Source organism: Silene latifolia, chromosome 3 (assembly GCF_048544455.1).
Source record: "Silene latifolia isolate original U9 population chromosome 3, ASM4854445v1, whole genome shotgun sequence".
Classification (NCBI taxonomy): Eukaryota; Viridiplantae; Streptophyta; class Magnoliopsida; order Caryophyllales; family Caryophyllaceae; genus Silene; species Silene latifolia.
The window spans coordinates 41863057-41935145 of NC_133528.1; the positions used below are offsets into that span (position 1 = coordinate 41863057).

The 72089-nt window shown below is 38.6% G+C and overlaps 1 non-coding gene across 1 annotated transcript; it reads left to right on the forward strand.

Annotated features, from left to right (window-relative positions):
- Nucleotides 1-41905: 41905 nt before the first annotated feature.
- Nucleotides 41906-42011, forward strand: LOC141650368 (small nucleolar RNA R71). The gene has a single exon (XR_012546407.1). It is a non-coding gene; the product is annotated as a small nucleolar RNA R71 (small nucleolar RNA).
- Nucleotides 42012-72089: the final 30078 nt, after the last annotated feature.

Consider the following 72089-nt stretch of genomic DNA (forward strand, 5'->3'; position numbering starts at 1 on the left):
TCAACCAGGGCCACAGAAACCACTCGATCGAGTAATAAAACCACTCGATCGAGTATTCTTCCTTCAAATCAGCCCAATCTCGTACCCGACTACCTAGTAAACCGTGCCTTTACGCTTCCCAATGCAGGAACTCACTCCGAAAAATCCCGTCTCCTCAAAATTCATGCAAAAAGGACGAAAAATGGTACGATTCCACTACTTTCGCGTTCATTTCTACAAAACGGACAAAACGAACAAAAGTAGCCAATTCGGGGGCAAAATGCAATATAAACAGTACGAAAATACATATAAATACGTGCTAAAATAGACTAAAAAGACTATATAAAATGCACGTATCAAAGGTGGAGCTTCAAAGTTAGTCAGTCTCTGAGCCAAGCGGGTCACTATAGCCCCACAAGATATGTGACGGTTCGAAGACGGTGCCATATGGTCCAAGCTAAAGCACACGACCTCAGGAGCACTATAGTAAAAAGGCTCTCCCCAGCGGAGGTTAAGGTAGGACATCAACAACATGACCTCATGAGAGTTCAACTTACTCACGTCATCCCTCACGAACAAAAGGCAAGTCATCATCCTAAGAAACATACGGAGGGACACATGTTGAACATCATTGATCAACATGGGACTCGCACTAGGAACGGGTCAGCCAGTCAGGTAAGGTAGGTAGTGGGGTGCCCCACTATTCTTCGCCACATCACTAATGTACCCCTCTTTATCCGTCGCTAGGCCAAGGTGGCCGGCAAACTCATCAAGGGTCAGTTCATGAGGCAGAAAAAAACGGTTTTCCCCTTCACATCATACACAAAGGAGCTCAAAAACTCTAGGGTCTGATACGGGTAGGACTTTTTGCGTAGATGGTAGAGCCCCTCCATCCCCAAAATCTCAAAGATGCGCACTATATTCTCTTTAACCCCCAAGGTCTCCAAGATGTCGGGATTCACACAACGTGTCGGTCTCATGGTCCGACCCATCAAGGCCACAAAATCATTTCGCTGCTTAAAGTCAGAGAAAATTACCGATGGACATTCCTCCACCGGAGGAACAACGGGTTCTTGGCTAGATTGACCTGTTTCCATTTGCACATTGGCGCGAGTCCGCTTCTTAGCTGGGGCTTTTGCTTTCGGCATGCTGCAAGAAGATGAATTTCAACAAGGATATTTCCAAAATTTTGCCTTAGTACGGACTGTTTTTCAAATTATACACATTTAAGACGAAGTTTTAAAACGGATTTTTCTCAAAAATACCGTCATTCTTAACCAAAAAGGAGCATTTTTATCATCAATTAACTCTTAAGGAACATCCTAGGGCAATCTAAGGGGCCAAAAATTAAACTTGAAGCAAACCCTAGAAAAAGTTTTGTAACATAAGATGGGCGATTTCAAGCATAAAATCGTTTTAGAGGATACATAGGCGATGTTTAAGACCATTTAGAACCCAAAATATCAAAATAGAAGCATCAAACCTGGATTACAAGAGCTAAATATTCGAAACTTTGAACAATCTTACCATAAATTGACGCAAAGTTGAAGAAATAGATTGAATACTTTACCTTGATTGAGGTTTTGAGCAAGCAAGAATGAAATCCAAAAGCAATCACTACCAAGAATCACCCATTGAGAGAGAAAGAATTTTGAAGAGTTATGAGGAAGAGAAGAAGTAATGAGGCGGAAATAAGAAGAAAAGTAGAGTTATAGGTTTTTTGCAAATAAACCGAGCTGGGTCGCAATAAACGGGTACTCGGTCGAGTATCGGGTTTACTCGGCCGAGTATGGCTTTATTTGGTCTACTCGGTCGAGTATCTAGAGATCAGTAGCACATATAATCTGTCATTCTGGCTACTCGGTCGAGTGCCTATTTACTCGGTCAAGTATAAACTCTACTCGACCGAGTTCAACAGAATATGAACGGAGTTCGAAGTTATCAAGAGTCTTTCGTGCAAAACAATTAACGACATTCGGCGTTCACATAATCGAGCTCATCACCGTTAGACCCTAATTCTATCACAACAAAGCACATCACGAATCATAAAGTTTCATTACGATATCTATGAGCGACACATGTTTCTATGCACCTAACCGTAGTAAATCATTCATGCCACAACGAATACACACAACCAATCTTGACTACACAATAGATAAGATCGAGCTATGAACTTACGTCAACATACCTTATCATGCAATTCTATACACATTCGATACTTCATTACTCCCTTGGAGCGCACATACAAACACATTTCAGGCACGAGGTCTATCTTATTCAACTACGCAATCCCTTATCACATATCAACATGCTCAACTTACGCAATCCTCTTATCCGTTCGTCCAACAAATTCACAAGATTCACCATTTTCAAGTACCACACACATAGTTTTAAACACATGTTACCGCACAGGTTACTACAAACATGCACATATGACACACACACTTGACACAAAACACTCCTATACATGTACCCTTCCAGGGTGACTGGCTTAAGTATGATTGGGGCCGGGGTTCTGAGATGAGGGCGCCTTTTCGCCCAAAACCGACATAAGAGGCTCTCAACACACATACACCAGGTTCATTTTACTTTGACACCCTATAATCATTTGGTTCATTGGTTCAGGTTCCAAAATCGTCGCTCTGATACCACTTTGTAACACCCCCGTACACCAAGGTGCCTTACCAAGGACCACCCCAGTGTATGAAGGTGCTACCACCCCGGTTGCCCGAGGTAGTAGATCAAATAAACAATAAAAGAACATTTACTAAATAACTTAAGACTTTACATCAAAGGACAGTGTGGCAAGATACAACATGAATAACTATAAGGACTACTAAGCATGAGTGTCGATGACATCTACTCCGGTAGCGTGGTGACTCGATTCCCTTGGAAGTCCCGCAAGCATCAAGACTAACTGCACCTGCTAAACCAACTGCTCACCATCCTTGAATGGATCACCACAATTTTGAAAACACAACACGGGGTCAGTTTACTGCATAACAAGATAAGACAAATACGATAAGATAAACAGCTGATCATAATCCTCCTCCAACTCCCAATCACAACATGTAACTGACTACACACTAAGGTGTGTATCCCTACCAATGGGGGACCGCAGCCGTACCCACCTAAGCCCCGCTCATCAACGAGCGATAATCCTATTCATTAATGTGCACATCCCCTTCTGTGGCGGGTTCCACAGAGGGCGAAACTAGGGCGTGAAGCCACTCCCGCAAGTGACTCCACTCAGCCGAGGACGCACCTCGCGAACATCATCATCAACCATCACAACACCAACACCAAACTCCAATCCAACAATAGCAGATAATCACAATATGAATCGTACAAACAATTACCACAAAATCTTAAATCAATTAAACAGTAAACCGAGTAGGGAAACCCTACCTTATTGCTAATCCATGAAAATGCATCCAACAACTAGCCAGGCAAGACACCGAGATAAATCCTAGAAACAGTAACCACATCCTATTACTAGACTACCACAAAGACCTACTGAAAGACAACAATGAAACTGCGACTTACCTTGAGACGAGGACCGAAGTCGACAACGATGACATCCTTCCTTGAACACTCCACATATAAACCAATCCCCTTCCATGGTTAGTGTTTAGGCTAGATGAGAGCATATAGAGAGGTGGGTGATAGGTGTGAGAGAGATATATTAGGGTTAGAGAGATATGGAACCGTCGAAAATGAAATAAGATTTACCAAATTGCGTTTTATAATAACGCGTCAATAGCGGCGATACTCGGTCGAGTATGCCTTACTCGGTCGAGTGTTACCACTACTCGGCCGAGTAGTCCCTACTAGGTCCAGTAAACGGATACATAAGTCCTTTATCCTCTCACCTATCCCCTCCTACGGTCTTCTCTGGTCAAATGGTCGGTCAAGAGGTCCTTAAACAGGGCGGGTATTACAACATACTAGTCGTATTAATAACTGTGTAGCTCATGAGTTAGATCATCTTGTTCCGAGAGTTGTTGGTCGAGTTGTTTGGGCGGAAGTGTTACCTCCTTCTGCGAACCCTGCTGTACTTTTTGATATTTCGTTATTATAGTTCTTCCTTCTGGTTTTCCTACAAAAAAAAAAATATTTACATATAAAAATTACTATAAAGATACAATTTATATCGAGAACCTAATAACATTATAAATTTTGGAAATTTTCGATATAGATATATTAGGTGTTGTATTAGATATGAATTTAAATTGTATTTAAAATATTAACGTTCAAAATTGTAGTGCTATATATCATGAAATTTCATTAAATTTGTCACTCCCAAAGTTTAATTTTATTCACAAATTAATTTGCTCTTCGTATAATAATATTTGTCGTCAGTAACCGAAAGTAATTCTTTATGATAGAGTAGATGAAACGGTTTTTTTTCTAAAACAACTTATAAAATAAATGGTTCGAAAAAAAAATACTATATGGCAGCGGCGGACCAACGGGGGCGCACAACATCCCACGTGCGCACCCTTGGTTGGTGGAATTTTTTTTTTAACTGAAACGCAAACAAAGTATCTATACCATTTTCGTGTTGTTAGTATCAGTATTGAAGACATGGAAGATCGGATAAAATATTAAGTTTTAATTAAGAGATTCTTGGTTCGATCCCATTACCCCCGTTTCTTGTTTTTTAGTTATATACTTTATATTTCTCATTTCTTTCCCTTTTTTCCAAGACTTTTTTTAAAGTTTTTTTTTGCGTTAGATTTCTTAAGTTCTCTTAAATAAAATTGTTCTATGAACAATTTTTTACCTTTTGTTTTTATTTATTGTGGTCTATTTATGATTTTGTGTTGTGAATTTTAATTATTTGGTAATTCACGTAACACAAATTCTAGAATAAGACGATGCTTTTGTTTAAGAAAATCATTCATTTATTACTATTGAGTATTGATAAATGAATGTTTTTTTATATAAATGGACTGTCTCACAATGTCAGACCTTTTTACAAAAGAATTGTTCAATTAATATCTTCAATTTTAGGTTTATCGAACATTAATTTGGAAAATTTCAATTACAATTTTAGAGACTTGATTTCAGATTTTTTTTTTTTTTTTGTTTAGAAATTCGAAGTCTTAATTTGTATATGTAGTATGTTTCATTTTAGTTTACTAAAAAAACACAAAAATCTACATTAATGATGAGGTATTGAAACGTATCTAGAACATGATATCGTGGGTTAATTTAAATCTATAGTACCCGTATTTGTGAAAAGAAAAACTTTGGTATAATGTTTACTATGGAATGACAATGATAAAGTTTTAATCATTAATCATTATTTTGGTATATTAAGTTTTTTTTTGTTTTGCATTTCCATTCTTAAAGTTCTGGGTCCGCCACTGCTATATGGTAACAAATGTATATCATATGATTTTATATAATACCTATAAATAATTTCTATCACAAATTCTTGTATACATCCGTTATTATTTACAACGGAGGTATAAATCCAACCCAACCAACACCTTTTTTTCGGGGTGATAGGGTGATACACCCCTCCGTTATAATTTACAACGGTAATAAGCAAGACTAATTGATTTATAGAGTCTTAGTTTTAGTGTGCTTCGTATTATTATGGATTTTAAATTGACAATTCACTTATTTTCATGTTTCTCATCACTATATTTTTATTTGAGTAATAAAAATAAAGTCATAAAAAATTATGAAATGAATATTTTAATGAAAGTTTTTCTTTTATTAACAAATTAATGATGTTATTTTAGAATTTTTTTTTACTAATAACAATTTTTTGTGCAACTTCTTATCATTAAAAGTCGGTAAATTTTCATCGTAAAATAATTTAAACTAAATAAAAAGAATTTTTTATCATATACGACTAGAGATAAATTTATGCAAAATGTGAAATATGAAATGTTTTGAATTTTTGTGCCATTAATTAATAACCTACCATATCTATAGTATATGCTAAAAATACTAAGCTTAATTTTAGGAAATATGTTTTAGGCGGGAAATTTGAGAGCTTCTCTTATTCTATTAGTAGATAGGGGATTGATGATATGTCGTCAGGACAAGTAATGAAATTTGAGATGGAATACACGATAGGATTAAAGATAACACTAAAATTGTTGTATGTTGAAAATGTATGAAAAAAATCTGTGAAAATATATAACTCTTAAGCAATACAATACTAGCTTGCACCTGTATCTTTTAATTTTAATTGTTTGGATCATGTATATTGTGATTATTAGTAAAGAATATGGTTAGTGAGGCAGATATGAGTAGAGCATTGGGAGGATATAAGTACAAAAATTTCATCTGTGATGGGTGGTGGAACGGGATCAGTAGATTTTGCGTTATACCCACCTAAACCCCACCTACACACCAAATATGTCTCAACTTTCAAGGTTTCATTGTTTAAGAATTTTGCTGATATTCTTAACCAATACTCCGTAATTTTTTTTAAAATTAGGGGACGAGTGTAATTCACTTACAATCAAAGTTATTATCGATGTGATATAAGACATGAGTATAAACACATTCACATTGGCTTATGAATCCTTGAGAGGAGATATGAGACACGAACATAAATATGTTTTCAACGATTATTATACCAATTATGTATCTATATATATTTTATACTTCGTACATGCCCATGTAATTTTGCTTATTTTTGCACGAGGTGTATTATAGAAAAACTTACCAAAGTTAAAATCTCTCTTGTAAAACATTCCTATTACGACTTAAACGAAACAGAGATGTGGCCTGGCAAAAGTAGTTAAATATTTATTCTCAGTAAATTGTGATGGTAAAATCTTACGGACAATCTAAATAGTATAGAAGCCGAGTTATTTATGTTGTTCTGATTGGTTGTTTTTTTTAAGATTGATTTTTTTTAATGTACGGGACCCCATGTTCTTTAAAAGCTTATTTAATTACTTTCCTATCATTTTATTATTACACTCAATTTATGATCCCTCAATTTATAGAAATTCAATTAGTCTTGCTTATAACCGTTGTAAATTTTAACGGAGGGGTGTATCACCATATCACCACGAAAAAAGGTGTTGGTTGGGTTGGATTTATACCTCCGTTGTAAATAATAATGGATGGTGTATCACCCTATCACCCCGAAAAAAGGTGTTGGTTGGGTTGGATTTATACCTCCGTTGTAAATAATAACGGATGTAAACAAGAATTTGTGTTTTTCTTTTCCAGAGAATTGTTCTCGAATTCATAGATTCTTCTTTCAAACCCCCAGATAAAACCCGAACTCTTTTGATTATAGTGCGTGTAGCCTTGTAGGCTCAATTAAGCATGCGTCTAATCTATGTTAACATTTTTATGTGCTCGAACTCTTAACCTAAACTTATTTTCACTTAAGTATCGTTTGCTTGCTCCCTTTATAATGGAGGAGTTGTGAATTCATAACTCAATATGAATTCACAACTCCCACATTATGAGGGAGTTTTGTTAATTAACTACCTCATCCCTTGATAGTTGAAAACTCCTTCATATTTTAATTTACCAAAGTTACTAAATTATCCTTCAAATATAGAAAGTTTTTTCAAGGATACATTGATATGTACAAACTAAAATCATATTATTTTGGTCAATTCAACCAAATAAAATAGAACTTAATTCATAGGAAATGTAACACCCCCATACACCAAGGTGTCTTATCAAGATCACCCAAGCACATGGAGATGTTACCATCTCGGTTACCCGAGGTATAGTAATCAAAGGAGACCGTAAAGAAACATACTTTAAGTTTAAAAGTTAAATGTACGTACAACTTAAACCAAAATTGGAAATATAAAATACAACCGTCTCAAACTGGAATCCAAAACTGAAATAAAGCTGTCATATACTATCAGCAGAAGACTAAAAGACTCGGACTAGTGAAGACTCCATCCCCAGCTAGATTCCGCATATACTTAATAGAAATACCTCCTAATCAACTGCTCACCATCCCCGAATGGATCACCACAGTTTTCAAAATATTTAAACGAGGTCAGTTACTGAATAATCAAATTAAGCAATACAGCAACATCCAAATACACAAGCACATTCCTCCAACTCCAGTTCATCACCCTGCCAGAATACCCATCGCAACAGATATTCCACTCTACCAGTGGGGACCGCAACCTTGCCACCTAAGCCCCGCTCAACTCCCAGAGCAAATAATCCATTTCCATTAATGTGCACATCCCCCTTGTGACGGGAACCACCGGGGGCGAATCAAGGGCTTGAAGCCATTCCCGGAAATGACTCCTATCAGCCGAGGGCGCACTTCCCGAACCACATACAATCACAACCAAAAACCACAATACGGATAATCATGCCAATACCAAGAAATATAATTATGACCACAATGATAACCATGTAATTCATTCATCACATTAACTTAAATCAATTATACAGTAACCGAGTAAGGAAAATCCTACCTTTTCGCAATCTGCTATAACTACAACCAAACATACAATTGTACAAGAGTACCACATCGTCACCTACAACAATAATCAACAACTATACATCATAATCCGATGTCTACCCAAAACCTTCAAATCACTCAATTAGGGTTACACCAAAATTAACGAATCAACATAAAAACAACATAAGGAACTTACCCAAATACCGACGATTGCAAAAGTGTAAAAATCCCCAAAAGTTATGAACCCTAGCTTTAGATTTGATTGTAAAAGGTGGAGAGGTTGAACGTCGTTGAAGTTTCGTGAAACCCTGTGAGAATAAAATGTAAAATGAAAAGAAACTGACGAAATAACCTTTAAATACCTCTTCCACTTTTACATTCAAACCGCGACAAAAACCCGTAAATAAACCGACACTCGATTGAGTAACTCGAATACTCGATCGAGTACACCCTACTCAATCGAGTTGCCTCCACTCGATCGATTACACTGAGATCAAAACGTACTCCAGAACCCACATACAACTTACTCGATAGAGTACCCTAAGACCAGAATACCCGAGTTATTACCGGAAAGCTAAACTCCTTTATGACAAAAAAACATGTTTTGCAAATTTCATATGAATTGGTTATATAGGAGTGGAATCTTGTTAATTGTAAATTAATACATAAGTTCAATTTCTACACAATATGTTCAGTATTTAACGGGTGTATCGTTGGAACTCTTGGAATAGAATGAGATGGATTCAATTAATTCTAATGTTTGAATGGTCTGGAACTTTTTCCGATGGAGTTAGATAGTTTATGAATTCTAAGTTCATTCCACTCAAATTGGAATCTAATACACATATACCCTCAAGTTTATAACTCCGTTCCACTCAACCAAACAACTACAAGTACGAGGTTCTATTTCTAAACCCCCATAGTAATTCTCATCTTATTTCAATACCATGAACCAAATGACCCCTTAAATAAACTATTTACCCATCCACCTGCAATGTTTTGGCATCACTAAGCAACACTACCAACTAGTAGACTATACCACCAGTTATATGGTGTAGAATCTGAGTTCTATACTAAAATTTTCGAGTTTTGTTTTAAAGAATTTGAGCTATGCTTTAAAGTTTCTGAACTCACAAACTTAAACAAAAACAATTCTAGAAATGTGGACACAGCCACCTGCGCCGGGTGCACCCGCGCGTTGATTTTGAGGCAGCGACACTTCTCGCACGGAACTCCAGCGCGAGGGTCGAAGCACGTCATGGGCCGTTACCGATTTGTAAGGCATTGAAACCGGTGAAAGGTTTGACAAGCCTGCATTTGTGGAGTCGCCACCAATTTTTATGGAAAATTAGAACCATTCGAATACTTCGTGTCATGTCCAGACACAAAGTAGTGACATGAACACTAAGAAATTCGTTACCCTTAGCATTCTATTTCTATAATGACTCTCGTGATGCCAATGAACACGGATATTCACAGAGATCTTGAGTAAGGGGTGAGGGTACGTATTAGGAAGCTCGTTTATTTGAACACCTAATCCCGCCCGCCTCGATAGCGGCCTCTACTAATGATCAGCGAAGTTATTTATATTTGATATGTTGTCAATCTTATGCATGCAATGCAACATCCACAAATTAATCTTAGCATGTGAAATTAGACTAAGTCGATTTGACATACACTTTAGCATCCAATTGGGTCGAAGTTGGAAGTTAGATTTGATTACATATGAATGCCAGATAAATAAATCATACAAAATACGAAATAAATAAATATATTACAAAAAGAAATAAATTACAATTGAATTACAATGGATAACTTGAATTTACGTCACAAGTACGCTCGAAAAAGAAAGGATTTGAAAAGAAAAGAAATAAATAATTAAAGAAAATATGAAAATATGTAGAATTATTGGCGATAATACACATAATAGTCGATTGAACACTACTCAGAATGCCTACGTTTGAACGAGATGAGTTTAGAGGCACAATCCACCTCAGAACAGGCACAACATCTGCTGCATCTGTTGGAAGAGGCGCATCAGGCCGTGCGTTTGTTCCTGAGTTGGGTTCTGACTGTGAAAGTCAGACTCGTTGAATCGTTATTGTTTGTTCATTGATTAGTGTTGATTATTGATATAAAACTCGAACGAAGTTGATTTAATTAGATTATATGCATTAAGAACCATCATAAAGCAATAAAAACAAATTAAAACAAGTTAGTTATCATGTGATGTCAGAATTGATTTGTATACAAAGCTTGAATTAGAGACAGAAATTGGAAGATAATGATCGATGAAGAAACTGAATCAAAATGATATATCAAAAACGAATTCAAGGGACTTGATATGAACAAATCGAGCCTCTTAAATCCGGGTTCGAATTTAATTGCGAAAACCCGCAAATATTAGTTATAAGGGATTTAGGTTGGAAATAATTAAAAAGCATTAACAAAAACAAATATAAACTGAAAATATAGGAATTTTGAAAGAAAAAGGAAGAGGAAACGAAAGACAAAGATAGAACAGATACTCGAGGTAGAAGAAGAAAGGCAGCAGTAGAAAGGCAACCCCTGGAAGAGGCGCAGCAAATGTTGCGATCCTTCCAGAAGGCGCATCTGCTGATGCGTTTCTTCTAGGACGTCTTTTGCTGCTGTTTTGAAAAATAGATTTGAAAAAGGGTTTTGTAAATGGTTTTGAGCATACTTGTGATATAAACTCGTACATTAATTAATATAAAAAAAAATACAGTAAATAAAATTGGGATTTACACCCTCAGACTTACATGTTTGACGAAGCGAGATTAACTAAGTTTTCGTATTAGTGATTGCTCGACTCGATGTAATATGAAAGTGCCCTCTAAAGAGGATTTAGAACAAATTGATTGAGTTGCTTAAATTGTAGTGGTCAAATTGGTCAGTCATGCAAACGTGACTAGTACTCAGAATGATCTGAGCTTACGTGGTTGAGTAGATCAAGCACTTAGGCATCGAAAAGCAAGAGCGCGGTCTTAAAATGCAAAGGGAGAAGAGAAAGCGGACACTTGTGTGAAAAATATGTGAGGAGAAGGCCTTTATTTATACTAATCATGTGGAGGAATTATGGTAAAAATAGGAATAAGAAAGAAATCCGGAAGAAATATGAAAACTGGAAAAAAAGCAGCCCAGGAAGAGGCGCAACAGGAACTGCGACCTTTCCAAGAGGCGCAGTACCTGCTGCGTTCTCTCTTGGGCAGTTTCCTCCTCAGCAAGAAAAATTTCTGTGATTGGTTTTAGGAATTAGGGAATATGAGGCTTCTTTATTCCGCAAGGTAGATATTTTCGTGATAACAGATAAAATTTAGGAATATTACTCCGGAAAATTCCAGAATATTCCGACTCGGGTTTAAGACGGTTTAGAAAATGGAAGCAATTTTTGACCCGGACTCCAAATGAACTCTAATTACTGTCAAAACGACCGTATCGGCCCGTAGATGACAACCATGAGGTTGACTCGACTGTTTGAGCTATCACGTGTCAACGAACTTACGAAATGTCATAAATCGCTTCGTGTAATTAAACATGCGGCCCAATCATCACTGGGTGGTTGGCGGGAGGTGCAGAAACGAGGTGTCTACAAAGCCCCCACTTTGACTGAGGGTTGGACAAGGCAAAAGTCAAAGTATAGCCTCCAGGTTAATCGAAGATTACAACCTGAAGATTATGGCGATGTGAGGCGGCTCAAAAGGTCTGAGCAAAGGACCTGTCGTTGGGAACGTTTTAGAGTTTGTCGACTATCGGGGAGGGTCGTTTAAAATCCATTAGATTACGTAAGGAGGCTCGCAAGCCATAAGATGAAATCATACCTGAGATAAAGAGCAGGACTTTCCGAGAACCGCTGAGCATACTTGACGTTTGAAAAGCGAGACTTTCTGAGAACGCTTGAAGCAACGAAACATTCTGAGAGCCGCTAATCAATGTTTATTTTGGTTGAAGGCAAAACTTTCCAAGAAACGCCGAAGAATAATTGACTTGAGTAGAAGGCGAGACTTTCCAAGAAATGCTGACGAAACTTGATTTTGTAAAAGGGCGAGACTTTCCGAGAAACACTGACAAAACTTGATTTTGTAAGAGGGAGAGACTTTCCGAGAAACGGTGGATAACAATCATATTGAAAACGGGACTTTCCGAGAACCAAATGTTAGAGATTTATTTATAGACGACGAGACTTTCCGAGAATCGTGGATAATTAATTTGCATCGAGCTCGTATTTAAAGAAATACATGGGGTGTATATAGGGCTGAGAAAAATAGCCCGAACCGTATTTTTAAACTAAAACCGAACCGAAAACCGAATTATGGAGTCCGAATATTTTGGTTTTTTTCCAGTGCGGTAACCGAACCGGATTTTTTTACTATAAAAACAGGGCGGATCCGGTTGTAGAAAATTCAAAACCGGGGACCGATTTTTAAACCGGTTTCTTTTTTAGAAACTAAAAAGTCAAAATTAACGTAAATTCAAAACCGGAGACCGGTTTTTAAACTGGTAACCTAATTTTTTTATGTGTTTCTATGCATTTGACTGTGCATCTTTCTTGAAACCGGTTATGAAAACCGGAGCGGATAAACCGGTTTTCGGATCCGGTTTATAAATTTTAAAACCGGTTACCGAACCGATTTGCAAAACCGGAGCGGATAACCGGTTTTGCTCAGCCCTAGCTGTATAGCGGTATTGAACTCTCGCTGAGTAATAAACAATTGCAACCGCTGGGGAGAATGTAGACCAAATGGGTGAAAAGTATACCTGTAGGAAATATACAGAGTAAAAATACCCGTATCACTAGAGGAAATACCCAAAGGCGGGAAAATATAGAGCTTGGATCCACCTATAACGAATTTATAACGACTTGAAAGCAATAGTTGCTAGGAAACCTGCTAGAGAATAGGCGCAGCAGAGACATGGGCTGGGGAAAAGGCGCAGCAATTGCTGCGTTTTCTCCCGAGTTCATCAAATCCTGAGTAAAACAGAACTAGGCGCGGGTTTTGTTTTATTTTAAACAAAACTTTTCCTCTTCCTCTCGACAAACACAAATACTCAACCAATTTTCACCAAAAAAATCGATCGAAATCCGTCATACATCATGACGAACCCATGTATGTATCTCGTCTTTGATTTAGATTGCATTTATAGCTTGAATTGGATAGAAAAAATTAGGGTTTTTTATACCCAAAAACTCAAAATTTTGGGGGTTCCGTCCTAAATGAATTTTTCCCTTGAAATTGACATTACAAATGCATAATTGAACATTCTAGGAGTATGACCATGTATTCATTTTGAATTTTCGTTGAGTTTTGATGAAATGAGACCAAAATAAGACGATCTTTGCTAACCCGCTTCAAAGGAGTCGAAATGATCTTAAACTTGTCGATTTTTGATGAAACTTGATGTTTGGAATCCTTGGATGATGGGTAAACTTCCTATCATGGCGAAATTTTGATTTGTAACAGGTCTTCCGCGATACTTTTTGTATGGGTTTAGGCTTATAGTAGCAAAATGCTGCCGAATTTTCGGCTTGTGACCATGACTAAGTTTAGTTTAACTACGTAGGAACGCAATTTTATCACTTTCATCGACTTGCTTGATGGTAAGGCTTGAGAAATGGTTTGAAAGCGGCTCAAAACGGTCTCTAAATGCTTCGGTTTTGCTTTCTTTTGCAGAGGACGTACCTTCCATGACGGGACGAGACGCTATGGAGGTAGATGTCAATCCCCTCATGGCCATGGTGGTTCACACAGAGGAAATAGAGGAAGAAGAAGAGGCGGCTCGAAGGGTCATTGTGAGGAGGAGGGGGCGCCAGCTTGTGCCTGCGCCTCAGTGGGCAGATAAATGGGATGGTCGGCATCTCATTTGGGCAGCGGAGAGTGACTTGTCGTATAGTGCGGCAAGGAGCATGGTAAACTTTGATCTTCCCTTGCGTTATACTAAGTCTTTTTATATTACCTACTTTACTTAGCTAAGAAGCTAATAAAACTTAGAAAATGCAGGAGGCCGGGAACATGAGGTCCTTTTCCGGGTACACGACCATGATGGAGACCTATGAGAAGCTGTCGGAGGAGGAGATGGTGATAATTGAGCGTGGGGCCTTTGGATCCTGAGTGAGGGGCTGGCGAGAGATCAGAGGAAGAAGATTTAGGCCAACATGTGCCTGATTCGAGCTTTCCTAGATCGCTTTTGGGACACGACCTCGACTTTCCATATGCCTTTTGGAGAGATCGGGGTCACTTTGGAGGATTTCGGCATGATCTCCGGCTTGCCTTGTGGAGAGGAGCCGATAGTGTGGCCTGCGACGGCCATAGGAGCAGATTCAGCCGAGGCTAGGGGTTTGATCAGCCGGAACCTGGCCAAGGCTGCAGCTAAGGTACGCGGCCTAGTTCCGAATTCTTACGTCAAGGAATACTTTTATGCTAAGACTCCAGCAAGGGTACAGATGACTGTAGGTAGTGGGATGGTGCCTCCTCTACCGTTTACAGCTGAGCAGCGAGCCCTACTGTGGCTCTAGTCGTTTCTGTCTTTGATTTACTTCGAAGACAAGGGGGAGAGGCTGTCGACAAATCTTATTCTTTTCCTCACTGACTTAAGTAGCCTAGGTCGTTTGGACTGGGTTACTCCTAGTTTTGCGGTCCTCAAACGGTACATGAGGGCCATGGTTCGTCCGGAGCTGATGGAGAAGGGGACTTTTCCTGCTACTATCGGTCCAGGTCTCATTTTGGAGGTATGAACCTTCCTTTACCTTTCTTTTGATTTTTAGAAATGATAGAACTGTTCATAAATGAAAGACCATTTAGAAGTATGAAATTGAATTATGAATTGTATTAGGAATTGGGGAGATCATTTTGAATTGATGGGAATTTCGATTTCAATTGTGCTGAAATGGGATTTTTGACTTGAATTTGAAATGAATTGAAATGGGAGTTTTGATTTGAATTGGGTTTAGAAATTTTTTAATTGAACTTGAATTGACTTGAATTTTGAATTAAACTTTTTGATTTGAATTTGAATGGATTTGAAATTTTGAATTGAATTTGGAATTTTTTTTATTTGAATTTGAATTGATTTGAAATTTGGAATTGAATTTGGAATTTTTTTTTATTTAAAATTTTGAATTGAATTTGGATTTTTTTTTTATTTGAATTTGAATTGATTTGAAATTTTGAATTGAATTTGAATTGAAAGATCGAATAGAAATAGAAATGATGGATCGTTTTGATTTGATAGATCGTTTTGATTTGATTTGAAATAGGAGCGAATGAATTGAAATAGAAATTTGGAAGAATGAAATTTTGAAAAAAGAGACGAAATTTTAAATGGAATAAAGGATTATTGTAATCATTTCTGCTTTTCAGGCATGGGTATACTCGTACTTCCCCGACTTCGCTCCCGAGAGGGTCGCGGACGTGGCGAGAGAGTATGTCGTAGTTAGAGACTGTATCATGTGCCGGCAGAAGAGCAAACGGTTTTCTTACGACACCTGTAGGAGGGGTGTCAATGCTGTGCAGCTTGACGGTGTAAGTATTTTTTCTTACTCTCGATCTATATTTGCCTTAGCCTTTCTTTGAAATAATAGTAATCATAGGAATGACCCCTGACATCCCTTTCAATGGGTGTCGAGACCTTGGCAGGACTACGCTGGCGCTCCGGCTTTCGTAGCCGACGTTCTCCGACTTAAGAGTTCGAGTAGGCTGCTTCTGGCGACGCCTATGGGACCTGTGTGGTACCTGGGTGAGCGGTTGGCCCGACAGTGCCTCCGTGACGCTTTTTTGGTTCCCATCGATCCTCCATGGACGATGTTTAGGGAGCCTTCAGAGGCTGAGAGGACGACTGACCTCGCAGGAGCGAGCGACAACGCTCTTTTCCTTCCCGAGCTCGTGTACTCGGAGTTTGTGCGGAGGAGCCTTGATAAAGCTAAAGTCGTATCACCTATATCAAAGTAAACTAAACTACTACTAACAAAATAGCTAGCGGTAAGTCAGGGTCGAATCCACAGGGAGGCTAGTTAATTTACCTAGTTTGTTTATATTTAAGTTGGTCTTTACAGTAACAATTTTAGGGGTTTTGAATGTTTTCTAACAACTAATAGCAAATAAAGTAAAGGTTGTTAACAATAATATAAAAGAGTCTAGGGATCGGGTTCACTAGGTAGTTATTCAAGGGTAAGGTTTAATTCATTGATTAAGCAATTTATATTGTTGAAAGTCATATGATCGGTCGATTCTAATATCTCTTTTTCGATCTAAACTTAACATACAATCGCTATCATTCAGTTGGTCTAATTCAATTATCGTGGCGTATACTAGTCTTAACCCGATCGGTGAAAATCCTAGTTTATGCAAGACTAATTAATCAATTCTGATCAGTAATCAACTAATTAGAAGTAGAACAATAATTGAACTACAATAGAAAGCAATTTAACAATGAATTCATTAATAACCCTTCTTCTAACAACCTAGATCCCCTTTCACCCTAGATAATATATTTAGCTACTCATATTAACAACAATAACAATATAAGAAAGCATGAATGATGAACAAGTAATTGAAATAATAATTCTTGAATAAAGATTAGAACAATACCGTAAAGTAGCAATGTTTAGATCCGGAAGGAAGAACAATAAATGAACTAAACTAAGAATATTTGAGAGAGTTTTAGAGAAGCTATCTACAAAACTAACGGAAAATAAAGCGTAAATAACCTAGGGTACGAATTTAGGTATTTATAATAAAACAAAACTGGCTTAAGGAATTTGCGGAAAATATGTAAACTGGAGGTTCCTCGATCGAGCCCTCATTGTACTCGATCGAGTACGTGCTTCCTCGATCGAGCCCAACTCTACTTGATCGAGGCACCACTTGTTTCAGCTCCTTTCTTCGTATTTTCTTCTTAACTTCTCTTCCTTAATTCTTATGGATTCCCGTGCCATGCTTCGTGTATTCCTCCATGCCTACTCCGCGATGCTCATTTCATTCCTTTGCTCCTCAAATGCATCATTCCTGCATTAATCATCAAAAAGCGGAAGTATCAACGTTCTAACATAAAAGGCATGTAAAAGATATAATCTAGCACGAAAACCGTATCAAAAGCAATTAAGGGGAGGCATAAATATGTATATAATTATGACTCATCAAACTCCCCCAAACCATCTCTTTGCTTGTCCTCAAGCAAAGCATCACTCAATACAAAAGGCAATCATACAAATGGCGAATAAACAACTCAGAGCTAATGTTGATGCACATACAAATCCCAAGCTATTCATATCTTGTAACAAAGCAATGACCAAAATGTATCAATAAAACAAATTCAAAGGTACGGGAAATAGAAAACGCAGCTCAAGTCTCAAGTCACCATACTATTGACAAATGCCAAATAGCTTTCGATCTTGCAAGACAAATTAGTCGGATTCTCGCGGATTTCACTCATGCACTCATAAGTATATAAGGGTGAGTTATATGTAAGATAGAAAGAAGTAGAAACACTCACTCGACTTATGAAACATGTATGCAATCTAATGTAATAGAAATTTCCCCAACTAATATGCAATCACCATATGTAGACAAAAGTACATATATCAAGGACAATAAGGGTGGAAAATGGGTTATAGGGATATAAATGGTTTGTGCCAAAGTACGTTATGGATATGTGGAGCTAAGACGGTAGTCGCAGCGCTAAACAAATACCAAAACCAAATCTATGATAATACAAATGAACCAAACTTAGAGAAATGATCTCAACTTTACAATACATGAGAGCTAATGATACGGTCGTTATGTACCAAAAATAAATACCTAAATATAACTAACAGAAGCTAGTGATAAGTAGGGTCGATCTCTACAGGGAGGCAAGATATCTATCTGTAAGTCCGTCTATCTAGGTCACAAATGGGGGTTTTAAATTTGGTTTTCTAAACTACTAAAGGTTAAGGGGCAAGAGAAATAAAGCAAGAGTAATAAAGCGAGTAAATAGTATATAAGTGATCAGATAAAGGAGGTATGTCAGGATTTCGATTCACCATGGCAGTTTATCGACTCAGTCATAAATAGCCTAGACAATCTACTGTGATAAGGGCAAGGGAAAGGTCCTTCTGGTCCGCTATCCACCCTAGATTTCCACTAACTTAACTTCTGTGCTCATTAGGGTAGTCTACTATTCATTGCTGGTCTGTTTGTTCCAATCTTCCGATCCAGGAAAAAAGTTAACCGAATTAATGTTATTTAGAAGCGTGCACTCAACTAAATATGTTACAGTTATATTGCTATGGTGACAGATTCTCACAAATAAATCATCTAGTCTATTTACTACATTGTCTCAATACTACCATGGATCCCCTAATCCTAACATAAGGAGTTTAGCTACTCATGTTCTTAATGAAATCAACAAAAATAACAATAAGCATACTAATTAGAGACATAATGAATGAATAATAATAAAGCATAAACTAAATAAGAAAGCAATTAATGAAAGCAAACAAGGATTAAGATTAAGATTAAGGAGTAAGGAGGGATTACAAAGGTTGAATCCGGAGAGAAAAGAGACAGAAAAGTTTCAGCAGTAAATTAGAGCAAAGAACGTAATTAAGCAAAGTTAAGAAGTGTAGAAGTTATTTTAGACCCAATAATCACTTCCTTATATAGGGAAGCAAAATTATTAACAAAATAAACCTAACACGGATTAGATAACCCGTGTAATCTAGCAAACTACTCGATCGAGTCATTTCAGACCACTCGATCGAGGACTTCTCCAGCTAAACTTCTCGATCGAGCACTTTAGGCTCTTGATCGAGTATTCCCACAAAAGCGCATTTCGATCGAGCATATGAATTCACTCGATCGACCTTCAGTTTATGCCAAACCACTCGATCGAACTCCAGAACATCTCGATCGATTACTTTCTACTGAGATCAGCACCAAACTCGTCATGTCAGCTTCCATTGAACCTTCCTTCACGCATTTCGAGGTACGAATCTGCTCTAAGATCTCCGTCTCCTTTCAATGCATGCTAAATGGGACGAATAAGGGACAATTCCACTACTTTTAGGTCCATTTCTGCAATTAAGACAAAACAAACCAAAGTAGCCAATTCGGGGCATTTTGCAATACAAAGTGATACAAATGGCATAGAAATGCGTGCAATAAGAGACTAAAAAGTCTATATAAATTGCACGTATCAAATCTCCCCAAACTGAACCTTTACTCGTCCTCGAGTAAACTAAATGAAACTAATGGAATGGATATGAAAACTCGGAGCTAGCTATAACTTGTCCACTCAAACCATTTAATGCAATAAAAAATTAACAGTTACAGCTATAGCAGTCAATACGCAAACGAGTTTTATGATGTCAATAAATAAGCTGACCTGTCGACCTTGTAAGACTATTAAAATCGGACTTTCACGGGTCACTCTTCTCTCATGAAGCAAAGGGCGAAAGTATATGTGTAAGAGAGAAAGAGAAGACAGTCACTCAGCTAAACTGCGACCAACATAACATGCATGCAACAAAAATGATAGACGATTCAAGTACCATACATACATTCCAACGAACAATGTCCGTCACAACCGAGGGTTTACAGAAGATATGGGAAAGTGAGGTTACAGGTAAGAAATGGCAAAACAGATTATGGAAATGTGGAGATAAAGCGTCAAGCTAGCACCTAAACAGGACCATTTAAGACTATCCAGTTCTGAGCTGACTAGAAATCAAACACAAGTTCCCTTCTTTGGCACAAAACTCACTACCCAATACACAATCTCCGCAAAAAGATACAAATAAGAATGGAGGAGTAGACCGTCACAAACTTCTCTTTTTTAATATGGTCTCTTTTCTATTTCAAATTCTCTTTTTTTTTCTTCTTCTTTTTTTTAACTGTTCACGTTTTTTTTCATTTTTCATTTTTTTTTTTGTATTTTTCATCCTTTTCCATGGTTTTCTCATTTTCCTGCCCACGTTTCTTTCTTTTCTACCAACTCCATATAAATGAGAACAAACCAACTAGCAGCAATAAAAATATACCACAAAAATTACACTAAACTAGCTTGACAGGCAGGCTTAATTTGGGTGTAGCTAATGGGTCAAAAGGCTATTTTTGGCTAATGTGGAGCTAAATGGGTGAAAATGAAAGAAAGGGGGAAATTGTAAGCACCTCACTGCTTGTGACACCGATCATAAACCCAAATGTATGCAAGCAACAAGCAATCGAATTTCATAAAAGTGCAAAAGTGATGAACATGTTATGCAAGGAGTACTACTCTCAATTCCTACCTGAATTGGTCATGAATGACACCAGTTATAAGGCTCTAATAACTCAGAAATTGTAAAGTAGGTTGCCAATTTATCAGGTCAAGTCTACACAATCAGCTATATTTTCAACATTAAATAACTCGTAGATATGCGCATGACTAAACTAATAACTGCCAATTAGATGCAAGGCTCAAGTGGTACGACAAGTTAAAGGGCAATTTCATCACGGAAATCTACCGTTCCGACTCAACCTATATGCAAAATGAAACGTGAATATTTTTTTTGAATTTTTGAAAGTTTTCTAATTTTTTTTTGGATTTTTGATGGTTTATTTGAAATAAATTACAAATGCATGTAGAAAAGTAAACGTGAATGCAAAAACAAATGCAAAATGTAGACTCAAAGGATGCAATACCCTCCCCAAACCAAAACGGACAACGCCCTCGTTGTCCTCCAGCATACACCAGCAGATATATAATGGGAAAGGGATATATACAACCAATAAATGAATGAAAAACAATAAATAAATAAAAGGGAGACGAAAATAAACAAAAAGAGCAAGAAGTATATACAAAATGACGAACTTCCCCAAACTAGCCAGAAAAATGGGGAAGTGAATAGACCAGTAGCTACTCATCAGCAGTCTCCTACTCCTCCTCTCCCGCCACGAAGTCAGGATCTCGCTCATGCTGCCTCCTCCTCCCCTCCTCAGCTCGGACTCTCTCCTCCTCCTCAGCTGTGTCCGCCTCGCTGGCTGGCTGTGGGTACCCCTTCGTCGGTTACCGGTAGAAAGAAGGGTGTGGCCAGCCCTCAGGAACGGGGCATCCTCATCTCATGTGATACTCGTATAGAGGGAACAAGGTAAGTGCAATGTCCCGCTCTATACGAGTCTGCCTGGTAAGCAACTCGAGAAGCAAAGTGTCACGGCGCCCTTGGTCAATGACCTCAGATGCCTCAAAAGGTGGAGGAGGAATAAAATTAGCAGGGTAGACCGGTTGTGTAACAGAAGGAGTGGGAATAGGGAATCGGTGTAGGCGTGGGCGTGGAAGACTGCCCAGCGGTAGTCGGTGTGGATCCCTGTCCAGTCTCAGGTCTCTTTCGCTTCTTAGCAGCGGAAGTAGTGGTAGGTGGAGTGAGTGGAAGGTGGTAGTGTTGGGGCTGGTGTCCTTTACAGTTAGTGCAAGGACTTATAAATCTCTAAAAGGATCAAAGGGTATACTTTTGTATCATAATCAGTTGGTCCACGTTTATCAATAACGGTTGGCTTGCTAGATAAGTTTGACGTTATTGTCATACAGATGGCGGTGATCAACTGGTCCCTAAAAGTCACACCTATAGGATACGTTTGAGAGATGTGACGGTATGAAAATACAGTCATGTAGATGCCAAATTTGACTAACCAGTTAGTCTGAGTTATTTGACTAATAATTAGTCAAAATGTGATGTTGAGATATTTTATTTAATGCGGATTAAATAATAACGGCTAAGGCGGATTAAGCAGTTAATTCGTAAATTAAATATAAAGCGATTTATATTTAATTAAATGTATATTGAATATAATTATACAATATTGTCTTTTTCGGACATGTATTAATAATTCAACTAACCCGTATTATTAGTTGATGCCTTAATTTCCGATAACCGATGATGATTTATAATGAAACGCGTCATATACACTTAGCGAATTACATGTCGGACTACGAGTTAAGATGAAGAGGAAATGAAAGCCCATTCCTCTCCCTTGACTCGGTTTTTGGCGAATGGGATAGACAAAAGAGAGCTCTCTCTCTTTTGTAACCTAATGCTAATTCATTTGCAAAACAACTAGGGTTTTGGAGATCAATTTCTCTCTAGGACTTTGTCTATGTAACGGGAGTGAGCATCCGATCTCCATCTTTAGTCTTCTCAAAATTACAATTAAAATTTACAAATATAAACCTATTTACATTCTAATTAAAAACTGTAATTAAAAGAAATAAAAAGGGAGATACGAGATCTCAAAATACAACCAAGACCGTGTTCCATCATTACGGTAACACGTTCTACTAAGGCCACACTAAGTTACAACCGTTTGCAAAAATAAATAAATACGTAATAAAAGCATTCAAAATAAACAAGAACGATAAATAAAATGCATCAACTAAATTAAATTTATTCGTGACATAATTCCGTAATTATGTTAAATTTATCCAAACCACCAAAGATAATTAAAATTATATGACAAAACCGCTTTAGTCAAGTTAATTTTAATCCGAGATAATCCGTTACTGTAAATCGTTTTAAAGTAACTTAATTTTACGTGGGTGAACCGTTTCACCATCAAGCGAGAGCATAAATCCGTTTTATGCAATAAAGGGCCGAAAAAAAAAAACAAAATTTTTTTTTTTTCTTTTACTGTTGGGCGTGAACAGTACCCACGAATTTTTTTTTTTTTTTTTTAAATGCTGTAAAGCCGAGAGCATCAAAAAGCCAAAAAAAAATTTATACGGCTCAAAATCGTGAGCAACAAAAGATCAAAACAAAACGGTTTGATAAAACACAATTGCAATTTTAATCTAATCCGTATAGAAATCAAATTACAATTGTTACATCTTCAACATATTGCAATAATTACCGGTTAAAATTACAACATGTGAAGAATGATTGAAAACAAGAGATCGAACGATCTAACAAAAATGTGTGGCACGCAAATCAATGCAAAAACAGGAAAAACAGGCCGTGATACATGAAGGCCACACGGTTTTCCAAACAAAAAAAAAAAAAAAAAAAAAACTTGGCTGATACAAAAAAAATTGCCACACGAAATTTTATGCAATCATTTTGATAGATCTTTAACATATTGCGATGAATATCGATTACAAAACAATATGCAAAGATCAAAATGAAAACAAAACAAAAGACAACCATCACCGTGTATACAAGACACGGATCACAAGGCACAAAACAAAAAAAAACGCAGCAATTAAAAAATTGCCGAGAAAAAAAATTGCAACCGTGACATTTTTTTTGAACAAAAATTCATCGATTCAGAATTCGTTTGATGAAAATCACATAGAAAAATTTACGTGGCCTCGCTCTGATACCACTTGAAGGGAAATATCCGTATAAGACCCTTTAAATTTAAGGATTATAACGTAAATTTAATATGTGAAACATGGTCATAAACGAAAAACATAATGAAACGATAAAGATTAAGTAATAACCTCCGGTCCTAGTGCAATTCGGCAATGAGAGATCAAAGTAGATCTCCTCCTAATTGTTGCACCCAAGATTGTCCGAGAAATGCCCTTGTGCTAGAATGAATCCTCTAATTGCCTTGCAATATTGAGAGGATTATTTTGTGTGTTTTGCTTAGATGAGAGATCTAGGTTTTAGAGAGAAATTGATCTCCAAAACCCTAGTTGTTTTGCAAATGAATTAGCATTAGGTTACAAAAGAGAGAGAGCTCTCTTTTGTCTATCCCATTCGGCCAAAACCGAGTCCAAGGGAGAGGAATGGGCTTTCATTTCCTCTTCATCTTAACTCGTAGTCCGACATGTAATTCGCTAAGTGTATATGACGCGGTTTCATTATAAACTGTCATCGGTTATCGGAAATTAAGGCATCAACTAATAATACGGGTTAGTTGAATTATTAATACATGTCCGACAAAGACAATATTGTATAATTATATTCAATATACATTTAATTAAATATAAATCGCTTTATATTTAATTTACGAATTAACTGCTTAATCCGCCTTAGCCGTTATTATTTAATCCGCATTAAATAAAATATCTCAACATCACATTTTGACTAATTATTAGTCAAATAACTCAGACTAACTGGTTAGTCAAATTTGGCATCTACATGACTGTATTTTCATACCGTCACATCTCTCAAACGTATCCTATAGGTGTGACTTTTAGGGACCGTTGATCACCGCCATCAGAATGACAATAACGTCAAACTTATCTAGCAAGCCAACCGTTATTGATAAACGTGGACCAACTGATTATGATACAAAAGTATACCCTTTGATCCTTTTAGAGATTTATAAGTCCTTGCACTAACTGTAAAGGACACCAGCCCCAACAAGCTCCCACTTGTCCGTACAAGTGTATGTGCAATGACGTTATCCGCACTAACTGGAGGACACCACCTCCAACAGGTAGAAGGTCAAAGGTGGAGTTAAACTACCCCTAAGAGTGGCCAAAGTTACAAGATGGGGTAGGTCGGTGGAAGGTAAGACCACGGACAAGGAACCACAAATCTTCCAAGTCCGCTGGTCATAAGCTAGCCAAAACATTGCCAACATGGCAGAGAGATCTAGGTACCTGTAACACCCTCATTTATTCGGGAGCCTTTAGCTAGACATTCCCAAGTAAATGAGAGCGTTACCATCACGGTTTCCCGAGGTAGTAGATAACAAAGTCCAACTCACCAAAGTACTATAAATAAAAACTTTAATGATTACATATGTCTTACAATTTTTAATCAACTAGAACTTAATGTAAAAATAAATACAACTCGCAGCGGAAATTAAATAAGTGATATAACTACATTTGTGATCTAGACTTCTGCAGGTCCGAAAGCTCACACGCCCAAGCTCCCCATATCCAGCTAACTCAAAACCTGCAATTTAAATCTGCTCCCCGTTTAACCGGAAATATTAAATGGTTCACCACAGGATGCCTTCAATTAAAGCAGGCATCAATTTTATTTTGACACAGAAGCAAACACGTCAACCAATGGTTGAGTAGGATAAAATACATTAAAACAACCGATCTCTCACAACTATCAATATTCCAATCTCAATTGTTCACATGACACATCTCGACATTACCGTCCACGTTATCCACCAGAGACTAAGCCTGGGGCCGTCCAAATACTCACACACGTTATCCACCAGAGACTAAGCCTGTGGCCTTCCAATTAATCACACACGTTATCCACCAGAGACTAGGACTGGGGCAGTCCAACTACCACTCACGTTATCCACCAGAGACTAAGCCTGGGGCAGTCCAATTCTCATAAACCATTCCACAATATAATCGTATAAACTATACACAGCTCCAACAATTAACAAAGTTAATCACTCAATTAGCTTAATTAAATAAGCAATAATACACCAATCATCCTTTCAATACATTCTCGTATTAAACACGCAAACTAGATATAGTTGAGTAGATTATCCTACCTCGTAGTAAATATAATCCGATAGCGAATCCAATTAAGCAGCTCAAGCACGACTCAGAAATACTTCACCTTAAAACCGTCACCTAATAGCAATTATAATAATTATAATTACTAATTATTCTAGTTATATAAATTATAAGACGATTGAACTAATTAATTATATTAATTATTACGCAACTTCGTAATTTAAACCCGTCTTAAAAAACAGCTCAGCTAATTATTCATAAATTATAACGATAATTGCATTTACCATTTAACTTATTAATTAAAAACCCGTCTGAATTAACCAACCCATGAATAAACCCGTGTCAACACCCAAATAAACCCGTCTTCAACTAAAACCCAACACCCATTATATAATAATAAAAAAAAACAAGTCATAACCCACACCATGCCCTCACGTCTTCCCTTACCCCACACACACCTCACAACCCCTCGGTAGCACCATACCCGACTCACACAGCTTCCACCGTGGACCACCCAGCCACGGTGGCCACCCCCTGACAAGCACCACTCCCGCCTGACACTCCCTTGCACTCACCATAACAGTAGCCAACAGAAACGAAACAACAACAGCCTGCACCCATAACACAACACGACACACCAAGAACCACCACCCATACACCCACAAACCGGCAACCGCCACCACCTGAAACTCTCTCTGCCATCCTAGCCACGACACTAACCGACCCGTCACAACCACTCACGACCACAACCCACGACACCGCCAACAATAACAACAAGCAACAAAACTCCTCTGTCTTCGCAAAACTCCGTCACCCTTTGAACCACGTGCAACCTTCAGCCTCCCTAGGACCACCAATATGGTCGACTAATCACCCCCGAGCCAACCACCTAAGTCTGGTCTCAAAATAGTCACGGTTCGTGTCGAGTCCAGTGGGTTTAAATCCCCTTGTTAAAACACGGTCTCAATTATGAACCACCACCCCCTGCGTTTTCCGGCCAACCAACCACGGCAAAAACCACCCTTTACCACCACATATGTTTACCCAACACAAGGAACCACCCTACCCCAAACCCAGGTCAGCAAGCCTCTGTTTTCGGTTCAAAACCGTATAATACGTGTAGAACCACATAAGCTACCACCCATAAAAACCCCCTTCAAACACCCCTATTTCGACGGTCAATGGCGGTCAACGACGGATCTTGGTCAGACCCTGATGATCCACGGTCATGGTGACTGTCTTAGTTCGTCAAACGGTAGTCTAGTTTACAAGTTATAGCAAAGCAAAGTATATACATGAGACGGCTTACCTCGAGTTAATTAGCGATATAAATTCCGTCTTAATTCCTTCTACGTCTCCTCCTCTTCTCTCAAATTTTCAGTTTGCATATCATAAACTAGGGCAAGGTATTTATCTCTATTTATATGGTAGGTTTAGATCTATAAGAGAGCAATTAGGCAACTATGTAATTAACTTATTACTATTATTATTATGAATATTATTATTAGAATTACTATTATTATTATTATTATAACATAATTATCATTTATTACCATTATATGAATTATCGTGTATTATTATTACCCAATTTCCATCCCGACTCGCAATTCTATTATTTATTACTTTATTATATCATTCTGTCTTATTCGCAATTATTAAATATTAACCTTTTAACCTTTTAATTAATTATCCAAATTACATAAATCATTCTTGTAAACGCTTACGAAATTACGGGGTATTACAGTCTTCCCCCCTTAAAATGAACTTCGTCCCGAAGTTCGCCGACAACTACCACCACATCACTTATAAACATCCTCACAACTAAGCACCATCTAACATAATCATCCATTTACGATTATCAACCACACCAATCTTATCAGAAGGTATCATAACAATAACTCAAAATATTCGTAGTATCACATTCCTTCCCCCTAAAAATAAACTTCATCCCAGAAGTTCGAAATAACAAACAATCGGAACAACCAAATCCTTACTGGAATGCCACAAAATCAAGAACACACACCGTAACACAAGTCAACTATTATTTCAACACAACTCCAAGTAATGATTAAATGAATAACAAAATCTTTTATTTAGTTCTAAATAGCAAAACCACAACATACAGTATACTCGAACTAGCTTTATTTAAACTCAAATACTTCACTTAACTACCGACGAATACATTGCCAAGATAAATAACAATCTATAACAAAATACACACAATTGTTTAGTCTTTTCTTAATAATGATATCTAACTTAAACATGGATGCAACTAATATAAATAAAAGGCTTAGGGAACACATTCCGCATATCACTAGACATAGTAATCTACTTCATACAATTCACAATATTAAAATATTAAGAAACAAAAACTATCATTTGTTCAAAACTATGGAAAACATGTTACCACTTCTAAAAATCATAGATAACTAATAACACAATTAATTCTTGAGATTTTATACTTTTTTTGAAAATACAGAGAGTTAGTAAACTATGAGAAAAAGAATCAAGTCAAAAACTCATAATATCAATTTGTAATGCATTTTACAAACTACTTGGTCGAAATAGAAATTTCACAAAGCAACTTGTCGAAACTTAGGTCAAATTGTAAAAATCACTATTAATTGTCAAAAATTTACCTTTCAACGTGGCTTATCAATTTAGAAACTTATACGAATATTGTAAACAATAGAGTTGGAATTAAACTAAATCGACAGGTATTTTTTAAACGGCAATTTTTACAAAAACATGGCTCAAAAACATCACCGTACAGGAATATTCTGACCACTGTCCACTAAAATATTTATTTCTCCTAAATCCTTTATCATTTGAACACGAGACCAGTGGCATATGAAAGCTAACTCACAAGGGTATCACATATAAATTTTTTGTACAAGGATTTTTAACAGACGGTAAATGACAGTTAGAACAATCAAGAGTAAAATTTCGCGAAATTGACCAAAATCACATTTTCACAATTCTACACAATAATTAATACTTTACATATTTAGTCATATTCACACCTTCCGCATACATGCCAACATACTTCCTCATATCAACATGATTATAAAAATGTTTAAAATAAATCATGTCACACCACTCCTCCATAAAATAAGGTTACGTCCCAGTAATCGCAATCATCAATGAAACAACATTGAACAAAGCAACGGAACTTTCAAGACAAAACAAACAATATTCATTTTAAATTACCCACAATCTCAAGTATTCTCTCAGGGTTCCCGGTTCAAAACTGAGAGGGCCATGGTACGAATTAAGGGACCCTTCTTAATTGCACTAAGAGCGGCTCCTAACAGTTTCCATCTGGGGTTCATTTTATTTAGACACATCCTAAGTTCATTATTATTCATTGGTTAGGCCTGAGGATCGTTTTGCTCTTATACCACTTTGTAACACCCCCATTTTTTCGGGAGCCTTTAGCTAGACATTCTCAAGAAAATGAGAGTGTTACCATCTCGGTTTCCCGAGGTAGTAGATAACAAAGTCCAACTCACCAAAGTACATTAAATAAAAACTTTAATGATTACATATGTCTTACAATTTTTAATCAACTAGAACTTAATGTAAAAATAAATACAACTCGCAGCGGAAATTAAATAAGTGATATAACTACATTTGTGATCTAGACTCTTGGAGGTCCGAAAGCTCACACGCCCAAGCTCCCCATATCCAGCTAACTCAAAAACTCGTTATTTAAATCGCTCCCCATTTTAGGAAATATTAAATGGTTCACCACAGGATGCAATCAATTAAAGCAGGCATCAATTTTATTTTGACACAGAAGCAAACACGTCAACGAATGGTTGAGTAGGATAAAATACATTAAAACAACCAATCTCTCACAACTATCAATATTCCAATCTCAATTGTTCACATGACACATCTCGACATTACCGTCCACGTTATCCACCAGAGACTAAGCCTGGGGCAGTCCAAATACTCACACACGTTATCCACCAGAGACTAAGCCTGGGGCCTTCCAATTAATCACACACGTTATCCACCAGAGACTAGGCCTGGGGCAGTCCAACTACCACTCATGTTATCCACCAGAGACTAAGCCTGGGGCAGTCCAATTCTCATAAACCATTCCACAATATAATCAGATAAAATATAAACAACTCCAACAATTAACAAAGTTAATCACTCAATTAGCTTAATTAAATAAGCAATAATACACCAATCATCCTTTCAATACATTCTCGTATTAAACACGCAAACTAGATATAGTTGAGTAGATTATCCTACCTCGTAGTAAATATAATCCGATAGCGAATCCAATTAAGCAGCTCAAGCACGACTCAGAAATACTTCACCTCAAAACCGTCACCTAATAGCAATTATAATAATTATAATTACTAATTATTCTAGTTATATAAATTATAAAACGATTGAACTAATTAATTATATTAATTATTACGCAACTTCGTAATTTAAACCCGTCTTAAAAAACAGCTCAGCTAATTATTCATAAATTATAACGATAATTGCATTTACCATTTAACTTATTAATTAAAAACCCGTCTGAATTAACCAACCCATGAATAAACACGTGTCAACACCCAAATAAACCCGTCATCAACTAAAACCCAACACCCATTATATAATAATAAAAAAAACAAGTCATAACCCACACTATACCCTCACGTCTTCCCTTACCCCACACACACCTCACAACCCCTCGGTAGCCCCATACCCGACTCACACAGCTTCCACCGTGGACCACCCAGCCACGGTGGCCACCCCCTGACCAGCACCACTCCCGCCTGACACTCCCTTGCACTCACCATAACAGTAGCCAACAGAAACGAAACAACAACAGCCTGCACCCATAACACAACACGACACACCAAGCACCACCACCCATACACCCACAAACCGGCAACCGCCACCACCTGAAACTCTCTCTGCCATCCTAGCCACGACACTAACCGACCCGTCACAACCACTCACGACCACAACCCACGACACCGCCAACAATAACAACAAGCAACAAAACTCCTCTGTCTTCGCAAAACTCTGTCACCCTTTGAACCACGTGCAATCTTCAGCCTCCCTAGGACCACCAATATGGTCGACTAATCACCCCCGAGCCAACCACCTAAGTCTGGTCTCAAAATAGTCACGGTTCGTGTCGAGTCCAGTGGGTTTAAATCCCCCTGTTAAAACACGGTCTCAATTATGAACCACCACCCCCTGCGTTTTCCATTCAACCAACCACGGCAAAAACCACCCTTTACCACCACATATGTTTACCCAACACAAGGAACCACCCTACCCCAAACCCAGGTCAGCCAAGCCTCTGTTTTCGGTTCAAAACCGTATAATACGTGTAGAACCACATAAGCTACCACCCATAAAAAGCCCCTTCAAACACCCCTATTTCGACGGTCAATGGCGGTCAACGACGGATCTTGGTCAGACCCTGATGATCCACGGTCATGGTGACTGTCTTAGTTCGTCAAACGGTAGTCTAGTTTACAAGTTATAGCAAAGCAAAGTATATACATGAGACGGCTTACCTCGAGTTAATTAGCGATATAAATTCCGTCTTAATTCCTTCTACGTCTCCTCCTCTTCTCTCAAATTTTCAGTTTGCATATCATAAACTAGGGCAAGGTATTTATCTCTATTTATATGGTAGGTTTAGATCTATAAGAGAGCAATTAGGCAACTATGTAATTAACTTATTACTATTATTATTATGAATATTATTATTAGAATTACTATTATTATTATTATTATAACATAATTATCATTTATTACCATTATATGAATTATCGTGTATTATTATTACCCAATTTCCATCCCGACTCGCAATTCTATTATTTATTACTTTATTATATCATTTAAATCTTATTCGCAATTATTAAATATTAACCTTTTAACCTTTTAATTAATTATCCAAATTACATAAATCATTCTTGTAAACGCTTACGAAATTACGGGGTATTACAGTCTTCCCCCCTTAAAATGAACTTCGTCCCGAAGTTCGCCGACAACTACCACCACATCACTTATAAACATCCTCACAACTAAGCACCATCTAACATAATCATCCATTTACGATTATCAACCACCCCAATCTTATCACAAGGTATCATAACAATAACTCAAAATATTCGTAGTATCACATTCCTTCCCCCTAAAAATAAACTTCGTCCCAGAAGTTCGAAATAACAAACAATCGGAACAACCAAATCCTTACTGGAATGCCACAAAATCAAGAACACACACCGTAACACAAGTCAACTATTATTTCAACACAACTCCAAGTAATGATTAAATGAATAACAAAATCTTTTATTTAGTTCTAAATAGCAAAACCACAACATACAGTATACTCGAACTAGCTTTATTTAAACTCAAATACTTCACTTAACTACCGACGAATACATTGCCAAGATAAATAACAATCTATAACAAAATACACACAATTGTTTAGTCTTTTCTTAATAATGATATCTAACTTAAACATGGATGCAACTAATATAAATAAAAGGCTTAGGGAACACATTCCGCATATCACTAGACATAGTAATCTACTTCATACAATTCACAATATTAAAATATTAAGAAACAAAAACTATCATTTGTTCAAAACTATGGAAAACATGTTACCACTTCTAAAAATCATAAATAACTAATAACACAATTAATTCTTGAGATTTTATACTTTTTTTGAAAATACAGAGAGTTAGTAAACTATGAGAAAAAGAATCAAGTCAAAAACTCATAATATCAATTTGTAATGCATTTTACAAACTACTTGGTCGAAATAGAAATTTCACAGCAACTTGTCAGAAACTTAGGTCAAATTGTAAAAATCACTATTAATTGTCAAAAATTTACCTTTCAACGTGGCTTATCAATTTAGAAACTTATACGAATATTGTAAACAATAGAGTTGGAATTAAACTAAATCGACAGGTATTTTTTAAATGGCAATTTTTACAAAAACATGGCGCAAAAACATCACCGTACAGGAATATTCTGACCACTGTCCACTAAAATATTTATTTCTCCTAAATCCTTTATCATTTGAACACGAGACCAGTGGCATATGAAAGCTAACTCACAAGGGTATCACATATAAAATTTTTGTACAAGGATTTTTAACAGACGGTAAATGACAGTTAGAACAATCAAGAGTAAAATTTCGCGAAATTGACCAAAATCACATTTTCACAATTCTACACAATAATTAATACTTTACATATTTAGTCATATTCACACCTTCCACATACATGCCAACATACTTCCTCATATCAACATGATTATAAAAATGTTTAAAATAAATCATGTCACACCACTCCTCCATAAAATAAGGTTACGTCCCCGTAACCGCAATCATCAATGAAACAACATTGAACAAAGCAACGGGAACTTTCAAGACAAAACAAACAATATTCATTTTAAATTACCCACAATCTCAAGTATTCTCTCAGGGTTCCCGGTTCAAAACTGAGAGGGCCATGGTACGAATTAAGGGACCCTTCTTAATTGCACTAAGAGCGGCTCCTAACAGTTTCCATCTGGGGTTCATTTTATTTAGACACATCCTAAGTTCATTATTATTCATTGGTTAGGCTTGAGGATCGTTTTGCTCTTATACCACTTTGTAACACCCCCATTTTTTCGGGAGCCTTTAGCTAGACATTCTCAAGAAAATGAGAGTGTTACCATCTCGGTTTCCCGAGGTAGTAGATAACAAAGTCCAACTCACCAAAGTACATTAAATAAAAACTTTAATGATTACATATGTCTTACAATTTTTAATCAACTAGAACTTAATGTAAAAATAAATACAACTCGCAGCGGAAATTAAATAAGTGATATAACTACATTTGTGATCTAGACTCTTGGAGGTCCGAAAGCTCACACGCCCAAGCTCCCCATATCCAGCTAACTCAAAACCTGCTATTTAAATCTGCTCCCCATTTAACCGGAAATATTAAATGGTTCACCACAGGATGCCATCAATTAAATCAGGCATCAATTTTATTTTGACACAGAAGCAAACACGTCAACGAATGGTTGAGTAGGATAAAATACATTAAAACAACCAATCTCTCACAACTATCAATATTCCAATCTTAATTGTTCACATGACACATCTCGACATTACCGTCCACGTTATCCACGAGAGACTAAGCCTGGGGCAGTCCAAATACTCACACACGTTATCCACCAGAGACTAAGCCTGGGGCCTTCCAATTAATCACACACGTTATCCACCAGAGACTAGGCCTGGGGCAGTCCAACTACCACTCATGTTATCCACCAGAGACTAAGCCTGGGGCAGTCCAATTCTCATAAACCATTCCACAATATAATCGTATAAAATATAAACAACTCCAACAATTAACAAAGTTAATCACTCAATTAGCTTAATTAAATAAGCAATAATACACCAATCATCCTTTCAATACATTCTCGTATTAAACACGCAAACTAGATATAGTTGAGTAGATTATCCTACCTCGTAGTAAATATAATCTGATAGCGAATCCAATTAAGCAGCTCAAGCACGACTCAGAAATACTTCACCTCAAAACCGTCACCTAATAGTAATTATAATAATTATAATTACTAATTATTCTAGTTATATAAATTATAAAACGATTGAACTAATTAATTATATTAATTATTACGCAACTTCGTAATTTAAACCCGTCTTAAAAAACAGCCCATCTAATTATTCATAAATTATAACGATAATTGCATTTACCATTTAACTTATTAATTAAAAACCCAACTGAATTAACCAACCCATGAATAAACACGTGTCAACACCCAAATAAACCCGTCATCAACTAAAACCCAACACCCATTATATAATAATAAAAAAAACAAGTCATAACCCACACTATACCCTCACGTCTTCCCTTACCCCACACACACCTCACAACACCTCGGCAGCACCGTACCCGACTCACACAGCTTCCACCGTGGACCACCCAGCCACGGTGGCCACCCCCTAACCAGCACCACTCCCGCCTGACACTCCCCTGCACTCACCATAACAGAAGCCAACAGAAACGAAACAACAACAGCCTGCACCCATAACACAACACGACACACCAAACACCACCACCCATACATCCACAAACCGGCAACCACCACCACCTGAAACTCTCTCTGCCATCCTAGCCACGACACTAACCGACCCGTCACAACCACTCACGACCACAACCCACGACACCGCCAACAATAACAACAAGCAACAAAACTCCTCTGTTTTCGCAAAACTCCGTCACCCTTTGAACCACGTGCAACCTTCAGCCTCCCTAGGACCACTAATATGGTCGACTAATCACCCCCTAGCCAACCACCAAAGTCTGGTCTCAAAATAGTCACGGTTCGAGTCGAGTCCAGTGCGTTTAAATCCCCTTGTTAAAACACGGTCTCAATTACGAACCACCACCCCCTGCGTTTTCCGGCCAACCAACCACGGCAAAAACCACCCTTTACCACCACATATGTTTACCCAACACCAGGAACCACCCTACCCCAAACCCATGTCAGCCAAGCCTCTGTTTTCGGTTCAAAACCCTGTAATACGTGTAGAACCACATAAGCAACCACCCATAAAACCCCCTTCAAACACCCCTATTTCGACGGTCAATGGCGGTCAACGATGGATCCTGGTCAGACCCTGATGATCCACGGTCATGGTGACTGTCTTAGTTCGTCAAACGGTAGTCTAGTTTACAAGTTATAGCAAAGCAAAGTATATACATGAGACGGCTTACCTCGAGTTAATTAGCGATATAAATTCCGTCTTAATTCCTTCTACGTCTCCTCCTCTTCTCTCAAATTTTCAGTTTGCATATCATAAACTAGCGCAAGGTATTTATCTCTATTTATAGGGTAGGTTTAGATCTATAAGAGAGCAATTAGGAAACTATGTAATTAACTTATTACTATTATTATTATGAATATTATTATTATTAGAATTACTATTATCATTATTATAACATAATTATCGTTTATTACCATTATATGAATTATCGTGTATTATCATTACCCAATTTCCATCCCGACTCGCAATTCTATTATTTATTACTTTATTATATCATTCTGTCTTATTCACAATTATTAAATATTAACCTTTCAACCTTTTAATTAATTATCCAAATTACATAAATCATTCTTGTAAACGCTTACGAAATTACGGGGTATTACAGTACCTATCAGTGTCTACATGTGCCAGGTCACGAGGGAAGACAGGGAAGATAGAGCGGGCAAGGTAGATGGCTATGCCACCACAGACAATGGTGCCCGACTTCTTCTTCCCAACAGTGTTAAAATACTGAGCAGTCAAATAGGCGATGTTAAGAACAAAGGAGCCCTCGCTATCAATGTTTAGATAGCCCCCGAGAATCGATAACTCAACATTATTAATGTTATTGGGCTCTTTACGGCCTAAAATCATCCCACCAATGAGACGCAAGAAGTAACGGGCCGGGGGGAGGTGGACATGAGCGAGTCTGCGCTCCTCAAAGGGCGTCTGTGACAAAGTCCTCCAAAAAATATGTAGGACCTTCCTAGGAGGGTCCGACTCACTGTGGGAAGACAGTCCTAACCTACTACCAAACTCATCTAAGGTCCAGGTCATAGTCCGATTAAACAACCGGAATGAGACACACGCACAGTCTCGGTCAGTGGCGTAGGCAGCAGCAGAAAAAATGAAGGAGCTGAAAAACTCAAGGGTCAGCTCCTTATAGGTCAAGGCACTCATAGTGGTCAGTCCAGTCATCCCCGCCCCGTTCAAAATCTCAGCTACAGGCTCGTAAATACCCAACTACCCAAGGGATTTCCGACACAAAAATTTAGTAGACGCAAAGTCACAACTCTCTAAGTCGAAAAAGCGGGTACGATGAATAGAGTTAACAAAACGTACCTGTGGGTAGTCGGGATGTGGGTCCAAGGACTCATCGGCACGGAACGTGGCACGTCCAGCAGCAGGCGTACCTCATCCTCGACCCCGTCCACGCCCTCCAGTACCCGAAGAAGAAGCGAGTCCAGTAGTGACTGGGCGGGGTACTAGGACAGCCCTGTAAGCAGCTGTGACAGCTGGTGACGACGCAGCAGGGGTCGTCACCGTAGAAGGAACGGTACCAGAAGCAGTAACAGTAGTTGCAGCAGCAGTAGAACCAGAAACGACGGTGGCAGCAGCAGCGACCACCGTCTCAGTCAAGGATAGGGTAACAGTCGAGCTAGTCGAAGATATTGTGTTACTATCCATCCTAATCAATCAAGTAAGGGCAAAACCTAATCAATTTAGCAATTAAACACGAATTTCCCCTAATTCAACACGAATTTCCGAAAAATTCGAACCCTAGATGCCTAAATCAGGTCGAAAACAACAATAAATTAACAAAAATGAAAGGGGAAAACTTACTTGATTGATAACCCACAAGAGAAAGCAAGGAAATCGACAAAAATTGCAGCAAATTAGTTGAATTAAAATTCGACTCGCACAAACCCTAATACCCAATTTGAACCGCAACAAACACGAAATTGAAAGGGAAAATTGACGGTTTTTGTCGAAAATCAATTTATAAACATAAAGTGGGTGGTGATTTTGGTAAAAAGAGAAGAAAAAGGAGGAATTTGGGGGGTATTGTCGAAGGGTTTATCGCATAAACTTAGAGGGAGATATGTTAGACTGAAAATAGAAGTTGAAAAGAAATACTTCCTGCGTTTAATAGGAATAGTCACTCGATCGAGTGATTTGAAACCACTCGATCGAGGACTTCATCATCCATGCTGCTCGATCGAGTAAAAATATCCTCGATCGAGAACTCCTTCCTTTTGACAATTCGATCGAGAGCTATAAACTGCTCGATCGAACAAAAATCCTGGGCAATCCTCTCGATCGAGTACAAAAAGTACTCGATCGAGGTGTTTTCATATGGCAGACGTCCCAATGCGATATATATTCCCCAAACATGCATAGAAACACGCAAAAATACATCCCGCAAATACCAAATTACAAAAATAAGCAGTCTATATTCGGTTTTCGCTAAAACTAACTAAGCTACTGTCTAACAGTCTAAAAACGCAATTAAAATGTCTTAACGGAAATTCAAAATTACAAATTGTTACAAGGGGGCATTCCCCGCTTATCGTCCAAAACACTATAGTAACCCACAAGAGGGCTTCTGACTGGAGGAGGTCCCTTCAGCATCTCGGACCGTCCTCTTTGATCGCCACGAGGTTGAACTCGAACTGATGGAAGGAGAATAGTTGGCATCTACGTACGCTCTAACTTTCTTCTTCTTCTTGACATTCCCATCTGCATTGGTGGCATTCCCATCACTTGAATTGAACTTTACTGTACCTTGACCGATAGCATCTCCAGCATCCACTCTATCTGTACCTGCAGCAAGGAAAACAGCAGAATGGTCCTCCTTTTCGCTCTCAATCTGAGGCGGAGGGATTACAATAGCAGCGCAATATTCAATATTCACAGCTGGAGTGTCTGTATCTGGGTCAATAGAGGGTAGGGCATTGCAAGGTTAAACTTGCATGGGAGCCCTACGAGATTTAGACTGATGAAATATCAGCTCCTCGTCTCCTACCTCAAAATGTAAGGGTCTTGCCCCCGACGTCCATTACTGCACGAGCAGTAAATAAAAATGGTCGCCCTAAAATAATAGGGGTATGAGTGTCCTCAGGTATGTCTAAGACCATAAAGTCTGCGGGAATAAAGAATCTCCCGATCTTTACAAGTATGTCCTCTATAACTCCTAGTGGCCGTGATATACTACGGTAGGCCATCTGAACGGTCATATTGGTACAATTAAACTTGGTCAAACCGATTCTCTTAGCGAGAGACAACGGTAAGACACTCACTCTAGCTCCTAAATCGCATAGCGCGTTGTTGATGGGTAAGTTTTCAACGGTGGGGTCAACACAATTACCGCCAACAATAATAACCCAATTTAGTTGTAAATCGGGGTCGAACACGAAGACGGCGGGGGTTTCCACTTAGCCTAACTAAGAGCCAAGTCTAGTCAAAAATGAAGGAAAAGGGTTTTGATTTTAACTACTAGAGCAACTAAATAAACGATTGAATGAAGATGAATACGATTGATTAAGAGACTAGGGTCTTCGGGGTCACCTAAATGAACTAAGGGCGACAAGTCAATAAAATAGTCTAAGGTGAGGGTTCGTCTTAGAGGCGGTTACCAACTTTCGTTGAGCAACAACTATTTAAAAACATGCAACAAGACCACCAACAAATTTTCATTCAAAGGAGGAATTAAGTTATTAAGACAAAAAGACACAAGCTTTCACTCACACAATTCGTCAAACACCTTGTATGCAATGCTAAGAAAGACAAATTCCTACTCCAAAGACTCAAAACTTATCAACTAATCATGCCCACTAATCCTATTTAGGCTCCCCTTAAACCCTAGAAGGGTAACTACTCACTCATGTTGGAGTTAATCATGCTAATAAGAGGAGAAGAACAAATAACATAAAGAGAAAACATGGAGATGATTATACCAATTATAAGAGACAAAAACAAAATGTAAACAAATGATTAACAAGTAAATAAGAGAGGAGATATACCAACACAAGTAAAGGTGATTGCTTGATTGAATAATAAGAAGGAAAACCTTCAAAATCCCCCAATACAATCTTCAAAAACCAAGTGTAAACAATTGATTCTTACTAATACTAACTAATTTTACTAAGTAATTAATAATTATTAAGGAAAGATTAAGGCTTGATTAAGAAAAGATTACAATAAATATGGAAAGTTTTCAGATCTAGGGTTGTGTTTTCAATTGATTAGGGGAGGGGTATATATAGTGTTACATTGGATTAAGGGAGGAAAAGAGAAAAAGCCCATTTGCGTGCTGCGTATTTCTGTGCCGGCGGGCCGGCTGCTGGCCTCCTGTGCCGGCAGCGAGTTCTTCAAAAACTTGGAGAAAATAAATGTTGTGTATTTCCCTGCCGGGTGGGCTTCTGTCGCCGGCCGCGCAGAGAATTCTTCTTCTTGACTTTTTCTTCCATTTCTTCATGTAGAGTTGCCCCCTGCCGGTGGACCGGCTGCCGGCTGCCTATGCCGGCAGCGCGTTCTACAACTTCTTGGCCAAAAACTTCTTTACAGAATGTTGAGTGTTGGATTTGTGTTCCCTGCCGGTGGGCCGGCTGCCGGCCTGCCGGCAGAGAACATCTTCTAGCTTGTTTTTCCTCTTTTCTCCTCACAGCACCATCCCCTGCCGGTGGGCCGGCTGCCGGCCTGCCGGCAGAGGATTGTCCTCAGCTCCTCATTTCCCTTTTCTTCATGTAAAGGCATTGGAATGCCTTTCTTGCCCCAATTCCTCTATACTCGACTCGGTTCCTACAAACGGATACACAAAATCACAAGTACGGGGATTGGGCACAAAATGCAAGGAAAGGCACACTAAACCGACTCGATATGAGACGGAATGCGTAAAATAAAGAGGGAAATTCGGCACAAATAAATCCTATATCAGTTGTCAATCAAGTGGGTCCCTATATGACAAGGAATTGAAAAGCTACCTGGGTCTGATTGTTTATGTGGTGTCTTATTCTGAACTAAGGCGGTCCCTACTTCAGTCAAAGCCACCGTTTTGTGGTCATTTATGTGTCTCTTACGCAATAAAATTTCTTTCATGAATTTCATGTAAGAGGGAACCTGGGTAAGCAATTCGGCGAAGGGAACGTTGACATGAAGGCTTTTCAGGATCTCAGCAAACTTCCCGAACTGTTAGTTAGCCTTGTTGTTCTGCAATCGCCTTATAAAGGGCACCGTGATAGGAATTTCGAGCCCTTTATTCCTTTCTTCCAATGTCTCGATAGGTTCAAACTCATTTCTGTTCAATTGATCTCTTTTACCTCTCGATCGAGGTCTTTCAGCAACTTTTTCACTCGATCGAGCTATTTCAGCTTCTCGATCGAAACCTTCTTTATCAGCATTGGTCGATCGAGGCAAGTTATCACTCGATCGAACAATTTCTTCAGAATTTTCCCTCGATTGAGGAATTTCACCCTCTCGATCGAATCCCTGATTATCAACTTTACTCGATCGATCCATAATGCCACTCGATCGAGTAATATCTTCAACAATTCCTCTCGATCGACCTCCAAAAATGAGTCGATCGATTATTTTCTTCGGATTAAGCATGGTTTCGTCAATGGATGACTGTTCACTGCCTGCAACATCGCTTTCTGGGTCTGATATGTCCTCAACAGTTGATAATTTGGGTCCTTGATAAGAAAGACCACTGCGCAAATTAATCAGATTTATCGTCTCGTGTGGATTCTTCTCAGATTGAGACGTTAAATGACTCGGCTTCCTTGTAGATTGGCTAGCGGCAAGTTGAGCTACTTGGGTCTCGAGTGACTTTATTGATGCTTCTTTCTGTTGGTCACTCATCTGCAACTACTTAGTCAATGATTGGATCATCGACTTCAACTCAGCTAACTCACTAACTCCATTAGAAGAAGCTCCTTGATGCAGCGGTGGAAAGGATGGAGGCTTTTGAAAGCCTTGTTAAGCTTTGTGAGGAGGAACATAAGCTTGTTGCTGTTGCGGAGGAGGTGTAGGATTCAACACATTATGACTAGTCCATCTCAAATTGGGATGGACTCCACTCTGATTATTATAATAGGAACCTCCTCCTTGCCTATATTGCTGAAAGGCAAGGACTTGCTCCTTCTCAGTTAGACAATCAACAGCAGTGTGACCGTCATTACTCCCACATCTCTCACAAGTAACGGTTTCTTGTCTAGACAACAAGTGAACCGTCTGTTGATCACCAGCATGTTGCAACTCTAATTTATCAAAACGGGCATTCATGGCTTCCAACTGAGCCACTACATCATTATCAACTGAATGAACTGTGCGAATACCATCTCTTGGGTTCCCATACTCAGCACAATGGGTAGCCATCTCCTCAATAATTCATTCCCCATCCTTTGTCATCATCATTGTTCTTCTGAAATCGCCCATTAGATGAGGCGTCCAATATAGCACGGTGGTCGTCATACAACCCATTATAGAACTAATTGCACAAGAACCACTGATCAAAACTATGATGAGGAAGAGACCTCACCAACTTCTTGAAACGACACCAAGCTTCATAAAAATTCTCATCAGGTGCCTGCTTGAAACATGTAATTTTTCCTCTCAACTGATTGGTACGTTGTGGAGGAAAGTACCTTTTATAAAAGGCAAGGGCAAGAGTCTCCCAGTTGGGGATACCGGCTGTAGTACGATCAAGATCAGTGAGCCACTCACGGGCTCCGTCGGTCAAAGAGAAAGGAAACGGGACTTCCTTAATCTTATCATGGGTCACTTCCTTAGTGGCGGGAATGGTAGAGCAATAGTCAGTAAAGACCTCCATATGTTTTCGCGGATCTTCACCCGCCACACCCCGAAATAGATTTCGTTCGACCAAATTAATATAGGATGGTCGGATGTCAAAAGTATTACCATCCTCGGTCGCAAGCATGAAACCTTTAGGGATCGAGGCAGCTGTGGGCTGTGAGTGACTCGCAATATTAGGCATCTTTACTGGCTTTATAGCAGAACTAGAGTTGTCTTCTTCACAAGACGGATCTTCTGCAAACAGAAAATGTTGTAGCTCGGGTTCAAAAGTATTCAAGTTTTCCTTTTGAATCTTCCTGTGCAGTCTAAGTCTATGCCGAAAGGATCCCTCTGGCTCAGGATCAGCAAGAACTAATTCTAACCTGTTTGACCTGGGCATACACAGCATTGAAGGAAATAAGTGAGAACTGTCTCAAGGAATAAAAATTCCCTGGGACGGAAAGAAATAAACGAAACAACAATAGACAGACAGGGCTATTACCTCCCCGGCAACGACGCCAAAATTTGATACGGTCGTTATGTACCAAAAATAAATACCTAAATATAACTAACATAAGCTAGTGATAAGTAGGGTCGATCTCCACAGGGAGACAAGGTATCTATCTGTAAGTCCGTCTATCTAGGTCACAAATGGGGGTTTTAAATTTGATTTTCTAAACTACTAAAGGTTAAGGGGCAAGAGAAATAAAGCAAGAGTATTAAAGTGAGTAAATAGTATATAAGTGATCAGATAAAGGAGGTATGTCAGGATTTCGGTTCACCATGGCAGTTTATCGACTCAGTCATAAATAGCCTAGACAATCTACTGTGAGAAGGGCAAGGGAAAGGTCCTTTCGGTCCGCTATCCACCCTAGATTTCCACTAACTTAACTTCCGTCCTCATTAGGGTAGTTTACTGTTCATAGCAGATCTGTTTATTCCAATCTTCCGATCCAGGAACAAAGTTAACCGAATTAATGTTATTTAGAAGCGTGCACTCAACTAAATATGTTACAGTTATATTGCTATGGTGACAGATTCTCACAAAATCATCTAGTCTATTTACTACATCGTCTCAATACTACCATGGATCCCCTAATCCTAATATAAGGAGATTAGCTACTCATGTTCTTAATGCAATCAACAAAAATAACAATAAGCATACTAATTAGAGACATAATGAATGAATAATAATAAAGCATAAACTAAATAAGAAAGCAATTAATGAAAGCAAACAAGGATTAAGATTAAGATTAAGGAGTAAGGAGGGATTACAAAGGTTGAATCCGGGGAGAAAAGAGACAGAAAAGTTTCAGCAGTAAATTAGAGCAAAGAACGTAATTAAGCAAAGTTAAGAAGTGTAGAATTTATTTTAGACCTAATAATAACTTCCTTATATAGGGAAGCAAAATTATTAACAAAATAAACCTAACACGGATTAGATAACCCGTGTAATCTAGCAAACTACTCGATCGAGTCATTTCAGACCACTCGATCGAGGACTTCTCCAGCTAAACTTCTCGATCGAGCACTTTAGGCTCTCGATCGAGTATTCCCACAAAAGCACATTTCGATCGTGCATATGAATCCACTCGATCGGCCTCCAGTTTCTGCCAAACCACTCGATCGAACTCCAGAACATCTCGATCGAGTACTTTCTACTGAGATCAACACCAAACTCATCATGTCAGCTTCCATTGAACCCTCCTTCACGCATTCCGAGGTACGACTCTGCTTTAAGATCTCCGTCTCCTTACAATGCATGCTAAATGGGACGAATAAGGGACGATTCCACTACTTTTAGGTCCATTTCTGCAATTAAGACAAAACAAACCAAAGTAGCCAATTCGGGGCATTTTGCAATACAAAGCGATACAAATGACATAGAAATGTGTGCAATAAAAGGCTAAAAAGTCTATATAAATTGCACGTATCAGCTAACAACCTACTCTCTAAATATGCATTAGACTCTAACAGCCATCCTTTTGATCATTGACAAAACCAAATGAAGCAATATTTTTTTCTTTTCTTCTCTTCTTTCAATTCGATTTTTTCCTTTTTTTTTTCAATTCTCTTTTTTTTTTTTTTTTTTTTTTGCTTCATATTTTTCTTTTTCCAACACAAGGATACAACACAATTGCTACATAATTCTACTACACCCACAATTGACAATAATAGTCCCAATCCCAACCATAGTAGTAAAATAGACATGATAATCAAGCAACTGCGACTGTCCCGATAAGGTAAGCAAATTCCTGGATTGTAGCTATGAAATAGGATATGAAATGGCTACAAGGTTCAAGCGGGCTATCAAAATAAGGTAATGTATGACTTATTTGAACGGTAAGAACCGCCTATACACATGTACTTAGTCAAATGAAAGCAATAAAGTATCAAGAAATCAATGTCACACTTATGCAGTTTGATATTACACATTCCACAAGAAGAAACCACATTCAAGCCTGATTGACTATGAGACCAGTTTATTAATGTTCCTGGCCTAGGAAGGTCTATAGACCTCGGAATTTAAGTAGTTTACTAACATAATTTTGTCAAATCTAATTAATATAAGGCATGTCAATGCGGTTAAGACTTGAATTATGAGCTTTGTTTTCATGAATAACGGGTCAAAACAATGTACATGGACAACTATATGGAATTCAAATGCAAAAATAATGCAATTTAACATTATTGTTATTAAATTCACCAAGACTAGACTCAAAACAAAAGAAAAATATGTTTTTATGTTTTGAAATTTTGAAATTTTTATGGATTTTTGATTTAAATGCACCTAACAATAAATAAAGCACACAACATAAATAAATACTCCTCCCCCAAACCTAAATGTCACAGTGTCCTCATTGTGATGCCGACAGCATAGCAATCACACAAAAAATTTCCAGCAACCTAAAGGACACAATTAACAAAAGCAATGGAAAAGAAATATATAATACAATAAAAGAAGGTACAAGGGAAGAGAATACCGGGTAAGAGCATAGAAATTCTCCAAATCAGCTGCAAATATAGGGGAAAATAAGCAACCGCGCAATTCCTATCCATTTGGCCACGTCACTGGCCCAAAAAGCTGGGTTACTCGATCGAGCCCCATGACACTCGATCGAGGAACCTTTCTGTCGAGCAGATTTCTGCATTTAAAAACAAATGCAATTCAAAGCACAATCAATACAACTTAAAGCTCGTAATAGTAAGTTAAAAAGTAGCGCATGTGCTACACACAAGCATAAGTAGCACCAATAAATAGTCCAAGCAAAGAATAAAAAAAATGATGAATAAAGTTCTGGCTCATCAAACTCAAAATCTAATATAAAAGATGAGCAATGTTCATCATTCTTCAAGTCATCATCGCTTGGTGGGAGATAGGGCACTTCATCCATCGTAAGAGCTTCATCAAAAACTTTGACTGACTCCTCTTTGAAAATCTCAGCTTCTAAAGCATCCAACTCGGCTTCTATGTCAACACGCTCATCATAGCTGTAAACCATCTCAAGAGGAGGTTCATCTCCATATATCAACCTCTCAATTTCATCCACTTCCTTGCTCCATGGATATGACGTGGCAGCAAGGGCGTCAGGTGGATTCCTGTCAAAACATATAGCAAGGCAATCTTCAAAAGTAGGATCAAGAGCATTAATCATATGACAAGAAGCTTTTAAATCAGTAGGACATTTTAAAGCATTATCAAGAACAAATTTCACAGTATCATCCCTTACTCTAAGTGTCAAACTACCATCCCTAACGTCTATGAGTGCTCCTGCAGTGTGAAATAATGGTCTACCAAGAATAATGGGTACTTGAGAATCCTCAGCCATATCCATAATATTAAAGTCAACTGGAATAAAATACTTCCCTACTCTAACTGGCACATCCTCTAAGACACTCATAAGCTTCTCTAAAGATCTATCGGCCATTTGTAAGGTCATATTAGTGACACGTAGTTGACCCATATTTAACTTTTTGCAAATTGAATACGGCATGACACTAACACTAGCCCCTAAATCACAAAGGGCTTTTTCAATTGCTACACTACCAATATGACAAGGAATAGAAAAACTTCCTGGATCCTTAAGCTTTGGTGGTGAGTTAGCTTGTAATGCGGCCGCACACTCTTGGGTGAATGCTACTATCTCAACTTTATCGAAAGACCGCTTCTTTGATAAGATCTCTTTCAAAAACTTAGCATACGCCGACACTTGACTTACCAATTCAGTAAATGGCACTGTCACTTGAAGATTCTTTACTACCTCCATGAACCTCCCAAATTATTGTTCAAGTTTGGATTTCTACAATCTTTGGGGAAAAGGTAGTTGAATTTTAATTGGCTCAGCTTCTTTTGCATTAGGAGACGGTTTGGAAGTATTAACGTCAGTTCCAGAGGTGACTCGATCGAACCTAGTAGTCACTCGATAGAGGAACCTATTTTTATCTAATGTCGTAGCTGAAACACGCGAAAAATCACCGTCAGAGGGGGTTCCTCGATCGAGCCCGAGGTGAACTCAATCGAGTATCTTGGTTCCTCGATCGAGCCTTGTCCTACTCGATCGAGTCACCACCTCAGTCACCTCTTTTTCGTCTTTTTGCTTATCCCGTGTTTGATCCTTGCAAGTTTCTTTCTCGTCATCGCTCAACTCGAGATTTCCCAATCCCTTAGGATGCATGTAGGGAATCTCATCATCATTAATGGGCATGTCTAGACCTTGATAAGAAGTACCGCTCCTCAAAGAAATAGTATTAACTTGCTCATGCACTTGTTTACCTTGAGGAGGAAGACCAGACTGTTTTGAAGGATTTTGAGCCGCCATTTGAGCAACTTGAGTATCCAACATCTTGTTGTGAGCCATGAGTTTGGAGATTTGAGCCATTTGCTTTTATTGAATCATCAAAGTTTGTTGCAATAGAGCCTTCAACTCCGACATCTCATTACTTGGAGCTTGAGGAGGAGGTTGCATTTGTTGAAAACCTCCTTGATTTTGCCGAACAAAGCTTCCTTGTGTTTGGTTACCACGATTTGGAGGAATAATATATGTACTTTGCGGAGGGGCTTGAGCATAAGCATTCTGACTCCTGTCAGGGAAGAAGTTAGAATAAGGAGTACCTTGCTTAATAGATTGGAAGGCATGAACTTGCTCAATGGTACTCATACACTTGGCCGCAGTGTGGCCATCTATCCCACATCTCTCGCAGGACACTTCTTGTTGAACCATGTGAACCGTCTCTTGCTTATTGCTTAAAGACTGGGTAGTCTTCAACTGGGCTATTTGAGCCGTGAGAGCCTCTAGCTACGCTGTAATAGCATTATCTGACCCACTTCCTCTCTTACTTCCTTTGGGTAACCATACTCAACTGTGTGAGTAGCTATTTGATCAATCAACTTCCAAGCATTACTATCATTAGTATTATCTTGGAATCTCCCGTTAGCAGCTGAATCAAGCAAGGCTCTATGATCATCGTACAACCCGTTGTAAAACTGGTTGCAAACGAACCAAGTTTCGAAACCATGGTGAGGGACGGACCGAACTAGTCTTTTGAAATGAATACAAGATTCATTAAAATCTTCAGTAGGACCTTGCTTAAAACTTGTGATCTGACTTCTCAATGCATTAGTTTTCTGTGGTGGAAAATACCTCTTATAGAATGAAAGAGCTAGAGAAGTCCAATTAGTAATTGCGTCGGTCTCTATGTCTAAGTCCCGTAACCACTCAGCTGCATCATCTCTCAAAGAGAAAAGAAATAAGGTATGTTTCACCTGATCTTGAGTCACCCCAGCTGTTAAAGGAATAGAACAACAATAAGTAACAAACTTCTCCATGTGCTTTGCGGGGTCCTCTCCAGCTTTTCCTCCAAACATATTCCTCTCTACCAAGCTTATGTAAGAGGGCTTGATCTCAAAAGTTCTCTTGTCAGTGGTAGGGAGCTTGAAACCTTTAGGAATAGAAGCAATCGTGGGTTGAGAGTGACATGCAAAGGTAGGCATCTTTGGTGTAGTAGGAGTAACTGGTGCAGAAATAAGGGTGTCCTCTTCAAAGGATGAATCTTCTGCAAAAGTATACCGCTCGTAGTCAAGTGTACTCAAGTCTTTCACCTGACTTACTTCTCTTTGAAATTTTCGTCTGTAGCCAAAAGTCTTTTTTGGCTCGGGATCAAAAGGTATAATCTCTAACCTGTTAGACCTGGGCATACACGAAAACAATAAGAAAAGATAAAACTGTCTTAAGGAACTGAAGTTCCCTGAAAATCGTATCACCTATATCAAAGTAAACCTAAACTACTACTAATAAAATAGCTAGCTGTAAGTCAGGGTCGAATCCACAGGGAGGCTAGTTAATTTATCTAGTTTGTTTATATTTAAGTTTGTCTTTAAAGTAACAATTTTGGGGGTTTTGAATGTTTTCTAACAACTAATAGCAAATAAAGTAAAGGTTGTAAACAATAATATTAAAGAGTCTAGAGATCGGGTTCACTAGGTAGTTATTCAAGGGTAAGGTTTAATTCATTGATTGAGCAATTTATATTGCTGAAAGTCATATGATCGGTCGATTCTAATATGTCTTTTTAGATCTAAACTTAACATGTAATCGCTATCATTAATTTGGTCTAATTAAATTATCGTGGCTTATACTAGTCTTAATCCGATCGGTGAAAATCCTAGTTTATACAAGACTAATTAATCAATTCTAAACAGTAATCAACTAATTAGAAGTAGAACAATAATTTAAAAACAATAGAAAGCAATTTAACAATCAATTCATTAATAACCCCTCTTCTAACAACCCATATCCCCTTTCACTGTACCCTAGATAATAGATTTAGCTACTCATATTAACAGCAATAACAACAATAACAATATAAGAAAGCATGAATGATGAACAAGTAATTGAAATAATAATTCTTGAATAAAGAGTAGAACAATACCGTAAAGTAGCAATGTTTAGATCCGGAAGGAAGAACAATAAATGAACTAAACTAAGAATATTTGAGAGAGTTTTAGAGCAGCTATCTACAAAACTAACGGAAAATAAAGCGTAAATAATCTAGGGTACGAGTTTAGGTATTTATAATAAAACATAACCGACTTGAGGAATTTGTGGAAAATATGAAAACTGGAGGTTTCTCGATCGAGCCATCGTTGTACTCGATCGAGTACGTGCTTCCTCGATCGAGCCCAGCTCTACTTGATCGAGGCGCCACTTGTTTCAGCTCCTTTTTTCGTGTTTTCTTCTTAACTTCTCTTCCTTCATTCTTATGGATTCACGTGCCATGCTTCGTGTATTCCTCCATGCCTACGTCGTGATGCCCATTTCATTCCTTTTCTCCTCAAATGCAACATTCCTGCATTAATCATCAAAAAGCGAAAGTATCAACGTTCTAACATAAAAGGCATGTAAATGATATAATCTAGCACGAAAACCATATCAAAAGCAATTAAGGGGAGGCATAAATATGTATATAATTATGACTCATCAAGCCTGGCGTAATGGCTGATCGTGGTAAGTATACCTTCTTATTGGCTATTTGAAATGACGAATTCGAATATAGCTTGGAAATGATAATTTTAACTTGGCAGGAGATCGAAATGGCGGGCGTTGAGCCCCCAGCTTTTCCTGAGACATTTGAGTACGGACCGGCCGGTACGACGGTGCTGATGGAGATTCCGTCTTTTACTGAGGCGGTGAGAGAGGTTAGACTCGATGAGTGGCATCACGTCGTGAGGAGGGTAAGCCCCCAGTTTAGGCTATTTTTTCCCTGTTTTTGAAATGATCGTGTAAGAACACAGTTTTAATCTGGTTTTATTAATTGAAACACAGGTGGCACCGTCAAGGCACGCGGAGCTGTAGCGGATGGCCAACCGACTGTGGGCGACGGCTATTGAGGCTCTTTTGGGTGGCCCGAGTCGGCAGGTATGAACCTCCCCTTCTTGATATGTTTGTGTGAACATTTGTAGTACTTTAGGAGTGCTCGCATTTATCGGCTTTCTTTTCCATTCAGAGGGAGCGTGAGTTGGACGAGTAACGCGAAGAGATGGCCCGCCTGTCGAGAGAGCTGGAGGTTCGAGATGCTGACATTGTCATTCTTAAGGCGATGGTGGGAGAGACGAGGGGTTGTCTGGCTGACCGTCCCAGCTAGACCTCTATTTTTGTACATTTTATTTTGCTTTCGGGCATGAGCTCGAATTTTGTTGTACATATGAATGCTTTGTTGTATATATGTCATGGCCTACGAGCCATTTGCTGCTGTTGGGTGTGAAATATGTTGGTACCTGCAGGTTAGCTTGAAAACAGGTTTGGCATTTTGATGGTTTACGCCGTCATGTGTCGAAATTCACATAGAAATATCACATAGAACACGTATAGCATAAAAATTGGCCTTAAATAGCGCAAAATGCAACTTCATCAAGTCATAAACGTAGAGATAAAAAATATAAAATATATAAAAAGAAAAAAAAGTCCTTTATTAGCGAGCAAAAAATGACTCGACGCGCGATGGATAATAGGAGTGCTTCCCCCCCCAAAAAAACGAAAGGAAGTAAGTTTAGAAAATTTTTGAAATGAGTGTGGGATCGAAATGATTCCCCTAAAATAAAAAAGAAATAAAATGGGCAAGTGTGCTTTTGACGAAATGTGAAGTGCGATATCATCTCGAAAAGAAAACCCGTGTCGAAATAGGATTCCCCAACGAATTTTGAATAAAAAAATGTTAAGGAAGTAAAAATTTCCGTATATCAATAAACATATTCCTATTGGAATACGAAAGTTAAGCCAAAATCAAATTTAGGAAAGATCCTTGCGAAAATCGCAGGAAACCGAGTTGGGGAAGAGGCGCAGCAAGAGCTGCGGTGCTTCCAAATGGTGCAGCATTTGCTGCGTTATTTCGCCAGGTGGTCTCTTCCTGAGCGTTTTTATGAAAAGCCGAATAGTATAAATAGAGGCCTCGGTTTAGCTTCTATTCTCACAATTCTTCCTTCTATTACTCCGTAATTCATCAAATATAATATTTCTCTCAAAAAAATATTTCCAAGAAAAATGGATGCTTATGAATCCCGACTCAAAGAATGGACCAATGAGTTTTCGAACGCGGAGAAGCATGACATGGGTATTTTTGGATCAATCATCAATTTTAAACAAGTGAAAGTGGTAAGACCGTTTCTTGATGCTTGTCTTGAATATTGGAACCCGGATTATCATGTTTTCGCCATTCCTGGAGGTGAAATTTGTCCTTTTCCCGAAACATTTGCAGCCATTAGAGGATGGGATATAGAAAGTCTTCCGGCCTTACCATCTAATTCCCAAGGATATAAGAATAAGTTTAGGGACCTTCTAGGATTCACCAAAGCTGAAGTTGATCGTCTTGTAGCTTCCAAAGGTGTACGGATTTTTGACTTTGTGGACCGTTTTATAGATAGAGAGGACCCTTCTATTTCTTATGCTGCGAGGTACAGAGCCTTCGGATTTTGCCTTCTTCATTGTGTTGTCTTAAAGGGCCATGTTGACGCGGAAATGAGAGGTGACCCGCGGTTTTTGGGTATTATCGAATAAATGGAACTATGCAAGAGCCCCGCTTGCTTGGTATTAGCAGAAACTATCTTAGGGTTGGATAACCGGAAGACAAATCCTGAGCTCCCGTATCTTGGAAGTCATATCATCTTACAGGTAAAAATGCTCCCGTCTTTCATCTCTTTTTTTTCGTTTTTTTTTCATTTTTTTTTAGTTTTTTTGTGTTGGGATACGGGGACATTTACACTTGTCTCCTTTTGTTGATTTGGATGATGGAAAGGCTACGATTGATCGAGCCCCCAGTAGACGTGCCTGGATATCGATCACGATCGATCGTGATGAGGACAAGGCTGTACATGGTTGATTTTACTCGAGTTTGCAACTACTGGGAGAAGAAACAAAAGAACAAAGGAGGTCCGCTGATTAGATGGATTGTCCCTGGGTGGTACCTCAGGGTGTTGACAGGAGTATCATCATTTGATCCTTTTTGATCTGTTCGCATCCCAGGTCTGGAGTTCATGGTCCATATTTTCCCGAGAGGCTAATGAGACAAGTTAGCATGAGACAAAAAATCCCTAAGCTTGATATTGTTCCGCAGGTGGCTTTGGCACATACTTTTGAGACTTGCCGGGAAAAGGGCTTTGCGCTGCACTCAAAGGAACATGTGGTTTATGCCTGTCCCAGTTGGTTCGTTGTGGGTGTCAGATTCTTATTTGCAGTGGGTCAAGGCTAGCACCTTGGAAGAGCGTGAAAAATTGAGAAAGCATGAGCTAATTGATTACAAGATCCGCGAAGTGGTGAAAGAGAACCATAAATACTTGACTGAAGAAGAAGAAGAAGAAGTTGGATTCCGAGTCATCCGCCCGAAGAAGAAGCCACCGAATGCACCAATTGAGAAGATGATTGTGGATCGAAATGGAAAGACTAGGCCTCGAGAAAGACCACAGGTGATTAGGTCAGAGATAACGCAGGAGCGTTCCCCTCGAGGTCGAGACAAGAAGTATGACAAAAATGACAAAGCAAGGGGAAGATGGAAGAATAGAATAGCCTGAGTCTTTTTATTATTTATTATTATTAACTATTTGTAATAAATGGCGGGATTTTTAGAATATTAGCCTAGCGTTTTATTTCAGCATTTTCATATTATTTGGCATATTATTAATAGATGAATAAACCGATTGTTTTCAGTTAGGAACTTAAAGTCGACTCCCTTTATTTATTCTTTCGAATTCCAAGTGCCAAACCAAATGTCTTTCTATTTACATTTTTTATTAGAAATTGATTGGGTTGTATCCTGCGAAGGATTGCCTACGTATTCATTTGAAAAATGAAATCAAACCCATTACGTAGTTCGAAAATAGAAAATGTAAAAGAATAAATGTTCCAAGCAAAAGCTTGTAATGAACATAGGGAATAAGCATGGTGCTTTACTTACTCTTAAGAACACAATTAAGTTAGGTTGATGATAATGAGGATAAATAAAAATGCCAAAACGCAAGAGCAAGGTGGCACGAATCTCGAGGTTTGGCCGGTGCCATGTATTTTGTGTCGCAAGAGCGGTACGTGGATCCCGCGTGGTGCGATTTTTGTTCTATTCTAAGGGTAATACCGCTTGAGTTGGTCTAGATTAGTCGGATTTGCACACTCGTTCCCGTCTAAGTCTGTAATTCTAACCGCACCCCCTGAGAGTATGGATTTGACTAAATAAGGACGGCCCAATTAGGTTTGAATTTTCCCCTTGGGTCGACTGGTAGAAGAGCTCGGACAGATTTAAACACTAGATCTACCTCTTTGATGTTCCGAGGTTTGACTTTCTTGTTGAAAGCACTCCTAATCCGTGCTTGATACGTTTGAACATTATGTAAGGCACGTAGTCTTCGTTCGTCCAAGAGAACGAGTTCTTTATATCTATCCCTGTTCCATTCTGAATCCAGAATTTGGCTTTCATGTATAATGCGTAGAGACGGGATCTCTAGCTCTACTGGTTATACGGCTTCCATACCATAGGTTAGATAGAAAGGAGTAGCCCCACTGGGCGTCCTGACTGAGGTTCGATATCCCCATAATACGAAGGGTATCTTGCTAGGCCAGTCTCGATAATTATCGATCATTTTCTTGAGGATCATGGTGACATTTTTGTTGGCTGCCTCTACTGCACCATTAGTCTGAGGTCGATAGGGCGAAGAATGATGATGCTTGATTTTGTACTTGGCCAACAACTGTTCGGTTTTGGCATGAAAATGGGACCCGTTGTCATTGATGATCTCCTGTGGACACCCATATCGACAAATGATATTGTTTTGTATGAACCTAGCCACATGCTTGGATGTCAAAGTAGTATATGACGCTGCTTCAACCCATTTTGTGAAGTAGTCGATGGCTACCCAAATGAAACAATGACCGCCCGTCCCAGCTGGAGTAATCTTCCCGATGATGTCAATTCCCCAAGTGGAAAATGGCAAAGGAGATGTCATCGTATATAGTAGAGATGGTGGAACGTGTTGTACATTCCCGAAGATCTGGCAATTGTGGCAATGTCTTACGTATTTGATGCAATCTGTCTCCATCGTTGCCCAATAGTATCCTAGACGCATGATTTTCTTTGCCATCATTGGTCCACTTATATGAGGATGCATTCTCTATCATGGACTTCTTCTATAACCTTCTTTGCTTTTGAATGATTAAGGCAAAGCAAAATGACGCCTTGTGGCCGTGTTTTGTATAACTTCCCTTGATTTAGGACATATTGAGATGCTAATAGACAAATCGCTCGTTGTCCCCTCTTATCCATATCGGGTAGGTATATGCCGTTTAGTTTGTAGTTTAGAATGGCTTGATACCAAGGCTCCTCATGACTTTCGTTTTCATCAGTGAGAAAATGCACATATGTTGGCTCTGACCGTCGTTCAATACATAACGGCATGTATATCATGCTGTCAGGCATGTTGATCAAGGATGCAAGTTTCGCAAGAGCGTCTGCAAACTGATTTTATTCTCGAGGCAGATGTAAGTAGATGACATGGTCGAAGAATTGAGCCACTTAATCTATCCTGACTTAATATGGTGCAAGACTTTCACTTCGGATTTTCCAAGACCCTGTGATTTAATTGATGATTAAAGATGAGTCGCTGTGGACTTGAAGTCTTTCATACCTAGACTGACTGTTGCTTGTAAACCGATGAGTCATGCATCATATTCTGTTGTGTTATTGCTCACCTCGAAGTCTAGTTTGACAGAAATTGGTGTATGCTCGCCTTTAGGATAAATGAGCAACACTCCTATACCATATCCACTTAGATTGGAAGCCCTATCAAAGTAGAGGTCCCATGATTCTTCATCGGTGTGAAAAATGTCTTCATCTGGAAACGACCATGTATCTACTACTTAGGTATCATGAATGGGATTGCTTGTGAAGAATTCGGCTACTACTCGTCCTTTTATGACCTTCAGGGGTATGTATTTGAGATCGAACTCTGAGAGCATCAAAGTCCACCTTGTCAAATGTCCATTTAAGACAGGTTTTTTGAAAATGTATTTGACAGGATCAATCTTTGAGTACACCTTGACGGAATAGCTAAGCATATAATCGCATAGCTTCTTGGTTGCCCACACAAGAGCGAGGCATGTCTTCTCAAGTGGTGTATACATAGTCTCATATTCGAAGAACTTCTTACGAAGGTAGTAGATATCTCTTTCTTCTTTCCCGACGACTTGTGTGAGCATAGCCCCCATGGTTGTTTCCGTGACTGTGAGGTATAGAGATAAGAGTTGATCTTTTTGCGATGGCATTAGAACTGGTGGCTTAGCCAATATCTCCATGATTCTGTCAAATGCCTTTTGACAATCGTCGTCCCACATGGTGTGGTCCGTTTTCTTGAGCCTTTTGAATATAGGTTGGCAAATCATGGTGAGCTTTGAAATCAAACGACTGATGTATTGTACTTTGCCCAGGAAACCCCGAACTTTCTTTTCTGTCTGTGGGTATGGCATCTCGATTAGAGACTTGATCTTGGATGGATCAATCTCTATTCCTATTTGACTGACTACATACCCCAATAACTTGCCGGACGTGACTCCAAACGCATATTTCTAAGGGTTAAGTCTCATATTGTACTTGCGCAATCTGAGAAAGAACTTGCGAAGGTTGGCGATGTGACCTTACCTATCCTTGGATTTGACAATCATGTCGTCTACCTATACCTCTACTTCTTTGTGCATCATGTCATGTAATAGGGTAGTCGCGGTGCATTGATATGTTGCTCCAACATTGATCAATCCGAATGGCATAACAGTGTAGCAATAAGTACCCCAATGGGTGACGAACGCTGTTTTATGCATATCCTCTTCAGCCATTTTGATTTGATTATACCCCGCATATCCATCCATGAAAGAGAGGAGGGCGTGATCTGCCGTATTATCTAATAGTATATCGATGTGTGGGAGTGGAAAATCCTCCTTTGGATTGGCCTTGTTTAGGTCCCTAAAATCAATACAAACCCGGATTCGCTCATCCTTTTTGGGTACGGGGACTATGTTAGCCACCTAGTCTGAATACTCGGAATCTTTGATGAACCCGACTTTGAACTTTTTGTCCACTTCCTCTTTGATCTTGAGAGTTTTACGGGATTGAAACTTGGTTTAATTGGGATTCGATGTTCTGCGATATCCATGTCTATCTCTGGCATATCCTTGTAGAACCAAGCGAAGATGTCTTTGAATTCGTGAAGAATGTCGATGAAACGAGCTGTTTCATTTGGGTTTAGGGTTGTCCCTATCCTAGTTCTTGGGGTTCTAAATCTGTCCCTACGTTGATAGGTTCAGTGTTCTCAATAACTGGTGCCCCTTTACCCTCCTCTAGTATTTCATTAATTATGTAGGGAGGTAGTTCGATCGAGTCTAGGCCAGGATCATCCTCAGTATCATCATAAATAGAATTCCAATCAAGATAACACGAAGAGTAAGCGGAATCAGATTTAGTCATATTAATGTTTGAAGATAGCTAAAACAAAGAAGCCATCTGCACTGTAGTCAGTGGCGGCAAAGGGACAATTACTGGGGTATTCCCTGAGCTACTGTTACTAGACGATGCTAGACTAGGAGAAACAAAGGGATGGAGAGTGATAACAGGAGGAGACTCTCCAAGGACTTCCCTTGACTTAGACTCATTTTCCGACTCCGACTCATATTCGAACTCGTCGTCTTCTAATTCTCCTTTGAACATCTCTCCTTCTCCAATTGCGAGCTTGAAGAGCCTTCCTTGATTGTTTGTCCATTTAATTGACTTAGTCCATCCTTTTTTATGGTTGGCTGGGCTTACATCCGTGATGAGTGATGCGGCGTTGAAGTGGTCATCCTGAAGTATCATGGTAATAATCTCGTCTTGGGCTGCCTTAACGAATCGATCTTCTCCGAATAAAAGGCTAATGGCTTGTTCGTAGAGACAAGGTGTCGGACGATTTTTGATGGTAGGAACTGTTTCCTGAGGAATGAAATAGCAATCGTGGAACACCTCTATTCCATATAGCTTGTTGCCTTTGAACATCCAAGGTTCAGGAAATCCGTGAAAAGATTCATGGTGTCCTTCCTTGACAAAGTTCCCATTTAGCGTAAGGTGATATGGTCGCATTTGGATTCCCCATTGTTTGTGATCGTGGACTTGAGTGAGCATTTCGAAAGCCTCAGATACGGTAGGCTTGTATCCCAATCCTAGTGGTATCTTCTGGGAATGACCTTGTGATACGGCTCATGTAGTCGTAGTTAATTGAGGATAATTAGTATGTTTTTGACAGTTAGAAGTGGTGTTATGGAGCTTAATTGCAGGTTACTTGTTCGTGAGTTTTGATTAGCTATTGGGTCGGTTTAGCATGTTTGAGACGGAGTCCAAGTCCGAGGATAGGTGGGCCCAATGACCTATAAAGATGTCGTGAGATATATGCGCAAATATTGGTCATATGTCGCACTCATAAGGCGCGCATATGACAAACAGCTAGACGGCAAAAACAAGATTCATGACCTGTGCGCGACCTGCACGCGACCTATACGTGACTGACATTCACGCTGCTTACTCCTTTGTCGCACAGTTTGGTTTTATGAGACTCGTGTTAATTGTTTTATTTTACTCGGTTTGTTCCAAGACTCGCTTTGACTTTTTATTAGTTGACTTTGTTTAGAGAGTACTTAAGTTTATTTTTTTAGTTTGAGGGGACTTATGCAATTTACTTAGAAAACCTAATATTGTTTTAGAAACCATTATGCAAGGCTAATTCCCTTCTACTTGATTCAACTAGTTGAAACTCCGGTAATTTCTTGTGAGATTATTAATATTTTGCTTAATCTTGAGTATTGTTTAGTTCCTTGTTTTAATATTAGTTTTGATATTCATCTTGATTAGGTGTACAACTAATTAGTATTTATATTAATTCATATGCTAGATTCGATTAAATGCTCAGTTTGCTATATTAATCTTATCGCGGTAACAATTATGATTAAATTATCGTACTCAGTTTGTCGTAATTTATTCATAAAAAGGATTAAACTTGTGATTTGAATATCGACAGCGTTGTTGGTATTAGTTATTTGTATTACTTTTTCTCTATTGACTGAATGCTTTTAGTTACTTGAACTTGAATTGCGTGATTTGGGTTAGTAACAGAAAGGGTGATTAAAGGCAACCGTTTTGATTTTCTTCACTAAAATTAGATGAGAAATTGATAATTAATAAAATTGAACTTTATTATATATTGTAATAGATTGCTCAAGATTGACATTGTTTATAGTCGATGATCGAGTCATTACTTGGCAGTGAATACGAATTTGAGTCAAGATTCTTCTCCATATTTGATTACTTATAATTCTATTTATTTATTCTCATTTCATTATTAGCTTAATCTTTAAACCAAACTAACCCCCCCCCCTCTCCTCTTAGACAGTTACTACGATTCTAATTTAGTTAAGGATCGCTTTTTCCTACACTTTATTTACTTTTACAATTCATCCAATTCCTTGTGGTTCGACCCTTATTTCTGCTTTACTACTTGTTTATTATCAAGGATTTAAGTGATATAAATTGTTAATTTGTGGCATACTTCTTTAGCCTGTCAAATTTTGGCGCCGTTGTCGGGGACTTGGCATTAATTATTTTTGTGTTTTAGTGTAGGTTTATACATAATACTCGTTCTGCTAACCTGAACCTCGAGCCTTTCGATCAAGAGATTGAGCATACTCTTTTTAGGTTACGGAAGAACAAGAAAGGTGCAATAGTGGCAATTCCTGAAGGCGGCGACTTCGACGATCTACATTCAGAATCTGACAATTCTGAATATTCTGAAGAACCCGAAGAGTCTTTAGACATGGTTGGTACTATTAAAGAATTTACTGCACCCGACTCACCCAACAACCTCTTTCTATTAGATACCCTCCATTGGGTGAGAATGGAAGTTTTGAGTTGAATTCAGGGTTGATTCATCAATTGCCCACTTTCAACGGTCTAAGTGGAGAGGACCCTAATAAGCATTTGTCGGATTTCCATATTGTTTGCTCAAGCATGAAGCCGACTACAGTTACTGATGAACAACTTAAATTGAGGGCCTTTCCATTCTCTCTTAAGGATGCTGCACGAGATTGGTTATATTACCTGCCACCTGCAATTATTGATACATGGGTAAAGATGAAGAAAGCATTCCTTGAAAAGTATTTTCCTGCTTCCCGAGCTTCCCAATTGAAGAAAGAGATTAGTAATACAGAACAGAGGGATTGTGAGACTATGTACGAGTACTTGGAACGCTTCAAGAAGTTATGTGCTACATGTCCCTATCATAGATATACCGCTCAAGACCTTGTCTTGTACTTTTGTGGAGGTATTTGCATGGAAGATGCACGTACTGTGTCTGCCGCATGTGGTGGAAATATTGTGAACAAAAAACCTCCTGAGGCTTGGACGATCATTGGTGAGTTGGCTGAGAGCTCCAGGGATTTTGCTAGAAAATATGTAAAGCGCGGAGTCAATTCGGTGGGTTCGTCTTCTTCATACTCTTCTAATCTTGAAGAGAAAGTTGATACTTTGACAAATCTATTCAAGGATATGATGTCAGGGCAAAGGATGGCAATAGTTTGTGGAATCTGTTCTGATGGACATCCTAGTGAGCATTGTCCACTCATGCAAGAAGGTTCTCAAGAAGAGGTGAATGGAGTATGGGAGAGTATACCTCAAAAGAAGTGGGATCCTTACTCTAACACTTTCAATCCCGGGTGGAAAGCACATCCAAATTTTCGTTGGGGCAATTCTCAAAACACCCAACGGTTTGGACAAGGTGGCCAATCCGGTCAACCTAAGACTCAGTTTATACCTCGACCACAAGTTAAAAATCAACCTCCTCCTAGTGGTCAAATGTCAACTGAAGATATGATCAGACTTTGGTTACTAGTCAAGCTACGCTCCAAGCAACAGTTATTCAAAATCAAAAGGAGAATAAGGCTAGTATTCAAAATATTGAGAATCAGTTGGGGCAAATGGCAACCAATATTAATCGGTTGGAGGCTAGGGATTCTAATGTTTTACCGTCTCAAACGGTAGTAAATCCAAAGAATGTAAGTGCGGTGTCACTAGAAATGGAAGGCAATTGGTTGAAGCTGAGAAACCAAAAGCAGAGTCCAAGAGTGCTATCTTGCACGAAGAAGAGGAGATTGTGGTTGAGAAAGGTGAGAGTGAAACTCCAGAACCTGTGATAGAAGCTTCGGTTACTGCTGAATCGATATTGGTGGTGGATGTCCCATTTCCTAATGCTGTAAAGTCCACAAGACGGATTGAGAATGACAAGGATATTTATGAGACATTCCGTAAGTGTGAGGTAAACATTCTCCTTCTTGATCTTTTGAAGAGTGTACCCAGATATGCTAAATTTTTGAAAGAGTTGTATACTGTTAAAAGACAAGGTTAGTGAATATGTTAGTGCCATGTTTCAATGAAAATTGCCACCAAAATGCGGTGATCCTGGCATGTTCACTATTTCTTGCACTTTAGGTGACACTTGAATTGAGAGAGATATGCTAGATTTAGGTGCATCCATCAATGTGATTCCCTATTCCCTTTATAAGTCTATGAAACTAGGTTCTTTGGTAGAGACTGGGGTAGTTGTACAATTAGCTGACCAATCTAATGTTTACCCTAAGGGAGTGGTGGAGGATGTACTTGTTATGGTTGATAATTTGATTTTCCCTGCTGATTTCTATGTTTTAGAAATGGAACATGATAAGCATGCGGCCCCTTGCCTTTCTTGAAAACTGCTAGTACAAAGATAGATGTGTCTAGTGGTTCTTTGACTATGGAGTCCGATGGTCAAGTTGTAAAGTTTAATATCTATGACTCCATGAAATATCCTCTTGATGTGAATTCTTTAAATTTCATTGATATCATTGAGGCTTGTGTGCAAGATGTTTTTAATATTAGTGGAATTGATGATGTGCAAATGGTGATTGAGAATAGTATAGAAAAAGATGGTGTAGATATTGCTTTGTCTACTAACTTGCAGGAGGTTGTGGCAGATTTGAGTTTGTATGAAAGAAACCCGATTTCTTATGAGAAAGCACAACTAACCCTTCCTACGGAGAAGTTGTTACCATCTATTGTGCAGGCACCAAAGGTAGAGCTAAAGCTACTTCCAGAACACTTGAAGTATGTGTTCCTTAGTCAGGGGGATACGCTGCCAGTTATTATCTCCAGTAAGCTCACTAAGGAACAAGAGGGGAAGTTGGTAAAAGTTCTAGATGATCATAATACTGCTATAGGATGGACCATTGCCGACATCAAGGGCATTAGTCCATTTACTTGCATCCACCGCATCTTACTTGAGGATGATGCGAAGCCGGTAAGACAACCGCACGACGGTTGAATCCTCCTACGATGGAGGTGATAAAGAAAGAGGTTATTAAATTGTTATAGGTGGGTATGGTATACCCAATATCTGACAGTAAGTAGGTGAGTCCTACACAGGTAGTCCCTAAGAAGTCTGGGGTAACTGTTGCAGAGAATGCTGACGGGGTTTTGGTCCCGACTCGAGTGCAAAATGATTGGAGGGTCTGTATTGATTATCGTAGACTTAATGCTGTGACAAGAAAAGACCATTTTCCCCTCCCTTTCATTGATCAAATGTTAGAGAGGTTGGCTGGTAAGGCTTTCTATTGTTTTCAAGATGGTTATTCAGGTTATTTTCAAATAGCCATATCTCCTGAGGACCAAGATAAGACTAATTTTACTTGTCCATTTGGCACTTTTGCATATCGACGCATGCCTTTTGGACGGTGTAATGCCCCCGGTACATTTCTACGATGTATGGTTAGCATATTTTCTGAGTATGTTGAAAAATTTATAGAGGTTTCTATGGATGATTTCACCGTTCATGGTGAGTCATTTGATGATTGTTTAGCTTATTTATCCCTTGTTTTTAAAAGATGTGTCGACACTAATCTTGTTTTAAACTCGAAAAGTGTCATTTTATGGTTGAACAAGGGATAGTTTTGGGGCATGTAGTCTCCTCACGAGGCATAGAGGTCGATAAAGCAAAGGTAGATACTATTCAGTCTTTACCTTATCCTTCTACCGTTCGTGAAGTACGTTCTTTTCTTGGTCACGCAGGTTTCTACCGCAGGTTTATTAAGGACTTCTCGAAGATTGCCTCACCACTTTGCAAGCTTGTGCAAAAGGAGAGTGAGTTTATATTTGATGATGGATGCAAGAAGGCATTTGATGAATTGAAAGGAAGATTAGTCACCGCTCCTATTATCCAAGCTCCTGATTGGTCTCTTCCTTTTCAAATTATGTATGATGCGAGTGACTACGTATTAGGAGCTGTGTTGGGACAGAAGGTAGGGCGATCATCTCATGTAATTCACTATGCTTCCATGACATTGAACGATGCCCAGAAGAACTACTCCACTACTGAAAAGCAGTTGCTAGCGGTAGTTTTTGCTTTGGAAAAGTTTCGCTCCTATCTTCTAGGAACCAAGGTTATTGTCTTTTCTAACCATGTTGCTCTTCAATATTTGATGTCAAAGACAGAATCCAAACCTCGGCCAATAAGATGGATTCTACTTTTGAGTGAGTTTGATTTGGAATTGAAAGATCAGAAGGGGGACAAAAACGTGGTAGCTGACCACCTGAGCAGGCTAGTTCAGGATGATAAGGTAAGGAACAACCAAGAGCCTAGCACAGAAATGTTTCCTGATGAGACATTTCTAGCCATTCAAACCGCCGAGCCATGGTATGCTAATATTGTAAATTAGTTGGTTTCCGGATGGTTCCCTGCTGGATTTTCTAAGTCCCAAAAAGATAAAATTAAGAGTGATGCTAAATATTACATTTGGGATGAGCCCTATTTATGGAAGCATGGGTCTGATCAAATTATTAGAAGATGTCTTCCAGAGGCCGAGATCGCCTCTGTTTTGGCATATTGTCACTCCTATGCTTGTGGAGGACATTTTGGTGCGAGCAGAACTGCAAGGAAGGTGCTAGAATGCGGTTTTTGGTGGCCAAAATCATTTCATGACTGCCATCTCTTTTTCAAATCATGTGATAACTATCAAAGGGTGGATGCAATATCCAAGAAGAGCGAGATGCCACAAAACTCGATGCTATTCTGTGAGATTTTCGACGTATAGGGTATTGACTTTATGGGTCCTTTCCCTAAGTCAGATGGCTATCTCTATAGTTTATTGGCAGTGGATTATGTATCTAAGTGGGTGGAAGCTATCCCCACTAAGACCGATGATGCTAAGGTTATGGCTGCATTTGACAAAAGCCACGTTTTCACTCGGTTTGGATTTCCAAGTGCTCTTAACAGTGACCGTGGTACCCATTTATGCAATCGTACCATCGAGGCTTTGGTGAAGAAATATGGAGTAACACATCGGATCTCCACTGCCTACCACCCCCAGACGAATGGACAAGCGGAAGTGTCCAATAGAGAGGTCAAGTCGATTTAGAGAAGACGGTTAATCCTAACCGAAAAGATTGAAGTTTGAGGCTAAAAGATGTATTATGGGCATATAGAACGGCTTACAAGACACCCCTTGGTATGTCCCCGTACCGGATTTTATTTGGTAAGCCATGTCATTCACCTGTTGAACTCGAACACAAAGCTTACTGGGCAGTCAAGAGCTTCAACACGAGTCTAGATGATGCAGGTCTCTATAGAAACCTCCAACTCCAAGAATTGGAAGAAATCTGGCTCGACTCATATAAGAATGCGGCCTTATATAAAGAGAAGACTAAGGCTTGGCATGATAAGATGATATCTAGGCGGTCTTTTGAGGTGGGTTAAAAGGTCCAGTCGCCTACATTTGTTTCCGGGTAAGCTGAAATCCTGGTGGGTTGGACCGTTTATTGTTACTAAAGTTTTCCCTCATGGAGCCGTAGAGATTCGAAGCTTGGAGACGGGAAATTTTTTGAAGGCGAACGGTCAATGGTTGAAGTTGTACTATGATGGTTTTCAAATGGAAGGAATTGAATCCATTTTACTTTCGGAACCCATCTATGAGGATTAATATCATCACTAAATCGAGCTAACGACATTAACCAAAAGCGCTAATGGGAAGCAACTCGAGATTTGTATCCCTTTCCTTTGTAATTGTTTTAATTATGGGTCATAATTAATTAATTTGTTCCGTATAAATTCATATTTTATAATCTTAGTGTCTTTGTGTTTTTATTACTCGTTCTAATTTTGTTTTGACGATTTGTTATATGTATTAGGGATGTGGAATGCTATTTCAAGACGGAAAGAAAAGCTCGATTTGTGCGTCATAACGGTGCGTGTGGGTCTCACTAATCACACGCATATTAGCAAAGAAAGAAACAACGAGGCAGCCTTGATTTCGCGTTCAGCATTCACTCGAAGCGTGTTTGACGTGCGTTCTATGCGCGCGCGAGGTTCAACATGCATTCACCCTGCAAAATTGTGATTGTTTTCTTTTCTTTCTATACTCAGGTATTAAGCTTCTTTGACTCTTCTTTTCTTTCTACCCTATTTCAGCATCAATCCCCCTATTCCAACTTAATTCTCTCTTAATTTCTCAAATTCTTCAAATTGTTGCTCAAATTTAAGGAAAATTGATACCCGTCATTGTGAGTACCAAAAATAATATTTATAATTCCAAACTACAACTAGCAAGCGGTAGTAAGGGTCGATCCGCAGGGAGGTAGGGAGATAATAGTTGCTTTTATTTCAGTCTATGGAATTTCTGGGGGGTGTTGGATTGAAGTATGTCTAAGTCTAAATATAAAATAGATTAGCAAATAAAAGAAATAAGTGTAAGCAAATGATAAAAAGGAGCTAAGATGATCGGTTCACTACAGCTGCGATGGCACAAAGTCCTAGGTAAGTCCGAAATACAGTCGTGTAGGATGGGTATAACATGTCCTCTCGGTCCAAGTTAACTAGTAGCTCCTTTCGGCCTATGCTACTAGTCCCTAGGTCTCACTAATACTAGCTCTCGCCCTGAAAAGTGATTCCTAAAGCCTAAATTACTTATCTTTCGATCTTAGCAATTTAGTCGTTTTAATTCATTAATTAATGCCCTCCCCTATCTCTCGATCTATGGGTCGGTCAAAACTAAGCATCTAAAAAATCTCCTCTCGGTCTCATTGCTAAATATTGCACTTAACGAATTATACGGTGCTAATCAGACACGAAGTCAGTCGATCGACCAGCTACCCCAGTCGATCGACTAACCGGCTCAGTCGGTCGACTAGTTAAGCCAGTCGATCGACCAAGCCCTAATGCGGGGTTTCCTATTCTAATGTCATCTACGCCATAGATCCCCTACATCTTAGCAAAGGGTATTTAGCTACTCATAATAATTCTAACTACAACAATGAAAGCAATTAAAACAGTAAACGAAAGCATGATTAAAACTATTTAACAATAAATACGCAATAAAGAAAGTTAGGGCTTAAGGGAACTAATCTAGCAATTCTAACTATGAAGATAATAAACTTAAAGACTGAAATTATGATTGAGAAATACCGAAACTGAAGGCAGAAAGAAAATTCGGATGCAAAATAGCGAACTTTATTGAGAAACTAAAGTATTTGAACTATGCTAAAATCGAGACCTAATGTCTCTCCTCTGAAAACTCATCATTATTCTGAAAACATAGGTTAGTTATATAGGAATATCACGCACTCTTATTCCTAAACCTAAGAATACATTGGGCTTTCTAATTCACGATCTTTTAATTTGCGCATCAGCTCGCGTAGTGGTCGATCGACCACTGAGGCCAGTCGATCGACCAAAAGTGCTGTACAGAATTGCATTCTGACGATTCCTGCAGCGCGCACCAATCTTAAAACAGCTGCCATTTCTTCGTTACTTGGTCAAATCAGGCGTTCTATGTGGCGTTGGAAAGCTAAGAGGATAAGCTTTCACTTACAATTGGAATCACTCGATTATATTCTGTAGAACTCGAGATATAGCCATCTGAACGAGGCTGCAATATCGTAAAATGCTTCTTTGCTTGTTAAACTCGTACGCACCCATGCTTTTGCTATCTTTAGGCCTTAAAACGCGTACCAAGCTCATTCCTCGAGTCAATACTCCATGTCAAATGCAATGCTAAGTACTTAGAGACGGATTCGGCTTATTTTCCACTGAAATCTTCATATTCCTACAAAATCACAAGAAAAGGAAGAAATACACGAAACAAGGGAAATAGTAGCATAAACTACTCAATTGAGCTCTGAACTGCGTGTGAAATGAGGTGCAAAACATCATATATTAGACACGCATCAAACTTCCCCAAACCAAACCCTTGCTTGTCCCCAAGCAAGAACTAGACTCGATCTTAGAACCTAATGGAACGAGTTCAATCTCAGAGCGAAATGCAAACTGAATAGCCTAAACCAATTTAATGCAATAACCAACAATCAATTAGCAATGTGAATCATGCAAACGTGTTATAAAGTTGTTAAAAACTGCTGAACCGTCAACTATAGAGACTTATCATTATGGACTCTCACGGGTCGCTCAAATCACACAATGAATATGGGTGAGTATATGTAAAAGATGGAAAGAAGTAAATTTTGTAATGACACTCACCTAACTACAACCTATAAGAACATGCCTGCAGTCTAATATGAAAATGATCTCTACAACCGTACATATGCATTCCAACCAATCAAATGACCATGACACATGCCGAGGTAAATATGGATATGTGAGGCTACGGGTAAGAAGAGGCAAAAGTGAATTTGGATATGAGGAGTAATAAGCCAAGCTAGTAACTTCAATCCAAACTATAAGCGAATCCCAACTTCAAACTCAATGTAAATGCTACAACACGGTGCCAATTCGAGGCACAAAGCTCACAACCTCCATAAAAGTTAACTCCCCAAAGAATATAAATAATAAAATGGGAGTGGAAATCACCAACTCGTAACAAATGAAGCATGTGATTTTGTTTTTTTCTTCTCTCGGGCTGCAGTCGATCGACCAATATTGTCAGTCGATCGACCAGCTTCTACAGCACTCGTTTCTTTTTTCTTTTCTTTCTTTTTCGAATCATTTTTCTTCTATTTTTTTTTTCTTTTTCAATTCTATTTTTTTCTTTCCTTTTTTCATCTTCCTAACATCATCTCAAAATGAGCATATAACCAAACAGCAATAAACACTTTCCCAAAAACTAAGACTACTAGCTTGACAAAGGCAGGCTAAATATAGGATGTAGTTAAGGGACAAAAGGCTAAATTTGGCTATGAGAAGCTCATGGGTAAAATGAGAAAAGGGGACCTCTACCACATGTGTCGATAGACCACAAACCGAATGCATACAGGTATTAAGCAGATTAAGTTCATATTTATGCAAGTTTATGTAACATGTCTCATAAGGAGTAACTACTCACAATCCTAGATAAACTGGTCATGAATGTCACCAGTTATAAGCTCTAAACCTCAGAAAATATAAGTAGTTTGCCAAAAATCAAAGTCAAGTCTCAAGTTTCAGCAAAATATTAACGAAAACTCGTATATATGCACTTATACGATTCTACTAATAACATGTTAATCAAGCAAGGCTTAGGCAAAAACAGATGCAAATGCAATGTCGTCATTGAAATACTACCGTTCCGACTCGACCTATATGCTAAAATAAACGTGCATTTTATTTGAATTTTTTTGAAATTTTTCAATTTTTTTTTTGGATTTTTGTATATATATATAGAAAATGAAATGACAAATGCAAACTGAAATACAATAAACGTGAAACAGAAATGTAATAAAAACATATACAAATGAGACGCAAAACCCTTCCCCAAACCAAATCGCACAATGTCCCCATTGTGCAAAATCATATATAAAGAAGCAAAAGGAAATGGGATTTTGCGATAAAATTTAAAAAAAAGACATGAAATAAGGACTCGGAAACTCACAAGACTTTAAGCGCAGCAAAAGGAAACCTCCCCAAACCAGCATGAGCTAGAAGGTTTCAGTAGCTAGCAGTGCTACTAAATAAGTACCTAAAAAGACAAACAAAAGTACGCGCATAATTCCGAGAAACTAATTTATTAAACGCAAAATTATGTGTAAAATAAAGAAACGGAAGAAAACAGAAATGAGTCAGAGAATAAAGTTGAGAAAAGACTCCCTCAACTCCGCAAATCGATCAAACTCAGCAGGGGAATGATCGAAAACAGGTACAGCAGCGAACATGGTCGATCGACAACATCACCCAGTCGATCGACCAGAGTGAACAGGAACAGAAACTCCTGGAATTCGCAGCTCAGTCGATCGACCATACAGGTCAGTCGATCGACTGGATTACCTGCTGTAAGTTCTGATTTTCTTCGAATTAGCTCAATAAGTTGAACCAACATGGTCTATAAACCTGCAAATACACATAATAAGGCGCCCAAAATTGTGCAAAACCCAAAGTAACAGTCTAAAGTCTTTAAATCCTAAGCACACGACTAAGAGTTTTTATTTCTAAACAACTATGAAGTTTTATTCAAAACAAAAACAAAACACATCCGGGTTGCCTCCCGGCTAGCGCTGGTTTCAGACAGGTCATGCTCGACCTCTTTTTCTTCAGTAGCTCACTCTAATGGAGCCCAATCAAAACAACTCAAGGCTCTCAGCAACCTATCATACATCTGCGCATGTGCTACGTAAAACTGTAAGTAGCACAATAAGATAGAAATAACATAGGAAATCAAAATGTAAAAACATTTAAGCCTAACAAATTTTCTATCTGCAAGAATCATAACGGGGTTCTAGACTATCCTCATAAAAAGGATTGTCAACCACGCTAATGGTCTCCTCTATGTCTCCGTCGGTATTTCCAAGATTGGTTTCTAAGGTCTCACCCATCCCCTCATCTGAGTCCACATGAAGAGAAAAAGTAGGTTTAAGAGATTCAGTAGCAAACCAATTAAAGAATTCTAATACCTCAATTACGGGGATTCCTTCGAAATCCCACTTACCTATAGACTCGAGGTATGCTCGCGTAGGGTCATTCATATGCCGGACAATAGTGTAGCATATTTGGAGATCAGAAAAGGCATCTCGTCTGGGCTCAATAAACTCCCAAAGTCTGGCTAAATAAGCACCAAAGATTCCATCCTCTTCCTGTGGAAAACTCAGAATATAAAACATGAGAACGGTCTCAAGGAACCGAAGTTCTCTGAGAGTAAAGAGAGAAAGACTAAAATTAAAGACAACTAAAACTAGCGCTGCCTCCCCGACAACGGCGCCAAAATTTGATACCCGTCATTGTGAGTACCAAAAAAAATATTTATAATTCCAAACTACAACTAGCAAGCGGTAGTAAGGCTCGATCCGCAGGGAGGTAGGGAGATAATAGTTGCTTTTATTTCAGTCTATGGAATTTCTGGGGGGTTTTGGATTGAAGTATGTCTAAGTCTAAATGTAAAATAGATAAGCAAATAAAAGAAATAAGTGTAAGCAAATGATAAAAAGGAGCTAAGATGATCGGTTCACTACAGCTGCGATGGCACAAAGTCCTAGGTAAGTCCGAAATACAGTCGTGTAGGATGGGTATAACATGTCCTCTCGGTCCAAGTTAACTAGTAGCTCCTTTCGGCCTATGCTACTAGTCCCTAGGTCTCACTAATACTAGCTCTCGCCCTGAAAAGTGATTCCTAAAGCCTAAATTACTTATCTTTCGATCTTAGCAATTTAGTCGTTTTAATTCATTAATTAATGCCCTCCCCTATCTCTCGATCTATGGGTCGGTCAAAACTAAGCATCTAACAAATCTCCTCTCGGTCTCATTGCTAAATATTGCACTTAACGAATTATACGGTGCTAATCAGACACGAAGTCAGTCGATCGACCAGTTACCCCAGTCGATCGACTAACCGGCTCAGTCGGTCGACTAGTTAAGCCAGTCGATCGACCAAGCCCTAATGCGGGGTTTCCTATTCTAATGCCATCTACGCCATAGATCCCCTACATCTTAGCAAAGGGTATTTAGCTACTCATAATAATTCTAACTACAACAATGAAAGCAATTAAAACGAAGAACGAAAGCATGATTAAAACTATTTAACAATAAATACGCAATAAAGAAAGTTAGGGCTTAAGGGAACTAATCTAGCAATTCTAACTATGAAGATAATAAACTTAAAGACTGAAATTATGATTGAGAAATACCGAAACTGAAGGCAGAAAGAAAATTCGGATGCAAAATAGCGAACTTTATTGAGAAACTAAAGTATTTGAACTATGCTAAAATCGAGACCTAATGTCTCTCCTCTGAAAACTCATCATTATTCTGAAACCATAGGTTAGTTATATAGGAATATCACGCACTCTTATTCCTAAACCTAAGAATACATTGGGCTTTCTAATTCACGATCTTTTAATTTGCGCATCAGCTTGCGTAGTGGTCGATCGACCACTGAGGCCAGTCGATCGACCAAAGGTCTTTGTATGTAATTGCATTCGACGATTCTGCGCAGCGCACCAATCTTAAAACAGCTGCCATTTCTTCGTTACTTGGTCAAATCAGGCGTTCTACATGGCGTTGGAAAGCTAAGAGGATAAGCTTTCACTTACAATTGGAATCACTTGATTATCTTCTGTAGAACTCGAGATATAGCCATCTGAACGAGGCTGCAATATCGTGAAATGCTTCTTTGCTTGTTAAACTCTTACGCACCCATGCTTTTGCTATCTTTAGGCCTTAAAACGCGTACCAAGCTCATTCCTCGAGTCAATACTCCATGTCAAATGCAATGCTAAGTACTTAGAGACGGATTCGGCTTATTTTCCACTGAAATCTTCATATTCCTACAAAATCACAAGAAAAGGAAGAAATACACGAAACAAGGGAAATAGTAGCATAAACTACTCAATTGAGCTCTGAACTGCGTGTGAAATGAGGTGCAAAACATCATATATTAGACACGCATCAAACTTCCCTCACAAATTGCGATTGTTTTAATTCATTCATTCATTATTTTCGAAAATTGTCTCATCTTGCTGAAAAATTGTTCGAAAATTTAAGGGTTTTCAACCCTAATTTCTGGAATTGAAATAATCAAACACTTTCATCACCAATTCGGGTTTGTTCGATTCTATAGTGCTGCAATTCATTCCAATACTGCTGAAATTGGTTCGAAAAATTTGGGTTTTATTAACCCTAATTTTTGGAAATTCGAAAATACAAGCCGTTTTCTTCAATAATTCGTGTTTGTTCATTGCTTATTCAACGATTTCATGCCAATACTACCGAAATTGGTGCGAAAATTTTGGGGTTTTAACCCTAATTCTGGTATTGAAAATTGTTATTTCAATTGAGAAGATTTTGGGCGTTGCTTTGGGTTTTGCTGCGTCAATTCAAAGTCGTTTCAAGTCCGTCGCGCCTATTGTTTTCAACGGGTTTGTAAGTACTCAAATTTTCGAGCTTTATTTCTCCTTTTGTTTAAACTCGAATTTTCATTGTTTAAATCAAATATTTGTGAGTACTTACACTCAACTGTGGTCGTCTTTTGTGTTTCATTGCTGGTTTGGGGGCTGTAAATTGGGTTTGTGTTGAGTGACGAGGGAGTGTTGGTTTTGTGAGGCACTGCTGGACTGTGACGGTGTTGCTGCTGGGCTGTGTTGTTGTTGTTGTGACTGAGTACTGTGTCGAGTTTTGTCGTGAGTGAGGTAGTGGTTGAGTTGTGGTTGAAGTCTTTGTTGTAGTTTGTTGTGTTTTTATTGCTGGTCATTGTTGAGTTGTCGTGAGATGGCCCCGAAATGAAAAAATCCACCTCGAAAAGCTACAAAAACTACCTCAAAAGCTGGTGCTAGTACCTCACGTGCAAGTACCGTTTTCGATTATATGGGATGTAACTTGACTGATGCCCAAAAGAAACATTGGAGAGCCCTTATCCTTCCAAACAG